Source organism: Paramormyrops kingsleyae, chromosome 3 (assembly GCF_048594095.1).
Source record: "Paramormyrops kingsleyae isolate MSU_618 chromosome 3, PKINGS_0.4, whole genome shotgun sequence".
NCBI classification, from domain to species: domain Eukaryota; kingdom Metazoa; phylum Chordata; class Actinopteri; order Osteoglossiformes; family Mormyridae; genus Paramormyrops; species Paramormyrops kingsleyae.
The window spans coordinates 36,105,865-36,174,861 of record NC_132799.1 but is presented as its reverse complement, the minus strand read 5'-3'; the positions used below and the strand labels follow the sequence as shown (position 1 = coordinate 36,174,861).

The following is a 68,997-nucleotide window of genomic DNA, read 5'->3' as shown; positions in this document are numbered from 1 at the left end:
TGCAATAGCATTTCTCATCGGTTATGTCGATTCTTTTATGTCGCCGAACCCTAATATCTCGAGCACGAAAGAGGGCCAAAATCGCCACTTAACATCGGTTATCTCGATCCCCGTAACTAATCGCCGGCTTTTTAAAATGTATCACAAGTGCTAAACAGCGCGTATTCAAATCGCATTCGCATGGTAATTCGCTGAACAACGCAGGTGAAACGCGATCTAGGTAAATCCCCATCAAAACCAAAGCCAAGCATATCTGCATGCGGCAATGACAACGAAGATGAAGAAGATGCGGACGAAGATTTGGAACCAATTCCCTCTGCCGGTGAGGTGATAGAAATGCTACAAAAATTTTGACAGTATGGTTCTTTTGTAGGGGATGGACTGTTTTAGACAGCATAAATAATATCGAAGCATTTGTTTTCAAGCAGACTGTTAAAGGCAAAAAGCAACTAAGCATTTTAGACTTTGTAAAGAAACCATATTAACTGCGTGTACGATACATTTCAGAGCTGTCAGAGCGAAATGACTTGTGAATGTAATTTTGACACTGCAGATTTGCTTTTTGTAACAACGAATTACACCCCGCAGGTTTTTTTGTGATTTTGTGAGCGATCTTTGTGTTTGCAGTGTTGGATAATATAATTAAAGGTTTGTATCGAGAATCGACGGTGGTTTTTATTGTATACTGGTAAATCTCCGCTTTTAGTTGGTGCACATATGCCTTTTGTTGTTAGCCGACATGTATGTGCATTTTTATAGCATGCCGATCGCGTCATCAAACAAATCACGGCAACGCCAAAAACCCGTGCATGTACATTCTAATTTATTAACGCACATAAATACATTTCAAGCATATCTTAATACAGTATATTGCCGCCATATTGGTTTTCGGTTATCTCGATCATCGGTTATCTCGACGCTTTTTGGCAACCCCCTAGTCCGGCGACATAACCGGGTTCGACTGTATTAGTTAGGCCAACGTACACTAAAAAGTAAACGCACGGATAGCTACATTGGGATTCTTGCTTTAAGAATTTTTGAAACAAATTTTAGTACAGTATAATTTAAAATTTTAGATATTCATTGGCGGGCCAATCTAAATAGTATGGCGGGCCAACCTTGGCCCGCGGGCCCCACTTTGGGCACCCCTGGTCTATACACTTACAAGGGGAAAAGATGGTACCTTTATTTTCACTAACCTCTAGCAATAAAGTGTTAAAAAGATAAGAGGCCCACAGGCTTCACCCGATGGCCAAAGGTGTTCATAGCACAAAAAGGTCAGGTATTCCTGGTCTAAAGAGATGAGACACATCAGCATAACCACACTGATGGTTATTTATCTGGTGATTCATAAAGGTAATATTAGTAATAATAACCTGGGGGACCAGGATCAGTGTGATATAACAGATAACTGTGAGTGTGTATGTCAGACACAGGGAGGGTGTGGATAGTTCAGGGGAGGGATGAGGTCAGGGAACAAGCCCATCTGCACACCGGTGATCAAGTGTTAAGATTATGAAGACAGAGAGAGAGAGAGAGAGAGAGAGCAGGAGCAGTGGTCCAGTTCTCAGGGGGTTTCCTGATGGATGGAGAATTATTGCTGAAGATGGATGTACAGGTTCCATGGCAGATAATGCTAAAGGATATGTCTATGCAATGAGGATTTAGTATTAATTATATATTAAATTAAGAATAATCAAAGTCTTCCATGTGCATATTGTAACAGTATAAGGACTGATCAGATAATCTATATTATTTTCAGCCTGGATTCCACTGATGATCAGAGTGACGTCAGACCTGTAGTTAGATTCACCTCCAGTGAATTGTTCTGGAGTTACAGATGTATGGCTTCATCACCAAAGGACGTTCTGCCGATGCACCAAACACCAAAGAAGGCCAACAAATGTAAAATCAAATTCCAGATGGTTTAATTGAATAGTTCCTGAGTTGTATATGCACAGCTTTTGTTTCTACCCAATTCAAGTTTTCATCTTACTTTTATGTGTTACAGTGTATGTAATAATTCTGTTTTTCCTTGACTGGAAAGCACTTTGGGTCAACTACTGTTGTTTTTAAATGTGCTATGCAAATAAATGACTTGACTCATCACTGAAGGATGTGCTGTTAATGAAAAGTATGAAATAACAAAATAACAAAAAAATCTTCTTCTGTTTCTTGTAACAATGTGACTGGCAATCTGCTTGATTTTCCCACCTGGGCATTTGAAGGGGCATCAGCTTAGAAGAGCAGACGACACAACTGCAAAGTGTGATCTATCAATGTCACTGTATGTATTTAAACAATATGAAAGGTGTACAGTATATATAAACTTTGCTGAAAAACAGAATATTTTATAGCTGTATTCAAACCCTGCTACTGGAAAGCTTTGATTTAACTTCCCCCTCAGCACCTGCAGTGAGTCCCAGCTGCAGCAGTGCAGTCACTGTGCAGCCTGACTGAGGGAGGTTTTTGTATGGCTCTGTATCACTGTGTGAACATATTTTTACTATTGATGTAGTGGAAACTCTGACAGTAATAATCTTCTGCATCTTCAGCCTGGACTCCACTGATGGTCAGAGTGAAGTCAGTACTAGATCCACTGCCAGTGAATCGAGGCGGAGTCCCAGAGTTAAGGCTTGTTGCACAATTAATTAACAGTTTAGGAGCTTTTCCAGGTTTCTGTTGGTACCAGGCCATATTGGGGCAAGAGGTCCCAGCTTGATATACTGGGCTGTTGGTTTTACAGTTTATAGTGACTGTCTGTCCTGAGGAAACTGATATTAGCTCTGGAGTCTGAGACAGAGTCACTTGTCCTCCAGATTCTGCAAATAAAAACAAAATAAAAACATTTAGTTCTGAATTAACATTTAATATTTAGTCACACAAGGAAGCTCCAGATATCTCCTTCAAGTATTTCATGAAGTTCATCAAGCAATATGTTGCAAACAAGTTTGTTCTGTTTTACCGTGAGTGAGCATGAAGAGCAAGATGCTGAGGCTGATCAAAGTCATGTTTGTTTGGAGTCTGTTGTGATGAAGGGCAGCTTTCAGTCATGAAGTGTTAAACCTCCTGGAATATAAACCCTCCCAGAGCACTGAGGCATGAGCTGTAAATGCAAAGTACCTTCTGACTGACATCATAACCACAGGGGAAAAAGGAAACTTTTGCTGTCCAAAATTATGAAAACCCCTCATACCCTGGAGAAAGGCATAGCCTTTTATGGCCTATATGCCTTTTTATATAGAGACATGTCAATATGTCTGTTTAAACTCAAGATTCAAGATTTTTAATTTAGTCACATGCATGAATGTTACGTTGCGTGGTGACTGACTGGAGAGGTAAAAGCAGAATAAAGAGTAAACGAAATCACACACAGAGAGCAAGCCTTGCCCTCTGTCGCCACTTATTGGCGAAAGTACAGAACACAACATATCTCCCCCTCACTTAAGAATTACACTGCTAGAAGGCAACTTCACTGTACATGAAGTGCTCTTAACAATCAAGTGTATAACTCTAATTATCACATTATAACACTCATGAACAGGCATAACAGAGGTAACTGTACAATGCACACATAGAACAATTCTCCAGAATTAGACACAAAATAGAATTAGCAATAAGAACAGCAAAACTTAACACCCTACAGTACCATAAGAAAGTAATGGACTAACAATAATGAACATTTGCACAGACTACATTACGTCGCTGGATGTTGTAAGACGTGTGTAATCACAAGCTTAAGTCACATAGTCTTTGAACCAGTGTGGGGGTTGTCTGACACGAGCAGGGACTGTGTGAGTGTCCTCGATGTCCGGACGGTCAGAATCAGGAACAGGCACATCTGTACGCCCATCATGTGACAAGCTGGTGGACTTCTCAGATGCAGAAGGTACTTGGAATTTGGTTAGGCGTGATCCATGCCATTTCTTGCCATCAACCAGTAGGTAGGTACTCAGGCCTACTTTCTATTTTATTTCCAACGGCTGGGAATAGCGGGAATGAGCTTTTGGAACGTGATGAGGCCTTAATATGCGCACCCTGTCTCCCTTTTCGAAAGCTGGAAGACGTGCTCCACGGTGTAGGTCTTCATTCAGAAGCGCAGCGGTGTCTGCGGTGGCTGGAGGTGGTGGAAGGACATGAAGGTGTGCGCCATAGCTGTCAAGTCTCCCGTTTTGGCCGAGAAACTACCGTATTTTACCCCTCTTTCCCGCCGTCCTCCCATATTAGTATTTTCCCGTAAATCTCCCGTATTATAATATCATTTAAAAAAAATTCCTCTGCCTCTCCAAACTGAACTGCCAATAGCCTCACGAGAACTGCCACCTGCTGTAGTCTGCAGGTCATTCACAACATTAACCAGGTCATAAATGCGGAGGTTAAAATGGCAATGCTGTGTGCCAAAAACAACGTTACTTTCACCTTCCGTGACGACTTCAACAAGGATACAAAGTCTGCAACAAATCTGTATAATAAGCCATTAGTGAATGCCAGAGAGCCACGAGTGAACATGAGAAATTAAAAGAAAATGTGTAATGAAAATAAAATGTAAATGACAAGTGGTTATTTTAGATTTCTTGTACACCTGTCTTAAAATGTAAGGGATACTGGAGCTTGGTTGGGGTGGTGGGATGGCTCGCGGTGGGTGCCGGAAAATTTCCCTTATTTTTAAATCCAAAACTTGACAGGTATGGTGTGCGCATTTTTCTACCGTGCAACAACTCAAAAGGAGACAATCCAGTAGTGGCATGTGGAGTGGCACGGAACACTTGTAGGAATTCTGTAACTGTAACTTTCCATGGCTGACGTTGCAGAATAGCAGACTGGATAGACGCTCTCAGGACTAGGTGAAAGCGTTCAACCGCACCATTAGCAGCCGGATGGTAGACTGCCGTACGTATGTGCTTAATGTCACGATCTCTCAGGAAGGCAGCAAATTCTGAAGACAAGAATTGGGGACCATTTTCTGATACGATGGTCCTAGGGTTGTCTAGTCTGCTGAACACTGAGGTGAGGAAACAATGGCCAACCACATCAATGCCAAGTTTTTCCCAAGGCTCTGATGGGAAAGGCACTGGTTGTAGTGGAGCAGCAGAAGGAGTAGCAGTCTTATTTGAAGACTGGCACAGGTAACAGTTCTTAACCTGAGCAGCCACAAGATCATCCATACCTGGCCACAAGTAAACGTCACGGAGGCGCTGTTTGGTTCTCACAATTCCATTTCGTCAGTGTGTGTAAGAGGAAAGGAGTCCACAACCACAGGCTTGTTGGGCTCACGTAAGTCCACACACATGCGGATTTTACCCGATTTCTTCTGATCAACCACTATCGGAGAAACCCATGGCGAAGCATCTATTCTCTCAATCACACCTGTGTCCAGCAGACGCTGTATTTCCACTCACAGCATTTCTGACAGGGAAGGGTAAACGCAGCAGTTTCTGGCGCACAGGAGCCACATCAGGCGATATTTTGATTTTATACAAGAATTGTGATGCGCAGCCAAGGGGGGTCTAGACCGGCGGAGAAGTGGTCATCACCTGAGCCGAGGTCATGGTAGAGGACTGAGCAGTTGCGCTCTTGAAGCACAGACCCAGGCCGTTGATCAGATCCATACCAAGCAAAGCAGTACCAGATTCCACGATGAAGAAAGATGTCTGACAAGTAGAATCATTCCAGGAATCATTTAAATATATTTAAAGTGCCGGTTGCAGCTATAGCTTATCTTATTTGGTGGTGTTTCATATTGAGTTAGTCAGACACAGATATAAACATACCAGAGCTGTTGGTGAAATGGCTGTAATAGATAAATGTAACGGTGCCGCAACCAGCACAACCCTCCAACCTTTGTAGTACACAGGGAATAGGCAAAGGCAGACAGCTCCAAGAGTAAAGCTTATTGGTAAATAAATCACACACACCCAACTACAGGAAAGACAGCCCACGTCCCACTCGTACAGGTTACACCCCCCCGGCTAACCAAGTCCTAATGGACACCCCCTCACAGCCCAGCCTCAACCAGGGTCCCAGGCGAATACCACAACCCCCTGGGGCAGCCAATATGAATTAGTCACTCCTTAACACACACCACACTCTTGGTAGTTGCACCACTCTCTAACGCACGTCAAAGCTTCACCGCAAATAAAAACCTAAAAAAAAAATCACCATCCGGTGAGTGCACTCGAGAGTTCAACACGTACAATAAAACCACACCAAGTAAAATTCACCTCCCCCGTCACGGGACACCAGCCCCCGGCTACGTGGGACAGTGATATTCACTTTCAGCGGGCTGCCCCTCCAACTAGCGCTACTCGGGGGAGTTTTACTACGGAGACCCGTAGAATACCCTGCCGATCATAGGGACACACAGGGCACAGAACATAAATTAATCGGCACCGATCGGGGTGCGAAACCTCCGCCCGCAGCACCGCCCCTTTCTTCAGTCCTGCCACACTAGGGAGGCGGCGTCCAGCATGGTATATAGCACAGCAGTCCAGGCTTCGGCTCACCGCCCTTGTCAAGCGTAGCTTCTCTTCCAGCGACGTCACAGATGCACAAGGATTCTCCACGCAGCATGGGCGTAAATTTCATTTAACAGTAGGGGGGGACAATAAATATAAAATTTCTCATGAGCAATTTTTGAAGGGGACACAAATAATACAGTTACATTGTACTTATAAAGATATGTCCCCACAATGAAAAACTTTGCTTCTATCATTATTATTGTAGCATGGAGACTGCGTCATTATGGTTATTTTCAAAGTTTTTCTCAGGTTCAATGACAAAGCAGATTTTTCTTCAAAAATATTTATTGCATTGTTTGTTATGTTGTTTACAGTCAAGCCATCAACATACAATAAAATTTAAAGATGACTGTTTAAATGCATAATAGAAACTGATTATACAAAAAAATACAGTGGGGTCAGTTCGGACGTAGCACAGTGCTCATTTAGTAAATGCACAGCTGAACAATATGCTAATTGTGGCCGTTAATGTTAAGTTAACATTATGCCAAGTCGTCACAAATAAAACAATGCATGGGAAACGGCTTTGGCGTGTTAGTTGCAGTGCACTATGCAACAAGCTATTGTAAACAAGCTAACGTTAACTAGATAAGTAATATTTTAATCGTTAATATAGCAGATTCATGGAAAATTACATCGGTAATCAGCATTTTTACCGCAACTAATTTATGAATGAGTCTGCATCAACTACATTAAAGAGAATCACTTTATTTAAAGTGAATAAAATACCCTACTTACTGGAGTTCAACATTAATTGCCGGCAGCCACACACTTCATTCTTGTGTGTAGAGTAGGTGAGATGAACTGGGAAAGCAGGCAGTTGGCCAAACCACTGTGAGGAAGGGGAGGGGGAACTCAACTGTTTCTAAATGCATTTTTTGCGTTTTTTTTTTTTCTACTTACAAAATTATTTTAGGTATACATACATATATTTTTCACAATAGATAGTGAGATTTATTTATTTTTTTAATAATTTTTTTTGGGGGGGACAACCCTCGGATAGGGGGGGACATGTCCCCTACGTCCCCCCCGGGATTTACGCCCATGCCACGCAGGGCTACAAAGCAGGGGGGGGGGAGGGGAATATTAACTTCCGCACACACGCACCCAGTCCAGGTCCAAACATTCACCCACAATAACTTATTCACATTCCTTATCGGGAGGAACTCGAGCGCGTTGATCAATCTCACGGTCTCGTCCACTGGAAATAGCTTCTGGAATCGCTGCCGTCAGCCGCTCGCTGCCGCTTCGTCCAGTCTGTTCCAAAGGAGCCTCCCCTCCGCTGCTGTGTGTGTCTTTTATCTTCCGTCCTGCCCGCCCCACGGCTCATCAATGCATTGGCACACCTGCCCACACCCCGGCATGCGCCCCTATATGGTGCCGCCCCCACCTTAAAACACCTTACCAATTGTAAATCCTATTTACAGCCCCCCTCCCGCCGAACACCTACCTCATACAGGTACTCCCCGTATACAACTCCCTATTAGTACCGCTACATAAACAAGCAGACCAAATACATTATAAATGAAGCTACTCTAGCTCTGTGATTAAATGATAGTCTCTATGCTTTAATAATATAGAAGTCCTCAAACCCTTTAAAGCTGAACAGATGATGGTACCTGTAGGTGGAAATATGGTTTTGTGACTCACACTGTCAAATGTTTTTATTTTAGATTGAATACTCAATCTTGATCATTATCATTAATAACAGGATTTTGCAGGTTGATCTACAGAAAGGTTGTGTCACGTGTCAAGGCCTTTCGATTCTAAAAAAAACAGAAATAACATTGACCAAATAAGATCTTACAGTTTTTTCCAATCATTTTCACATTTGTCTCAATACCATGTCCACTTTTTCAAGACACTTCACATTGTGAACTTTACAAACATGCACCTGAGCATATCAGTTAACTTTCGGTGCAAAATGCACTAAAACCACCAAAACACTTCACACTTCACCCAAAAGTGACACATGCTGCCAAACCTATAGCACATGCAATAACAAAACGAAAACAATCGGACCACAAACAAGGTATGCAATACGCAGAGAACTGCAGGTCAATTACTGTGGCTCTGATTTCATCAGTAAACATGGTTCTTCCTCTTCCTCTCCGTTGATGTCTACTTGCCTCTTGCGGCATCCATTTTTCACTAGCTAAAGAAAAATGGCAATGGAAAATGCCGATCCAAAGATGGCCCTTTTTGTACATACTGTATGGCAAATTGGCACTAACCACACAAATTCCTAGATAGGTGCTTAGCTGAAATTATAGGCAGGTCTGTGTTTTCATTCAGCTTTCCAGCTTCAAGCATTGTAAAATGCTTGGTGGTGATCTAGGGGGATGGTGGTGGTGGCTCGGTTCCCATTAGGAACACCGGAAGATTGTGAGTTCAATCCTAGGGGGTGCCACCATTGTGTCCCTGAGCAAGGTCCTTGACCCCAACTTCCTCCAGGGGGACTGTCCCTGTAGATACAGTACTTCACTGTGAGTAGCTTTGGATAAAAGTGTCTGCTAAATGAATAAATGTAAATCTTTTACTGTAATATATGTGTCGCCATACCCGCTGTTTTTGCACAGATTACATTGTGTTGCCTTGCAAAAAGGAAAGGGACACTCCATGGCCTCATTTGTATAAATGGTAACAAAGCAGCAAACAAAAACAAAATACGGAATTTCTGCTAAAAGCATAATTATTTGTGTTAGTGCAAGTGCATAGTGTCCTTTGTCTGTCAAAATGCAGCATATTTCAATTGACAGTGCTCTAAATTTCATTAGGTTTTGACCTGAAAGTTAACTGTTTTGAACAGATTATCTAATCGTCTGAAAAATCGGCTGTAGTTGTACAAAGTTTTGCTGGTGGCGAAAACTGTCTGAGAGAAGTATTCATGAAATTTGGGGGAAGTGGTGATTGAATGCACATTGTGTCAATGCAATGCAAAAGTATGCATAGTTTAGGTCACATGGTCCAATGGTATGGTGCACGTGTTAAGTGTTTTGAAAATGTGGACATAGTATTGAGACGCGTTAAAATGATTGGAAAAAACTGTAACTCATCTCGGAAGATTTAAGCAACGTGCAGAAAATACCCCCCTAATTCTTGTTGCCCTGATCCATTTGTAGTTAGTCATTGCTATCCATTTTTACTTTTGACCCCTCATGGTCTGTTTTGTTTTGTAAGTGTTTCTAGTGTTTTCTGTTTTATTAATAAACCCCCATGTTCCCAGAGCTGCCAGTGGTTCGGCCGCTCTTTTCCCTGCCTGAACCATGCCCCGCCCTCATGAGAGGAACCGGCAAGTCCTTGACTAATGGAGTAGTAGGCCCAGGTCTTGGTCCTCTCTCTAAGGTTTGATTTAATTATTATTTTTTTTAAATAATTCTATTCTTTTCTTTTCTTTCCTTCCCTTTTCTTCCTTGATTTTTCTCACCCGAGGAAATGGGGTTTCCCACTGGACAACAGAACGAAACACGAACAGTTACATCTATACATTTTCGAGAAAAAAAGCTGTTTTTAATCCTTGAACATGAAAAATACCCATTCATCCATCCATCGCTAGATTTACATAACTACACTTAGCTTAGTATAATCATTGTTTTATATACGAAATGTTCATTGTTTAATTCAGTTATTTAACTGTTCATTTAGTATCATTTCAGTTTTGCTGCATAGATAATGACAGTGGATGTGATTTCTGAAATGCAAGAGCCTTAAAAATATGAAATTGGCACTTTACCCATGTTGAAGCTGTAGGATTCAGTATTTAGTAGGTGCTTCACTATCAACGGGCTCATACACACACATACTCAAACACTATATGCAGTTTACAGGAGGCAAGTAGCCTAAGTCTTTGGACTGGGAGAGAAAATTGACACATGGGAGGAACAAGCAACCCCCCCCCCCCCACAAAGACATGAAGCAGGATATAATCCCCAACCCTGCAGATGTGAGGTAACAATGCTACACACTGAGCCTCTGTGTCTCCCCTTTCCAGTTTCCATCGGTATCAGGGTGTCCTGTAAGTGGATCTGCTGTAGCTCTGTCAGGTCACATTGGTTTGGGATTATTGATACTAATAAATAAAACAACTATTAACTAATCAGCTTTATGGGGGCCTCAAGTCATTATCTTCCCCCTCAGCACATGCAGTGAGTCCCAGCTGCAGCAGTGCAATCACTGTTCAGTCTGACTGAGGGAAGTATTTTTGCAGCTCTGTATCACTGTCTGAACACAGCACCACTATACCCGCTCGTTAACCCCGTGTGGATTCCTCGTGTTTATCAGTTGTTATTTTGGCTTGACAATGTACTTGCTGAAATGAGCATTAGTTGGCTAAAGTTTTAGCTTTTTATATGTAAGACAATTTAGTTATTTTCATTATAAAGGGGGGGGGGGACTTCACCTATGGAAAAGAAAAATGTGATTCAGTGTCACAAAAACAATATTGTACAGGTAATTGGTTTTACACATTTGAAATATTTGTTCTTGTGGAAAAATTTGACGTTTCCCTTTCCTGTCCCCTGATCAGAAATGGGGTCAGTCCCACCCCCTCACAGCTGCCCCAGTCCAGCCTGTTTTAAACTCTCAGCCGTTGGAGCGAAACTCATATTTGCATAAACTGAGCAGGACGGTTCTGCTGCCCCCAGAATAGAGCAGGCAAATGTCTCCCAGTCCCCCTGGGGTTACAGTGAGGTGGGGGCTTAGCCCATAGATTGTGACATATTTCTTGAGACCATATACTCTCTATTTTAAGTGGGTTTAATTTCAAATGTGTTCTATCCATTTTATATATGAGCCCATGATGTGTTTTGCAAAACTGTTATAGAGGAACTGCTCAGTATGAACCTTTTCAAACATAAATTAAAAGTTCCTCAATGTATTAATATTTTATTTTCCACATATATTAGGTGAGATTTTGTATTTCTAACACAAGATTTGTATTCAGACTTACAAAATCTAGATTGAAAGGTTCAGGATCATGTTCTGTGTCATGATGGTATCACCATGTGCATGTTAAAATAACCAGTTATGATGATGGTCAGATTATCAGACAACATAAAATCTTTATTTATATATGCAACATTCAGGAATAAAACACACAAGATAATACAAGGAGACACCAAAACTAATAAAATATCAGTAAAGATATTCACTCATGGATCAAGCAAAGCACAATATATATTCAGTTAGTAAATCTGAAGCGTGTAGCACAGCACAGTAAAAACACAGTAATCAGCCGCTCAACACAGGTGAAGCTGAGCTCATCTACTCTGAACAGTCGCCCCCCCTCAGCATTTGAGTGACAGGAGCCTGGCAGCCCTGATGGGCCTCACAGACCACTGAGCCCGCCTTCTTCCACTCGTCCGCAGTGAGGCTCAGGCTGCTGCTCCAGCTGTAGAGGCCGTCCTTCTGCAGGAGCCCGCGGCTCGTCTCCGAGTATTTGCTGTTACCGTCCACCTTCCAGCTCAGCTTCCAGTCGAAGGGGTAGCCCTTGTTGGCCAGACACATCAGGGTGGCCGTGTTCTTGCTGGACACCTCCACAGTGGAGGGGGGCAGGACCGTCAGGATGGGGGCTCTATCATCTAGGTGGCACCAAAGAGGCTTTAGGTTAGAGTCCAATGCAATTTTTTTAAAAATAACATTAAAAAATTCATCATAACATGATTACTGTAAAATCTACAATATATTCTGTTTGATATATTATTTACAGTGTGGAGGGCAATGGTGTAATGATCACATGCAGAGAATTCGTGCAACATTATTTTCCACACCACGATCAGTTTAATTCATTTTTTGAAAAAAGGTTTTTTAGTGTATATATATATATATATATATATATATATATATATATATATATATATATATATATATATATATATATATATATATTTTTTTTTTTTTTAAACAAATGTATACAATACACGAATGGAACAATGTGGGCGAAGTATATCACAATTGCTCGTATTAGTTTCGATTTATTATTACAATTAAATGTATCTATTCCTCATACCTTCCTGACCCTTTATCGATACAATTAGACAGTAACCGAAATAACATATCAACATACTGTATAGCCTACCCAGTCTGTTCACTAATATAACACAGCAAAGAAACATCACCGCAAACATTAATTATAAACTACAAAAGTAGTGTATACGGAAATTTACGAGAAAAATTATACAATTTTTATTGTCAGTTTAGGTTTGCATTTACTTCCGAATAAGATCCATTTGTCACAAACCCCTTAATTGGCCGGTAAACGCAACAGACACGACTGATCCGAATCCTATAAAATTATAATAAAAAAAACCATATTCATATAATATAACACAGCCTACGTCCTGCTATAGTAACATTTTCTGTCAGTTTTCTGTCACCTGTATGGAAAGCAAGATCGGGGAAAGTTAAAAAGAGAATTTCCCAAAGGGGATTAATTAATTAACTATTCTGTTTAATTCTATTCTCAATACGCTGAAAGATTAAGGTGCTGTTTACACAACATTACGATTATTAGGCTAACATATTAAGAAATAATAGGTCTGCGATACCTTATCTGAGCTAATCGGGTGAAAGATGGATGAAGAAGTATACATTTTTCATATGCATCGCGCGATTCACTTAAAACACCACTTATCGCTTACCTTGATCTTCACGATAAAATCAGAGCATCTTAGCATTTACAGTAATAAAGTTTGTATGGATTGCAATGATTTCTATTTGCATATCATAGATTAAAAGCTGGATACTTACTGCCAATAAGCCCAATATCCAGTCTGGTCCCGCCGCCGAAAGTCCACCACAGTGACTGAATCTGATTGACACGCCGTACAAAAACCTCCCAGCGCTACAGCCGCGTTTCTCCTCGTAGTTATACATTAATGGACGATTACTCTGCAGCTATTAACACCCGCAATTAAGAAGAAACAAGTTGCAGGTATGTTTCTCTCCCTGTTAATTGATGAAAAACTGATTTATAACACTAACTGTAAAAATCAGCATTGTTTAGAAAAATAACATTAAATTCTATCTGCAATTCTGTTAAAACGAATACAGTTAAACAGTGAAGTTAGTGGTTTTCCGGAATTCCTTCGTGATGTCGTTTAAACTGATGTTTTCAACTTACGTTGTTTGCTTATAATAAGCCTATATGTTATCAGAATTTACATTCAACAGACAGAAACCACAAATCTTTAGAATTATTGGGTAACCAAATGTCAAATAACAGCATCCTTTACGTAAACCTACTGTAACCAGACAGAGAATTTGCATAGAAACGACATTGTGCTGCACAATATTGGCAGCACGTGTTTTTCTGGCTCAGACGGCAGCCTTGTGGTTTCTCACCTCAGTGGTTGTGGGTTCAGTTCCCAGCCCTGTCTCTGTGCGTCTTCATATTCTCTTTGTATTGATGTGGGTTTCTCATAGTAATCCATCCCCTAGTTGAAATACATGCATTTAGGAAACCTGGTGTCTTTAATTTGACTGTAGTGTGTGTCCTCTGATGGACCAGCGTCCCATCCATGGTGTATCTGCCCAGCGCCCTGTGCTTCCTGAGAGGCTCCATGCTTACTGTGGTCCTGTACTGGATGGGGGGGCTTTATTACCCATCAGCCCCGGTCACTGGCTGCCGCCGCACAGAAACTCACACACACAACAGTTATCTGGGCAGTATGATGGTGCAGTGGTCAGCACTGCTTCCTCTCACCCCTGGGACTCGGGTTTGAGTGTCTGCCTTGGCTCCATGTGTGTGAAGTTTGCATGTTCTCTCTGAGTTGTGGGATTTTCTAAAAAGTCCCAAACCGTGCTGAGGTGACCTGGAGGTACCGAATTACCCATCGGTGTGAATGGTGTGTGGTTGTGCCCTGTGATGGGATATTCCCTGCCTTGTGCCCGTAACCTCTGGGACAGGCTCTTAACCTCCTGAATAGGACAAGTGGTTACAGAAAATAGATAGAGGGATGGATTATTCTGCGCGTCTTAATGGTGAAATTTGATATTTCCCTTATAGCTCAGTAAAATTGTGTGATCAAGTTAATCCTCTCAATAATGATCTTCAACCTGGATCTGACTGACGATATCCATCCATTTTCCAAACTACTTATCCTACTGGGTTGCAGGGGGTCCGTAGCCTATCCCAGAAGCTACGGGCATAAGGCAAGGAACAATCCAGGTCGGGGGTTCAGCCCATTGCAGGGCTCACTCACACACCATTCATTCACAAAACCCAGAGGAAACCCCACGATGACATGAGGAGAACATGCAAACTGATATGACTAGAACCATTCATTGTTTTTTTCAGAATTATAATTGTTCATTCTCATTTCAATTTCACTGCATAGGTAATAACAGTGGATGTGACAGAGAAAATTTATACAACATGGGGGGGACATGCAAGCCCCCCCACAAAGAACAGAGGCAGGATATGAAACCCAACCCTGCAGGTGTGAGGTAACAGTGTTACACACTGAGTCTCTGTGTCTCCGCTTTCCAGTCACCAGCTGTATCAGGGTGTAAGTGGATCTGCTGTATCTCTGTCAGGTCACGTTGGTTTGGGATTATTGATACTAATAAATAAAACAACTATTAACTAATCGGCTTTATGGGGTCCTCAAGTCCTGACGTTGCGTCTCAGCACCTGCAGTGAGTCCCAGCTGCAGCAGTGCAGTCACTGTGCAGTCTGACTGAGGGAGGTTTTTGTACGGCTCTGTATCACTGTGTGAACACACCACCTCCATGTTCACACTGACAGTAATAATCTCCTGCATCTCCAGCCTGGACTCCACTGATGGTCAGAGTGAAGTCAGTACTAGATCCACTGCCAGTGAATCGAGACGGAATCCCAGAGTTACGGGTACTTGCATAATAGATCAAAAGTTTAGGAGCTTCTCCATGTTTCTGCTGGTACCAGGCCATGCGAGGAATAGAGGTCCCAGCATCGAGCACTGGGCTGCTGGTTTTACAGTTTATAGTGACTGTCTGTCCTGAGGAAGCTGATATCAGCTCTGGAGTCTGAGTCACAGTCACTTGTCCTCTGGATTCTGAAAATACACACAAAATAAAAACATATGAACAACTGAATTAACATACAAAATTACCACACTAAGAATCTTCAGACATTTAAATGTTTAGAAAAATTCACAGTTCATCAAGAAATGTGTTGCAAAAAGACAAGCTTGTCAGACTTGTTCTGTTTTACCGTGAGTGAGGATGAAAAGCAAGATGCTGAGGCTGATCAAAGTCATGTTTGTTTGGAGTCTGTTGTGATGAAGGGCAGCTGTCAGTCATGAAGTGTTAAACCTCCTGGAATATAAACCCTCCCAGAGCACTGAGGCATGAGATGAAATGCAAAATATCTTCTGACTGACATCATAACTGCAGAGGAAACATGAGGCGTTTATAAATCATGGGAAAAAAACTTCTTTATACACAAAAAAGGCAAATCTTTTCATGGTCTATAGTCCTTGTTATATATTGTCACATATGTTTATAATCATTTTAACTGTTCATTGTTTTAAATTGATTCAGTCAGTCATAGATATAAACATACCAGAACTGTAGGCAAAATGGAGGTAAGACACGAACAAGCTGAACAAATGCATTAAAAGTGAAGGCACTCTGTGATGAAATGTCAGTCTCTGCTTTAATATAATAGCAGACCTTCACAGATCTTTTAAGGCTGAATGGACGATACCAACTGTGTGTAGAATGATTGTTGTGTGACTCACACTGTAAGATGTCTTTTTCAGATTGAAGACTCTTGATCATGAGCATTAATACCAAGTTGTTGCAGATTGTTCTCCAAAATAGTTGCTTTCATTTTATTAAATGCACATTAATAGAGCTGCTGTCACACCCTGCTCCGTACGATCCCGATGTGTGCCACGCCCCCCTCATTACCTCGTGTTCTTCCCTGATGGATCTCACCTGTTGCTCGTTTCCCTCAGCTTGTCTAGTAGTGATGGGATTTATGGCTCTTTGAGGGGATCCGGATCTTGGCGATCCGTTCCTTTCAAAGAGCCGTTCAAAAGAACGGCTCTTTTGGCTCTTTTTAAATATTTAGTCAGTTTTAAGAAGCCAGCTTGGGGGCATCTCAGTTTATCCTGGAAATAATCACTGGGAGGAATGATGAGGTGAGATTTGTAGTCAAATAATTAAAACTCAGATATCACACACCAATATTTGAGTTTGAATTATTCTGAAATATTGATTATTACCTCATTTGTCATGTGTGTACTATATTCCATATGGTTGCACAACATCCCTCTGCTTAGACAGTGACATCACTATTTTGGATTTACCTTTAGTACAAAGTGTGTGTATGTGTAAAGCTACGTTGACTTATGTTATTCATACAATACCTACTCACAAATAAACATCAAAAACAAAGCCGGCTGCAATGAATTTCTGTGCAAAACAGCTTTTACTACAAACACTTCCACACAATGTGGAAGTGAAGGATGCGTGCACAACTATCATCATGCTGTTAGGCAGTAGCACCCCTGCGCTGGGTGCGCCCCTCCCCCTATAACTGTTCTGTCTCGCGGAGGAGCTAATTTGTGTGCATCTGTGTGAAACACGCATAGGAAAAAAAGAACGACAGAAAGAACGGCTCCCCTCCAGCCGCGACTCGGCTCCCATCGTTCATGTTTATGAGCCGTTCAAAAGAATCGGTTCGTTCGCGAACGTCACAACTCTATTGTCTAGTGTATTTAGTCCTTGTCAGAGTCAGTCATCCCCAGATCAGTCATTGTTGTATTGTCGAGTATTGTCCGTCTGTCGTGCAATAAACCCACGTATACCCGAGGTTCTGGCTGCCATTCGCCTGCTTCCCTGCTCGCCGTCTCCGAGCGTGACAGAATGACTGATCTCCCCGAAAGCACGAAGCAGCAGTCCGAGCACCACCGGCTCGGACTGCTGCAAGCCTTCGTGTACTGGCAATCCCAGCCCGAGGTCCAGGAAGACCCGGTAGCCCTGGAGCTGGCTAGCCGGGGCCGGGACCTGCTCCAGAAAGAGCGCCCGTCGGGGCAGAACTACCCGCTAACCAAAGCCCGGAAATGCCTCCGTCGGCTACAGCGCCGGCTCCCCGAGCGAGGGGAGAAGCAGCAGGAGGAGACTCCATCGCTCTTCCTGGGAGCCTGCTCTCTCCTCCCCGCCTGGGATGACACCGCCGCTACCAGCCTGGCCAGCTTCCACCCGGAGAAGCCGCCTCCTTTGGAGGCTTACTTTTACCGGCCGGCGCGCCTGGGTCTAGGCGGGATACGCGCCGTGTGGGACGCTGTTCCCCGGGTGCCCAAAGCCCTTAAAGGGACAGCGCCAACGCGCTCGGCACCCCTCCTGCCTGCTCCGGACCTGGCTGATCCGGATCTGCCCGCGGCACCGCCTGCTGCAGCTGCCGCCGATCTGCCCGCGGCACCGCCTGCTGCAGCTGCCGCCGATCTGCCCGCGGCACCGCCTGCTGCAGCTGCCGCCGATCTGCCCGCGGCACCGCCGGCTGCTGATGCCGCCGCTCTGCCCGCGGCACCGCCTGCTGCCGCCGCCGTTCTGCCCGCGGCTGCACTGCCTGCTGCCGCCGCCGATCTGCCTGCAGCACCGCCTGACCCGCCTGTCCAGCCTGACTCGCCTGTCCTGCTTGACCCGCCTGTCCTGCCTGCTCTGCCTGCAGTCCCTGCAGCTGCCACCACTCTGGCTGCGGCACCCGCCGCGGTGCCCCCGGCTGGCCGCGAGATGGCGGCACCCGCCGCGGTTGCACCCCCTGCTGGTCGCGTGCTGGCGGCGCCCGCCGAGGCGCCCCCTGCTGACCGGACGCCCGAGGTGCCTGCCCAGGCGGCCCCTGCTGGTCGCACGCCTGCAGCTACCACCGCTACGCCTACGGTGCCCGCCGAGGCGCCCCCTGCTGGCCACGTGATGGTGGCGCCCGCTGCGACGCCCCCTGCTGGCCACGTGATGGTGGCGCCTGCTGCGACGCCCCCTGCTGGCTGCGTGCTGGCGGTGCCCGCTGCGGCGCCCCCTGCTGGCCAAGTGACTGCGGCGCCCGCCGAGGCGCCCCCTGCTGGCCGCACACCCAAGGTGCCCTTCGAGGTGCCCCTTGCTGGCCATGTGACGGCGGCGCCTGTCCTGCCGGCACCTGAACTGCCTGTCTCGCCTGTCCTGCCGGCACCTGAACTGCCTGTCTCGCCTGTCCTGCCGGCACCTGAACTGCCTGTCTCGCCTGTCCTGCCGGCTCTTGACCTGCCCGTTTCGCCTGTCCTGCCGGCTCTTGACCTGCCCGTTTCGCCTGTCCTGCCGGCTCTTAAATTGCCCGTCTCGCCTGTCCTGCCGGCGCCTGAACTGCCTGAGGTGGCTGCGGTTGCGCCCCCTGCTGGCCGTGTGATGGCGGCGCCCGCTGTGGCGCTCCCTGCTGGTCGCGTGCTGGCGGCGCCCCCTGCTGACCGGACACCCGAGGCGCCTGCCCAGGTGGCCCCTGCTGGCCGCACGATGGTTACCTGCTGCGCCGCCCCCTGTTGGCCACGTGCTGGTGGTGCCTGCTGCGGCGCCCCCTGTTGGCCACGTGCTGGTGGTGCCGCCTGCTGCGGCGCCCCCTGTTGGCCACGTGCTGGTGGTGCCTGCAGCTGCGTCTGAGGTCCCGGTGCCGCCTCCGCCTGCACCCACGCCCACCGAGGCGCCCCCTGCTGGACACATGCCCGCGGCCCTGCCTGAGGCCGCCTCTCCCGTCCTGCCCGCGGCCCTGCCTGAGGCCGCCTCTCCCGTCCTGCCCGCGGCCCTGCCTGAGGCCCTGACTCCCTCGTCATTACCCCGTCAAGGCCGACGCCCCCCAGGACCCCGCCTCTCCGTCTCCAGCAAGGGGCGGGGACATAGGCGTAGGGCCCGGGTCCCGCCCGCCCTGCCCCCTGGCTCGCCCGTTCGGCCCCTGGCTGTGGCTCGGTGGCTGCCTGTGGGTCCTCCGGCTCGGGGTCGGCGGTCCCCTCCGGGCCCCCCCCTGGATCCTCGGTGCCGGTCCTCGGTCCCGCCTCCGGGTCCATGTCGGCCGCCTCCGGGCCCCCCTGCTCCGGCTGAGCGTCGGACGGCGCCTTCGCCGGCTCCGGCTGCGCCTCCGCCTGCCGCGGCTTCCCCCTCCTGCCTGCCTTCACTGGTGTTCCCTCCTGCTCCCTCCGTGTCCCCTCCGTCACTCCCTCGTCCCGTTCCCTTGGCCCCTGGGTGGTCCCCTCCTGCTCCCTCCTCCCTCTCCCCTGCGGCCCCTCCGGCCGCTACCCGTCGCCCACCTGGGCTCCCTCGTGCTCCCCTTTTTCCTCCTCCCTTTCCCTTTGTCCCGCCTGTTTCTGCTCCTCGTCCCTTTGTTCCTCCTCCGTTCACTCCTGTCCCTTTTGTTCCGCCTTTCTCCCCTTCTGTGTCTCCCTTCTTGGTTTGTCTGTCCGCGTTCCCCGTCCTTTGTCGGGTCCTGTCTTTCTTTTCGTCCTTGTTCCTGTTCTGTGTCTCTGTCTTGTTTCCGGTTCCCCGTTGATGTTTTTGCGTTTTGTTTTCCAGGTCCTGTTTTCCCGGTTCGTCTCGTCCGTCGCCTCTCCTCTGGCACGCCTGGTGTGCGCGCCTTTGGGGGGGGGTTCTGTCACACCCTGCTCCGTACGATCCCGATGTGTGCCACGCCCCCCTCATTACCTCGTGTTCTTCCCTGATGGATCTCACCTGTTGCTCGTTTCCCTCAGCTTGTCTAGTGTATTTAGTCCTTGTCAGAGTCAGTCATCCCCAGATCAGTCATTGTTGTATTGTCGAGTATTGTCCGTCTGTCGTGCAATAAACCCACGTATACCCGAGGTTCTGGCTGCCATTCGCCTGCTTCCCTGCTCGCCGTCTCCGAGCGTGACAGCTGCTTTGGCAAGGATGACGCAGGTTGAGCAGTGTTATACAGGATTAGCCCTTTATCACTGTCTGGTGGTAGAGGTGTGACCACTGCGATGCATCCAATGAGAACGCAGAAAAAATATGTTCTCCGGAGTCTTTAATCAAGAGCTTAACAATGCTCGGAACTTTCTATATATCTATATGTATATTTCTGCGTGTATGTGTGTGTGGTTCTGAAAGTAAAAATAAGAAAAATAGAATAGGAATATAAATGTTATCTATATACAGATTCCAGTATCAAATAAACAGTTCTACCTTCACCGTTATCTTACGGTAACTTAAGCCGCCATCCCGCAAGCTGAATTAACAAGCATCTATAAATGGTAATACACAACGTAATATAAATAAAACTTGCTGGGATAAATAAGTAGGTAAATATAGACCGTCTATAATAAACATAGGCATCGCATGACATTCAAGGTAAACGCAACCTAAATCTAAGTAACAAATCATCAAAATAGAACGTTCGCCGCATCAAAGGGCTCATTTACCATTAATGGTATATGGTATCCCGACATAAAACACTCTCGTATAATGCACATATATGAACTTACGGGTATCTGAACGCACACAACAAAATATACCCAGCACGGTATATCTCCCTTCCTTCTCCGATCTAACTAAACCCACGCTCTAGACGAAGAAAGAAAAACATGGCGGGGGGTAATGTCCAGCTTACGCTTGCCTCAGTCCGATTCCCCATTTGTCCCGTATCTCCGTAAGTCGTCCAATGACAGCAGGAACTGGGCGGGACTCGCAGGTTGCATGCTGAGCGGAATAAGCGGACTAAACCCGCAGCCCTTCAGCACAGCCGCCCCCAAATTTGCATTGTCAAATTTGTCTAATTCAGAAGGGGCTGCCCTGGTCTGAAGATGTGTCTGGAATAGCGGGGAGATGGATAAGTCGAGCAACGGGCCTGGTGTAAGTTTTATCCTTCACTTGAACATCTGCTGCTCGAACTCGTCCGTCTACTCCTGGGATGATCTTGGTAACACGGCCGACTGGCCAGAGTGCTCTTGGCAGGTGCGGGTCCACTATCAAAACTACTGCACCCAACTGCAGTTGGGGGGCATCCCTTTGCCACTTAGAACGAATCTGAAGAGCAGGGAGATAATATTTAATAAAATGTGCCCAAAATTGATCTGCAAGAACCTGTGAGTGCCTCCAGCGACGGCGGCTTATGAGCTCGGTTTCGGTGTACACTGCCTGAGGCAAGGACGGGTCAAGCCGCCCCATCAGCAGAAGGTTTGGGGTAACTGGGTCAGGATCAGCAATATCGGTTGATACGTATCCCAGTGGCTTGGAATTTAGAATCCCTTCCACTTCCACTAGAACCGTTCTTAGGACCTCTTCTGTAACTGTTTGGGCTTGTACAGTGGCATATAATGCGGCCTTGACCGACCTGATCTCTCGTTCCCAGACCCCTCCAAAGTGAGGTGCACCGGGGGGATTGAATCGGAAACTGATTTGATGCTTAGCTAATTGCTGTTGTAGTAGTGGGTGCAATGACTGAAATGCCTCTTGGAGCTCTTTCTCACCTCCTTTAAAGTTTGTACCCTGATCCGATAAGAGCTCTGCTGGTTTTCCTCTTCGGGCAATAAATCGGCGGAGGCCCATTAAGAATGAGTCGGTGTCCAAGTTAGATAGGATATCTACATGGACAGCCTTTGTGGTCAGGCATTTGAACAACACCCCCCATCGTTTCTCATTGCGCCTCCCGATCCGTACCCTGAAGGGCCCAAAGCAGTCCACGCCTGTTGAAAAAAACGGGGGCTTCAACAGCCGCAGCCGGGCAGGGGGTAGGTCTGCCATCTTGGGCACAGATGGGCTTGCTCGCCATCTCTGACAGTCGGGACAAGAATGCTGATGCCGCTTAACGGCCTCTCGTCCATGTAAGATCCAGTATTTTCGCCGAAGCTCCGCAAAAAGACGTTCTGCGCCTGGATGCTTAAGGCTTTTGTCAGTGTCCTGGATTATCAACTTAGTGACTTTGTGGGCTGGATCTAGTACTATTGGGTGAATGGCATCTCGTTCAAGCTCATCACTGCGGCGGAGCCTACCTCCTACACGGATTAATCGCACTGATAGGTCATATTCCGGTGCTAGCGTGACCAGCCGACTAGTAGAGGATACCAGTTTCCCTGCTGCCAGGTAGTTGTAGTCATCCTTGAAGCTGTCTAATTGAGCTTGCCTAAGAATGTCTCTCTCTGCTGCTTGATAGTCTTCAGCAGAAGGACTAGGCTGCTCACCTACCGCCCCATGGCGGGATAAGGCGACTTCCTCAACCAGCCCTCTGAAGGAGGAAAACTGTTCATAGTCTGGCAATGGGGGGTTAGTAGCCACCTCCGTTAAACCACAAAAAATGGGTTTCCGTAGTTCGGAGGAATCTCCCTGACCTCCAGCATCTGGTTTGGTGGGCCAAAGTCCTGGAGAATGCGTTAGAAAGGCGGGTCCGTCACGCCAACGGTTTCCTCCTGCCAGGTCCCTCAAGGTCTTCCCCCGGGTTATGTCGTCTGCTGGGTTACTGGCCGAGTCAACATAACGCCAGGCTCTAGCATCGGTCAGCTCCTGGATTTCTGACACTCTGGTGCCGACAAACACCTTAAACTGGCACGAATCCGACTGGAGCCAGGTGAGCACTGTCGTAGAATCAGTCCAGAGAATCACATCCTGTATGGTTATGGTAAGTTCCTTCAATAGAAGTGCTGCTAACTGGCTGCCCGTCAATGCAGCGCACAGCTCTAATCGGGGTATTGATAGCTGACGCTTGGGGGCCACCCTAGATCGAGAAGTCAGGAATGCCACTTCCACCTGTCCCTGGGTACCTTCAGTCCGTAAGTAAGCAACGGAGCCATATGCCCGCTCCGAAGCATCACAGAAGATATGTATGGTTTGGTGACTACTGGAACAGTCGATTGCAGGGCTTACATAACAACGAGGCAAGGTTACCTGTGGGAGATGCTGTAGCTCTTCTATCCATGCCGACCATGCCTGAAGAGCATCCTCTGGCAGGGATGGGTCGTCCCATTCTCTCTGTTTACTCCACAGGTTCTGCACCAAAGTCTTGGCCCTAGTGGTAAAGGGGGTAAGGAAGCCTAAAGGGTCATACAGACTGGCCAGCACTCTGTATATATTTCTCATAGTCGGGGTGGGATATTCCACCAGGCGGCATTTGTATCCCAGGGTGTCAGAATGACATGACCAGCGAAGACCCAGGGTTTGCTCTTGGGGATCCACCCCTGCCCCATTAAGCCACAGCACACTGCTGTCTGACCTTGATTCCTCTGGCAAGTGACTAATGACTTCCGGCGTGTTACTAGCCCACTGACGAAGATCAAACCCTCCTGCAGCTAGCACCGTTTGCAACTGATCGACTAAGTGTTTGGCTATATCTTTGGAAGGCAGGCTCCTCAGGCAGTTGTCCACATAGAAGCAGCGTTCCACTGCCATCCGGAGATTTTCCCCTGGCTGAGTGTGGTCAAACACGTGCTTCTGGAGAGCAAATGTAGCACAGCAGGGGCTACAGGTGGTCCCAAAAGGGAGAACCTGCCACTCGTATATACTGGGTGGGTCTTCTTTCTGTAGGTTCCTCCATAGAAAACGCAGAAGAGGCTTGTCCTCGGGGAGTAGCCTCACTTGATGGAACATGCCTTTGATATCACTGCTGAAGGCTACAGAATGTTCCCGGAATCTCAGCAGGACACCTAACAGACTTGAGGTTAAGGTCGGGCCAGGCAGAAGCAGGTCATTAAGGTTATTGCCCTGGTAGGTGAAGGAACAATTAAAGACTATCCGATTTTTCTCATTGTGACTCACAATATGGTGGGGTATGTACCAGGACTCACCGGTTTGGTCCAGCTCGTCCTCCGAGACTTTAACGACATATCCCGCTTGCTCCAACTTGTGCATTTCGTCACAATAGGCGGCTGCTTTCTTTGGCTCTTTAAGCAAGCGTCTTTCTGTGCTACGGAGATGTGCTAGCACAGCTTCCTTCGGTGCCTTGAGTTCGGGCATGTTCCTGACCCATAACAATGGGGTGACATAACGCAGGACTCCTTCCACTTCTACCCGTGCTGTTTTTTCCTCCAGCAACCTCATCGCTTCTTGGTCTTGTTTGGATCGGGTAACAAGCTTCTCACTCCTGTAAGGCAACACATCCAGTTGCCAGAGTCTTTCAACATGTTGCATTAAATCCACAGATGGTGTTGAGGTGGATACATGTAAGCACTGCGTGGGCTGGAGCTGCTGCTGAATGAGCTTGGTAGGTCCCTGGAGGGTCCAACCCAGCCTAGTCTTTACTGCGGCTGGTCCCCCGGGTGGTCCTAACTGCACAGGCTCCACTGGTGTAATCAAGTGGGGGTAGTCGGACCCAATCAACACCAGAGGGTGGGCATTTTTGAATGCTTGAAGTGGCAACCCCCGTAAGTGCCTGTATTTCCTTTGCAGCGATTTAACGGCATAAGTGTGTTCCGCTAGGCCCAATTGCTCAGCAGTAAATGCGCCCTGGATTCTGAAAGTCTTCTGGGGTTGACCAGCAGGGGATATAGTAAATGTGACTGATGTACCATGAATAACTCTAATGTCCTGACGTACTGTTCTCAGAGCGAGATCCTCAGGCTTACCTTGAAGCTTAAGGGAATGGGCAGCAGCAGGAAGTAGGATTGTGCGCTCCGAACCATCGTCAAGGATAGCATAAGTCTCCAAACTGTGTTCGCCATTGCGCAGTATCACTTTACTGACCTTCAACAGCACTTGGCTACAACCTGCTCGCCTATCTAGATAGAGGATATCGCTAGCAGAGCTGACAAGACAGGTGGTGTTCCTTTGATCTGGCCTTGTGTTGAGCTCATGGAGCGCCTCGAGGTGTTTCCCATTACATTGCTTACAGATCATCTTCAAACGACACTGTGCGGCTTGATGGGAGCGACCACAACGCCAACATCTCCTGTTATTCTTCACCCAGGTGGTCTTCTGATCTACGGTGAGTTGACTGAAGTTCCCACACTGGTTCAGATAATGTAGCGAGTTAACACAGTAGGGACAATATGCTATGCCTTTGTCTTGTTGCTTACTGCTGCTAGCCGAAGGGGAATCAGCGGCAGAGGTGCTCACCGCCTGTGGTGCTCCATGAAGTATAGTTGCAGTCCGTTTAGGTTTAAATGGCCTGTGCTTATCCCTTTTGATGTCTCCATCACCCCTTCCATCAGCCTGGGCAAAATCATATCCACTCTCTTGTATCCTTATTTCGTACTCTAGCCAATCTGCAAAGTTCAGGAGGGTGGGAATACGGACATGTTGTGGATATAGATATCTCTTAAATTCAGCCCGCATGTCCTGTGGAAGCTTGGACAACAGCCGAGTGACGTGGGAGCCGCACTGGAGCTCGATGTGCCCACTTTCTCCCAGCTGGTCAAGCATGGCTACCAATGCCCTCACTTTCAGAGCAAACCCTTTAAATCCACTAGCATCACTACTGCGGATATTGGGAGCGTCCATCAGTTCAGCAATTCGCCTCAAGGCCAGTTGATGAGGTTGCCCATAATGCTCTGTGAGAGAGGTGTTTAAATAGGGTTTAAATAGGGTTGTTTAGATGGTGTTTAAATAGGGTTGCTTGGAGTTCATGTATGAGTCGGCAATGAGAAGTGCTTCCTCAAACTTGATGTGATCTACTAGAATTTGGTATTTAAACCTCTCCGTTGCATCTTCAGGCAGGATGTTATCAAGGGCTATTTTCAGTCTTGCAAATTCTCTTGGGTCCCCCTTCGTGAAATATGGGATTGTGGGCTTAGGGCCCCGATAAACCTTTTCTCGGTGGTGCTCTGGGGCAATAGGCACATGTTTAGGGGATACTGCCTCATAACTGTATTGTGACTCTAATTCGGAGCCACCCTCTGGTTCACAATAGACTGGGGTTAGATACTGCCTCTCGTATGGCATTGGCTGCGGTGCCCTCCCCAATCGTCTGAGGCAGGCAGTCAGCTCCTCCACCAAACCTTGTGGTACTTCAGTGGTCGGTGATGGCTGAAGCGCATCAGGTACCACTGGAGGAGGCGGCAGCGGCCACTCGGCATCCTCCTCTGCCCACCTGCCTTGCCCTTTAGTCGGCTCGTGTACCACCGTTCGATGGCTCTCTCGTTCCTGGTGTGATGGCTGAGAATAAGGGGCGTGTAACACAGAGGGTACTGGCTGTTGACTGATGAGGGTGGGCGGTGGGGTATGGACACTGAGCTGTCTCTGCATCTGCATCATAGTTAGTTGAAGTCTATGGTTATCCTGCCGGAGTTGCTCAATTGCTTCTAAGGTCTCAGGGGAGGCCTCTGTTCCTGGTTTGTGCTGCGGAGGAGGAGTGCTATCATGCAGCGGTCCTCCATAAACTGATTGGCTGACTGGCGGCGGGCAAAACCGAGGTACGGGACTGCACGGCTCATACTGCTGCTGATACTCGAGTGGGGTCATCTCGGCTGCCCTCTCCGTATCCTGGTAAACTTCTGGCATTCTAGCAGCATGGCGCATCGAGCGCATTGGGGAGCGAGGTCTGTCATAGGCTGGGAGAGCGACATCGTAATCATCGAATCTAGCTGGCGGGCGTATGTACCGCCTGGGCCGGGCACTAGTAGGCTGGGCTTCCCCACGAGGCTGATCGGAGAACATTTTCTAAACTTCCACAGTAGCCACCTCAATCCGGCTCGAAGGACCAAAAATTGTTATACAGGATTAGCCCTTTATCACTGTCTGGTGGTAGAGGTGTGACCGCTGCGATGCATCCAATGAGAACGCAGAAAAAATATGTTCTCCGGAGTCTTTAATCAAGAGCTTAACAATGCTCGGAACTTGTATATTTCTGCGTGTATGTGTGTGTGGTTCTGAAAGTAAAAATAAGAAAAATAGAATAGGAATATAAATGTTATATATATACAGATTCCAGTATCAAATAAACAGTTCTACCTTCACCGTTATCTTACGGTAACTTAAGCCGCCATCCCGCAAGCTGAATTAACAAGCATCTATAAATGGTAATACACAACGTAATATAAATAAAACTTGCTGGGATAAATAAGTAGGTAAATATAGACCGTCTATAATAAACATAGGCATCGCATGACATTCAAGGTAAACGCAACCTAAATCTAAGTAACAAATCATCAAAATAGAACGTTCGCCGCATCAAAGGGCTCATTTACCATTAATGGTATATGGTATCCCGACATAAAACACTCTCGTATAATGCACATATATGAACTTACGGGTATCTGAACGCACACAACAAAATATACCCAGCACGGTATATCTCCCTTCCTTCTCCGATCTAACTAAACCCACGCTCTAGACGAAGAAAGAAAAACATGGCGGGGGGTAATGTCCAGCTTACGCTTGCCTCAGTCCGATTCCCCATTTGTCCCGTATCTCCGTAAGTCGTCCAATGACAGCAGGAACTGGGCGGGACTCGCAGGTTGCATGCTGAGCGGAATAAGCGGACTAAACCCGCAGCCCTTCAGCACAAGCAGTTACCATCAGTTCTTATCTGTTGATTGAGTCATTGATTTTCCACATATTACCCTTAAGAAACTGATGTCTGTTGTAAATGTGAAACAGAATAGAAAATATTACTCTATTTACTCAGTTGGCTGGGTTTTCTAAAGCAAGGCTGAGACCCTGGAGAGTCACAGTATCTGCAGTTTTCTGGGTCTGAATCTGCCCATCCAACAGCAGTTACCACATGATCTGTATCAGTTCTTAATAATCTTATCTGATGATGATGGTTCTTAGAGTGGAGATGGTAAAAATCAATGCATACACACTGGCTTATTATGTCATAAAGATACAGCCAATCAGTTTGTCTGATGATATTTTAAGATTATATACACTTATATGTACAGTACCAATCTATGTTTCAACACACCTGCCCACAGAAAGTTTATTTGAACTCTTGTTTTACATTTTAGAATGATTATAAAGACATCAAAGCTATAAAATGATGTATATGGAATTATGCACTGACAAAAAAGTATAAAAAAAAAATAATAATAATAATAATAATTTGTTGTGGAGGGTAGGCAGCTCCGTCGGTTGGGACTGAGAAGGTTGCTAGTTCAGATCCCTGGATCTGCAGAGTGATCCCACCATTGGGCCCTTGAACAAGGCCCTTAACTGCAAAAGCTCCAGGCACTGGCTGACCCTACTGTCTCCTCTACGCCATTTTCATGAGGTGGCCTCCTGGGAAGCTTTTCCAGCTGTCCTTTTCCTTCACTCTCTAGTCAAACTCCTCAAAAACCATTTCTACTGGGTTAAGGTTATGTGATGCAACACTATCACTCTGTTTTGTAGGCGGCTTGGTGTGTCCACATTTTTGACTGGTTCTGTATATACTTAATTGTAAATGTAGTGGATTCCATAAGGGATACTATCACAAAGATGACTGATATAAATCTGATATAAATCTGTTACCAGCTGCCCCTACAGAGACTGTCAGTCTCAAACCCAGTACAGCTTCAGTCCTGTAGCCCTGACGTCTGTCCTTTGTGGTCCCTGTCCTTCCTGTCTTTCTCCCATGCATTTCTCTCCTAGGGAATGAATGAAATTGCATCATAAATTACACACTTAGGTGTCGTGTTTTGGTTTGTCTTATCTATGATTTAATGTTTTTTTGCATAATTGGAGACATTATCTAGGCTGAGACAAAACTTCATTGGTATAATATTGGCATTTAATGTGTTAGGTATTTCAAAGTGAATAGCCTTGTTTCTACCATCAATAATTTTACAAGGCTTATGTTGTATTGCAGACGCTTGGAATTTCTTTGTAAATGTTCTTCTGCTTCCCTCTAGTGGTTGTAGGTGGTGTCACCAGTTTTATTAGGAGTTAAATGAAAAATAAAATAAAACTGTTATTTACTTGCCATTTGCAGCATTACATCAGCATTGGAATGCTTTGGTTTTTGCATATCCCATCATGCTCTGCATTAACACAAACTCACATAGACGTGAAGGTGAAGCTGGGGTTCGAGTGCAGGGTCAGCCATTTATCCAGTGTGCCTGGAGCATTATTTTGTGTGGGGGGGGGGGTTACAAACTCATAGTATGAAACAGCTACTCAGTATTAACCTATTTAGATCTAAATTAGAAGTCCCTCAATGTACAGACTCCTCTTTCCATATAATGGACAGGAAAGATTTTGTACTTTTGACACAAGAACTGGAACGTGCTTATATTCAGAATTTTTTATTCTTCATAGGTATTGGAAGGTTCGTTGTCACAGTGTCAACAATATTAAGGGGAAGCCCTTATTGGCCAGGCACATCAGGGTGACTGTGTTCTTGCTGGACACCTCCACACTGGAGGGGGGCAGGACTGTCAGGGTGGGGGCTTTGTTAGCTAGAGGGCATCAAAGAGACTTTAGGTCACAGTACAGGGCAAACTTTAAATACTGTATAACAATACATGCTAAGTGCAGTATGACATAGTGAAGTGAATTTATGACTATAAATATTTCTGTATGATATGACAGTTTCTAGCTGTCTAACTGATGTAGTGGAGACTCTGACAGTAATAATCTCCTGCATCTTCAGCCTGGACTCCTCTGATGGTCAGAGTGAAGTCAGACCGATAGTCACAATGCTGACAGTGAATTGTTCTGGAGATCCTAACTCACAGCTTCACACATCGAATGCAGCAGCCCTCCATGAGTTCCTTATATTCCATTGAACAGACCGGGGTGCATAAACAACATGTCACTCCAGAAAAGATACTACAAAACCAGCATCTTCATTTAATTGTTTAGTACAAGATTTAAACATTTCAAAATCTAACCATCATTTCACATTGTTTAGTTCAGGGGTCTCCAACTCCGGTCCTGGAGAGCTACCATCCAGTAGGTTTTCTATCATACCCGGCGTCTGATGAGCCACACCTGTTCTCAGGTAAATACCAGGAGCAGGTGTGGCTCATCAGAAGCCAAGTGGGACAGAAAACCTACTGGATAGTAGCTCTCCAGGACCGGAGTTGGAGACCCCTGGTTTAGTTGGTCTGTTTCGTTTGTTCACCCATTTGGACTTTCAGGTACTTTCAGCTCAGCCAACCACTTCATCCATGTCTGTGTATGTTGACCTTCTCCTCATGCCAGCCATGTTTCTCCTTACACAAAGTTCTTCTTTCATTCTACTGGTACAATGGCTAGTGCCAAAAATCCAAGAGGATCAGCTGAATTCCACACCCTGTGATGGGCTTGTCCATCTTTATGCACACATGACACCCAGCATCATCAGATTTATGCTATCATTTAAATCCAAGTCTCTGTTTTCAGTGGCCCTGACTTCTGACCAAATTGCTTTACAGTGTGCTTACCTGTTATATTAGGGAACAATGTCAAAATACCTCTCACATATACTATATCTGTCATTTTCACTGCCACTGAAAATTTGTGAGAGACATTAGTATTGTATTATTTATTAAACTGATAAACAAAAGTTATCGATACAAATTCCAGTCCTTTATGTTCAATTTTTCCTCATAAGTCATCAATTATGGAGCTAAATTAGGGCCAAAAGTTTCGTTAATTTGAAAAAAAAAATCTGAAACTGAAAGTTCAAGTTTTGCTGTTGAACTTTAAAAAGTACAACGATGTATTCAAACTAGAAAGACGTGTTTGAACGTTTTTTTTGGCTTAAAAATTATTTTGATTCGGTGCTGGATTTTTTTAAATTAAATGTTTTTTCATGTTTCACTTTAATATATATTTCAATATTTTAGGTCTTATTTTTTTCAGTTGCAGATTTTTTGTTTTCAGATTCAGGTTATTTTTTTTTCAGTTTCAAGTCTTTTTTTTTCCTTAAAAGGAAAGCTGCTTTATGAATCGGTGTTCTAATAAACACCACCTGAACAACACACCATCCTCAACTAGCATGATAGTCCTATCCTGACACGTCACCAATATGTTGAGGTAAAATTGAGTTTTATTTTATATTTTATTATATTAAGAGAGGGGCGATTAAAAGTACGGTAAATAGCTTACGTAGCACGATTTATGTATACCGCTGGAGTAAAACGTGGGCACAATTTTTAGTTGAGTTTTTGTTAAAAAGGTAGGAAACATGTCTTACCTGCAACAGGTGCTCCACGTGAATCGGATGCCATCTTCAACAACTTCCCCACGGATAGCCACTGCAGTGTATATATTACACTGTATATGCCGATGGCACGGAGGCCGTCCATTACGTCACTACGTTAGGCTGTCACTCATCATTCCACGCCCCTCTCAGCTGACACCCCACCCCTACGCCCATGGTCGCCAGGGTAGCGGTTTTCCCGCACAATTGGGCTATTTTAGAAAAGGAGTTGCGGGAAAAAATACGGAGTTGCGGGTTGCGGTTTTTTGGGCTACATTTATAATGTACCGGGGCCGCAAAAAAATAAATAAAATAAAATAATTGTGGACAAAGATAAAATGGAACCTTTTATTACTGGGTGTTGATCCCCGGGAATGAATACTTGGCAACAAACATGTGCTTTTGACATCACAAATCAAGCATCATCATCACGTCACTCCATGAGAGCGTTGTAGTCAGAAGCGTCGGTTCGGTTGTCTGTGGATGAACAAGCAGCATTCTAAAATGTCAGGTAAATGGGGAAAGTATGGAAAGAAGTATCGCAAAGAATGGGAGACAGAGAAAGGATTAAAGGAGTGGATTCGAAGTGTTCCAAATGATGATAGAAAAGCGTTCTGCAAATATTGCAAATGTGAAGTAAGAGCTCACCACGGTGATCTGGTAGCTCATGCTGCGACTGAGAAACATAAAAAAAAATGCGGCTCCTTTCTCAAATGATATTAAGAATTTGGGTAAGACAAAAGGCCAATACTTTAAACTTAAACTTATATAAATTTATTTTAAGGCCCTTTGTGGGAATCCAGCCGTTGTCTAATCTGATTGGACACTGAAAAATTGGGCTAGTTTTCATTCCATTTGGGCGGATTTTGAGTTGTCATTGGGCTGGAAATATTTCTGGGACCTGGCAACCCTGCCTACGCCAAATCAGTCCCAAAAGTCCGAAACTGAAAAGGAGATCCGAATCCGAAAAAAAAGATTTGAAACTGGAAAAAAAAACCTGAATCTGAAAACAAAAAATCTGCAACTGGAAAAAAAAAGACCTAAAATATTGAAATATATATTAAAGTGAAACATGAAAATAAAACATTTATTTAAAAAAATCCAGCACTGAATCAAAATAATTTTTAAGCCAAAAAAAACTTTCAAACACGTCTTTTTAGTTTGAATACATCGTTGTACTTTTTAAAGTTCAACAGCAAAACTTGAACTTTCAGTTTCAGATTTTTTTTTTAAATTAACGAAACTTTTGGCCCTAATTTAGCTCCATAATAAATGACAACAATGAAATGTGCAGGAAAATCGCTTTATTTGTATCTCCTGAACAACAATGATTTTGCAGATATGAGGTTTTCTTATGCAGCCTGTGGCACTAGGCAGGATAATGTTTTATTTATTTATTGTTGGTATGTTGCTAATCAGCAGCTGACACATGTTGGGCTACCAGGGGTCCTGATATTAGGCATATGTGAGGACAGCTGGGGTCCTGAGAACAGGCATATGTGAGGACAGCTGGGGTCCTGAGAACAGGCATATGTGCAGACACCCGGGGTCCTCAGGGAGTCTTTGTTTCATTTGTTTTAAGCTAGTTGTACATGTGTGTAGCGGTGTTTCTGGTGTGGGGTTTTGTATTGAGCACTGGTCACGCAAAGCACTGGGGGGTAAATGGACCAGCACAGACTGAGACGCTAACGTAACCTGGTTGCTCAAGGGAGGGTGTGATTATCTTTGAGCGTAGCTGCCATGCCAACTAACCTTGGTATTCTTAAGGCTGCACCAGACTGAGGTACTTTGCTGCTAGCTGCTGTTTCTGTACCACAATAGTTATTAATGTTTGTGTATGTGCTCGCTGGGCTGCTGCTCCAGATTTTAGCAGTATTTTAGTGATTGCTGCAGATGGCATCAGCTAAACTTTTCTGCTGATTATTGGCACACAAATAAGATGTTCAAAGCACTGTCCTCTTCAAATGATACATGAAAAACTAACAGCACATCAAAATGATCTTGCAAAAATGCGATAGACACCAGTCAGGCAATAACTTTGAAATATCATTCCAGTTGGTTTGATCCCATTGAACTCCTACAGAACTAACGATGCATATAAATGTGCTGAATAATGATGCATCAGTCAATGACAGATCACATATACAAAAGTGATTCTGCAAGGTTATATTGTACTGCAGCTGAAAAATTCATATTGCCTAGAGACGTCCTAGCCATTGTAACATCACAGCACAGCTCATTACTCATGTGCTTGTTGTGATGCTGGTATAAGCAAACCTACTGCGCTGCCAATCATATAAAAGTATAGCACATACAATAACATAAAGTACATATTACTATACTGTACTTTTACAGTGAAATGGTTCATTCCCCTGTGTAGTCAGTCTTTTACACTGCAGGGCCCTGAAGTTTCATCAAAAGTTTGGAGTGAGATTGCATTTGTTGGGGGCGAAACGTGTCTCACGGTCAATGCGTCAGACTCCAAAGCCTTGCATTGGTTTGAGCTCCTCTGGGGGACTTTAGTGTAACTTCCCCCTCAGCACCTGCAGTGAGTCCCAGCTGCAGCAGTGCAGTTACTGTGCAGTCTGACTGAGGGAGGTTTTTGTACGGCTCTGTATCACAGTGTGAACGGACCACCACCATGGTGACTCTGACAGTAATAATCTCCTACATCTTCAGCCTGGACTCCACTGATGGTCAGAGTGAAGTCAGTACTAGATCCAATGCCAGTGAATCGAGACGGAATCCCAGAGTTACGAGTACTTGCATCATAGATCAAGAGTTTAGGAGTTTGTCCAGGTTTCTGCTGGTACCAGGCCATGTAGTGCTTATTATTATAAACATACACTGGGCTGCTGGTTTTACAGGTTATAATGACTGTCTGTCCTGAGGAAGCTGATATCACCTCTGGAGTCTGAGTCACAGTCACTTGTCCTCTGGATTCTGAAAAAATATTTAAATATGAATTAATATACAAAAATGTTAAAATAAGAAGCTCCAGATATCAAATGTTTAGAAACATTTGCAACTCATTAGGCTTTATGTTGCAAAAAAGACAAGCTTGGTCTGTTTTACCGTGAGTGAGGATGAAGAGCAAGATACTGAGGCTGATCAAAGTCATGTTTGCTTGGAGTCTGTTGTGATGAAGGGCAGCTGTCAGTCATGAAGTGTTAAACCTCCTGGAATATAAACCCTCCCAGAGCACTGAGGCATGAGCTGAAAATGCAAAGTACCTTCTGACTGACATCATAACCACAGAGGAAACATGAAACTTGTGTTATTCAAAATGATGCAAACCTTTTAATAGTCTGCATACCTTTGTATATAGTGACGTGTCTATATGCCTATTTAAGCTGCTCAGCCTTGTTTTATACAGTCAGTCATAGATATAAACTGCACCTCCCCCAGACACTGAGAAGAGCTCATCTCCCCCCAGTTCTCACAGGTTCTTACAGAGGAGCCTTAGAGAGCATCCTGACCAGCAGCATCACTGCCCGCTACAGGCACCACAAAGCCTCAGACCAAAGTCAGCAGCCTCTCTACCATCTTGCTCCCCCTTCATCCCCATGGACATATATAAGGCTGTAGCAGCAGAGCCCACTCTGTCACACATGTCCTCTGGCACCTGTCAGACAGCCTCTTCACCCCCCTTCCATCTAGATCGAGGTTCCGAACCATTCCGTTCACCTCCAACAGGTTCTGCAGCAGATAATGTGAATGTACATCTTTAGAACACACACTGCTGTGTCTGTATCTTTTCACTGTAACTCTATCACAACTTATTATTCACCTGATCTCAACACAGCCTAAGTTGCTTTCACGAAATCATAAAATGTTTGTAGTATGTTTATCAAAATTGTAGTGGTAAAGTTAGATAGACATTAATTGTAGAGGCTTGACAGTTATTCTGTCATCGTTATATATAAAAGAGGGAAACGAAGAGGTAGCTAGAATATGCCATGCCTTTTGAATTGTGCCCTAAGTATGCGTCCATTCTGTTTCTTGGTGATTTTAATATACATGTCGACTCAAACAATTGCAATTTTGCTGACAATTTCCTTGATATGTTAAGCTGCTTTGATATTACCCAACATGTAAATTTTCCCACACACTCAAAAGGTCACATTCTAGATCTTGTTTGCAGCAATGGTATATCTCCATCTGATCTTCTTCCAAAAGTTCTCTCTGTCTCTGACCACGCGACTATCCTGTTCAATGTTGCTGTTCCTGAGCTTCAGTGCCGTCTTCGCCCCCCACGCTCCATCATGTACAGAAACACTAAGAATATTGACACAGCTGAGCTAATATGCTCATTGCAATTCCAGTTCAAAGATGAACCATTTAACTCATGCCCCGATGAACTAGTATTACTCTACAACTCTCACCTATCTAGCACCTTAAATCAACTTGCCCCCCTTAAAACACGCACTGTCTCCTTCCTACGTTCTGCTCCTTGGTTTACACCTGAGCTGCGCAAAATGAAGGCAGCTGCCCGTCAGCTTGAGTGACTCAGCAAAAAGACTGGGCTGACTGTCCACACTCAGGCATTAAAAGATCATGTCTTGGCCTACAAGGAGTCTCTTAAGGAGGCTAAATCCCTGTTCTTGTCCATATCATAAACACATCTCTTCGCACAGGCTTGGTCCCCTGCTCTCTCAAAACTGCGGCTATCACTCCAGTTCTGAAAAAAGCTGGAGCAGCCAGTGATGATTTAAAAAATGTCCCATTTCCAACATGCCTTTTTATTTCCAAAGTTCTCCAGCACACTGTAGTCACGCAGCTTCAAGATCACCTGACCTCTTGCAGCCTATGGGAGGAATTTCAGTCTGGGTTCAGGACAAAGCACAGCACTGAGACGGCCCTGGTCAAGGTCGTAAATGACCTGCTCATTGCTGCTGACTTGGGCCATGTCAGTATTCTCCTGCTTTTAGACCTCACAGCTGCTTTTGACACGGTCTGCCACAACACACTGCTCACCCGGCTGGAAACACTGTTGGGCATTATAGGCACTGCACTTGCTTGGTTTACATCATATCTCACGGGTAGGGAACAGTTTGTATCTATTGGTGATTTCAGGTCCCCTAGTGCCGCCCTCTCACATGGTGTCCCTCAAGGTTCTGTCCTTGGCCCCCTGCTCTTCATCATCTACCTCTTCCCTCTTGGTCACATTCTCCGTCATTACGGCTTAAATTTCCATTCTTATGCTGATGACACACAGATTTACATTCACACCAAACCCTCCCATCCACTCCCTCCCTCGAATCTGGTCACTTGCCTCAACAACATTAGTAGCTGGATGACACACAACTTTCTCAAACTCAACCATGACAAGACTGAAGTCATTCTTATTGCCACACCAACACTGCTGAGGAAGATACCTGGCTATTTCACCACTACTACCTCTGAAGTTAATAACCTAGGTGTCATCTTTGATTCTTCACTATCTTTTGATTACCATATAAAACGTGTCTCCAGAACGGCTTATTTCCATCTAAAAACCATCTCCAAACTCCGCCCCTCACTCAACTTTGCTACTGCTGAGACCCTCATTCATGCATTCATAACCTCCAGACTCAATTAATGCCCTGCTTATTAGTCTGCCAGCAAAATCATTAAATCACATTATCACTACAACATATCTAAAATTCCGCAGCAAGACTTCTGACCCGTACACGAGCATGGCAACATATCACTTCCATCCTCCATCAGTTACACTGGCTTCCAGTACAATCTCAGATTCAATTCAAAATCCTTCTGCTCATCTACAAAGCCCAGGACAACCTAGCACCCAGCTATCTCGCCGATCTTCTCACCTTATACAAACCCACCCGCTCCTTACGCTCTACTGATGCACACCTTCTATCCACCCCCTCTGCTCATCTCTGTTCCATGGGTGATTGGGCATTTAGTGTGGCTGGCCCTAAACTCTGGAACAACCTCCCACTTGCACTACGTACATGCACTTCACTTTCCATCTTCAAATCTCACCTCTTCACTCTGGCTTACTAAGACTACTCATGACCTTTTGCGATTTTCTTTTATATTTTATATTATATTTTTGGTTGATGTCAATGTGGCGCTGGTGTGTCTCTTAATCAATGTGCCTTTGTCTCTACATGCTACCTATTTGTTGTTTATAGTCTAACTACTTTTATATTTTATGTTTTGCTTTTACTGTACAGTGTCCTTGGGTACTTTGAATGGCACTTTAAATAAAATATATTATTATTATTATTATTATTATGCCTTAAATGTCAGTCTATTGTTCCATTTCAGTTAGAATTTTCTGGAACTTGAAAAATTAAGCAAGATTTACTGACAAACCAAATAACGGTGCCAGTTGGAGGTTTGTTCCATATTGTATGTTTAAATACGGATCAATGAGAAATCTCTTGAATCATGATCATTTTATTTACATCCATCCATCCATCCATCCATCCATTTCCTCCCGCTTATCCGAGGTCGGGTCGCGGGGGCAGCAGTCTCAGCAGGGAAACCCAGACTTCCCTCTCCCCGGCCACTTCATCCAGCTCCTCTGGGGGGATCCCGAGGCGTTCCCAGGCCAGCCGAGAGACATAGTCCCTCCAGCGTGTCCTGGGTCTTCCCCGGGGCCTCCTCCCAGTGGGACATGCCCGGAACACCTCACCAGGGAGGCGCCCAGGAGGCATCCTAATCAGATGCCCGAGCCACCTCATCTGACTCCTCTCAATGCGGAGGAGCAGCGGCTCTACTCTGAGTCCCTCCCGAATGACCGAGCTCCTCACCCTATCTCTAAGGGAGAGCCCAGCCACCCTGCGGAGGAAACTCATTTCGGCCGCTTGCACTCGCGATCTCGTTCTTTCGGTCACTACCCACAGCTCGTGACCATAGGTGAGGGTAGGAACGTAGATCGACTGGTAAATCGAGAGCTTCGCCTTTTGGCTCAGCTCCTTCTTCACCATGACAGACCGATGCAGCGCCCGCATCACTGCGGACGCCGCACCGATCCGCCTGTCGACCTCCCGCTCCATCGTCCCCCCACTCGTGAACAAGACCCCGAGATACTTAAACTCCTCCACTTGGGGAAGGATCCCATCCCCGACCCGGAGAGAGCATTCTACCCTTTTCCGGCTGAGGACCATGGTCTCGGATTTGGAGGTGCTGATTCTCATCCCAGCCGCTTCACACTCGGCTGCGAACTGTCCCAGCGAGAGCCGAAGGTCACGGTCTGATGAAGCCAACAGGACCACATCATCTGCAAAAAGCAGAGACCTAATCCTGAGGTCACCAAACCGGACACCCTCAACGCCCTGGCTGCGCCTAGAAATTCTGTCCATAAAAGTTATGAACAGAATCAGTGACAAAGGACAGCCCTGACGGAGTCCAACCCTCACCGGAAACAAGTCCGACTTATTGCCGCTCATGCGGACCAGACTCTGGCACCGGTCATACAGGGACCGAACAGCCCTTAAAAGGAAGCCTGGCACCCCATACTCCCGGAGCACCCCCCACAGGACTCCCCGAGGGACACGGTCGAATGCCTTCTCCAAGTCCACAAAACACATGTAGACTGGTTGGGCAAACTCCCATGAACCCTCCAGAACCCTGCGGAGAGTATAGAGCTGGTCCACTGTTCCACGGCCGGGGCGAAAACCACACTGCTCCTCCTGAATCCGAGGTTCGACAATCCGGCGGACCCTCCTCTCCAGAACCCCCGAATAGACCTTACCAGGGAGGCTGAGGAGTGTGATCCCCCTATAGTTGGAGCACACCCTCTGGTCCCCCTTCTTGAAGAGGGGGACCACCACCCCGGTCTGCCAGTCCAGAGGCACTGCCCCCGATGTCCACGCGATGCTGCAGATGCGTGTCAACCAAGACAGCCCTACAGCATTCAGAGCCTTCAGGAACTCTGGGCGGATCTCATCCACCCCCGGGGCTCGGCCACCGAGGAGCTTTTTAACCACCTCAGCGACCTCCGCCCCCGAGATAGGGGAGTCCACACCCAAGTCCTCATACTCTGCTTCCACATCGGAAGGCGTGTCGGTGGGATTGAGGAGGTCTTCGAAGTATTCCTTCCACCGACCCAAAACGTCCCGGGTTGAGGTCAGCAGCACCCCATCCCCACCATAAACAGTGTTGATGTTGCACCGCTTTCCCACCCGGAGCCGCCGGATGGTGGACCAGAATCGCCTCGAAGCCGTCCGGAAGTCGTTTTCCATGGCCTCACCGAACTCCTCCCAAACCCGAGTTTTTGCCTCAGCGACCGCCGAAGCCACATCCCGCTTGGCCTGCCGGTACCCGTCAGCTGCCTCTGGAGTCCCACAGGCTAAATAGGCCCGATAGGACTCCTTCTTCAGCTTGATGGCATCCCTCACCACTGGTGTCCACCAGCGGGTTCGCGGATTGCCGCCGCGACAGGCACCGACTACCTTACGGCCACAGCTCCGGTCAGCCGCCTCCACAATGGAGGCACGGAACATGGCCCATTCGGACTCAATGTCCCCCGCCTCCCCCGGGACATGGGAAAAGTTCTGCCGGAGGTAGGAGTTGAAACTCCTCCTTACAGGGGATTCAGCCAGACGTTCCCAGCAGACCCTCACTATACGCTTGGGCCTGCCAGGCCTGGCCGGCTTCCTCCCCCACCAGCGGAGCCAACCCACCACCAGGTAGTGATCAGTTGACAGCTCCGCCCCTCTCTTCACCCGAGTGTCCAAGACATGCGGCCGCAAGTCCGACAACACGACTACAAAGTCGATCATCGAACTGCGGCCTAGGGTGTCCTGGTGCCAAGTGCACATATGAACACCCTTATGCCTGAACATGGTGTTCATTATGGACAATCCGTGACGAGCACAGAAGTCCAACAACAGAAGAACACTAAAGAAATCCTTCGAAAGCAAGTTGTTGTGACAGTTTCCAGGAATAGCATTTTAAATAAATAATTTTATCTGAAGTACTTCCTTTTATTAATGTTCCATCAGGATGTCCAGAACTCGTCCTTTGAGGACGATTTCCGGACCAAAAGAGGACGTCCTATGGACGACCTAAGGACGACTTGCTGTTTGCTGGGAAATTATTAAAATTTTTAATCAGATTAATCACAGGGTTCCTGTGGATTAATTTTGATTAATCATGATTAAATATCATTCATTTTTAATCTATATTAATCACATTTAATTTTGCATGAGCAAACAGACTCAAGAAAAAAGGGAATATATATGCACTTAACATGTTTATTGAACATCTTGAACATGAGTCGGATGCATTCCATCTGCCACAGAAGTGCAATACCATGGACCCATATCAAAAAGATTTTTTGCTTTACCGGACAACTTGTCGGATTTAAGGTACCTCAGTTTAAATGGTCTTTATCTTCGTTCACTTACAATTAGCACGAACTACCGTAAATCCGACAAATAATCCAACTAATCATGAAGTCCAATTCTAGCCCGGTTAATTGCCATTGTTAGCAATATCAGTTGATAACACATTACGTGCGGTGCTTTACATATAAAACTCCGTAGCAACACATCCACAGATAAGTTGGACGGTATAGCGTGTGCGACCGATTTAATGAGCCACAAATGAGAAGTAGTGCTTAAACAGTATAAAACTACAACTTTCCCTACTGTTGATAAAAGGCGCAGCCATCTTGGATTCTGAACTCGGGATCCTCTGTGCTGCTCCGAGATATTTCTCGGATGTCCGAGAAACTGGAGCGCAAGTAGTCACTTCCGGCTTCAAAACTCCGGAATCCGACTCGGAATACAAGTTCCGAGGGGAAATGGAACGCACTAAAACTACCCGAAATGGGTTGACAGAGACATTTCAGTGATTTTGAATCATTCTGCGCTGCAGATGGGTTAATTGCGTTAAAAATTTTAATCAGATTAATCATGATGATGGATTAATCCGCGTTAACCCGTTAATTTTGACAGCCCCAGTAGGTATATTTACTTTCCGTTTTCAGTGCCGCTAATGTTGTAGTGTTTCCGTATTTCCTGGTGTGTTCGAATTTTCTGGCGTGTCTTCATATTTGCTGTTGCGCTTCTGTATTTGCTCTCGTGTGTTCATATTTGCTGCTAATTTTCAAATGAAAATAGTTTTAAATGGCTTCCAATAATGAAACATCAGTGTTTATTACAGCATACAGTCCCATGTCCCGTTTTGATTTACTCTGACCGCCACCTCTTGCAGGTTCCATTGGGAGTTGACCATCAGTGATGTTTTTTTTTTTTTTTTTTTTTTAATCTCCACATGGCCAGCAGAGGGAGCCACTGCACAACTTCAGATTTACTCTGTTCAATTCACATGTGTATTAATTGATTGCCTACTTAGTAGCCAAATATTGGGTGCAAAAAGATACTTTTGAGGCTTTCGTGACGGTAGAGGTGCAGAATTTAAATATTTTAATGTGAAAAATTTGTGCAAACACTATTTCTAACACTATATATATTTACAGTGTAAAAAAAAATTATTTTGAATTTGAAACCAGTGAATGGACCAAAAGTCCAATCTAGTACTACAACAGGTATATAAAATTTTCAATTAATTAAAAAATGTTCAAATAAAAGTGATGTATTTGAACAATGTATGACGGTGACTTGGACAGTGTGTTATTAACATGGGTTGGAAATAGTGACACCTAGTGGCAAGTTGAAACTGATAGATAAAAATGGCAGGGGGAAGGCAAGGAAAGCAAGGAAGTCAATAACAGCCCAGACAGTCGGCAGTCTGACCTTTTTCCACACAAATTGGCATAACAACAGGATGTGCAAGAGCATTTGAAAAAGAAACGTTTTGGTGCATCAGTGAATTCCGTGTGATAACTTAAATGTAGCACAATTGAAGCAGGGTGGCCAACTCTCACCCATCTGGTGTGACACTCACACTTTCAGACTCTCATGCTTATGCAAGAAATCTTACAGCAAATCTATATTATTCCATTATAAACCTAAAATTAGCTATATCATAAGCAATAGGGTAGTTTGCAAACCCTATAGACTATTTCCTAGGTAGTAAAACTGCTACATACATATAAATGCGTGTGCATGTGCGTGCAGACCAGTCTTGAAATGAAAATCTGACTCCGTCCAGCTGACCAAAAATTGACAACGATGTAAATCTACCTAATTTTCAGTGTTATTTCGGCTTGAAAATCTACTTGCTGAAACAAGCATTAGTTGGCTAAAGTTTTAGCTTTTTATATGTAACACAATTTAGTTATTTTCATTATAAACAAGTGGGGAGGGGGGACTACATCTGCGGCATTCCGGTTAACTGGTGAACTGGATTCTGTAACTGATCTGACAAACATGGTACGGGAAAGAAAAATGTGATTCGATGTCACAAAAACAATATTGTAATTGGTTTTACACATTTGAAATATTTGTTCTTGTGGAAAAATTTGACGTTTCCGTTTCCTGTCCCCTGATCAGAAATGGGGTCAGTCCCTCCCCCTCACAGCTGCTGCAATCCAGCCTGTTTTAAACCCAGAAACTAAACTCTCGGCCGTTGGAGCGAAACTCATTTTTGCATAAACTGAGCAGGACGGTTCTGCTGCCCCCAGAATAGAGCAGGCAAATGTCCCCCAGTCCCCCTGGGGTTAGAGTGAGGTGAGGGCTCAGCCCATAGATTATTGTGACATTATATTTCTTGAGACCATATACTCTCCATTGGAAATAATTAAGGTATTTTAAGTAGGTTTAATTTGAAATGCTTTCTATCCCTTTTATGTATGAGCCCATGATGTGTTTTGCAAAACTGTTATAGAGGAACTGCTCAGTATGAACCTTTTCAAACCTAAATTAAAACTCCCTTAATGTATCTATACTTTATTTTCCACATATATTAGGAAGTTTTTGTACTTCTAACACAAGACTTCTATTCAGACTTAAAAAATCTAGATTGAAAGTTCAGGATCATGTTCTGTGTCATGATAGTATCACTGTCCGCATGTTAAAATAACCAGTTTTGATGTCAGTTTGTGTATCAGACAGGATGAAATCTTTATTTATCTATGCAACATTCAAGACTAAAACACACAAGATAATACAAGGAAACACCAAAACTAATAAAATATCAGTTAAGATATTCACTCATGGATCAAGCAAAGCACAATATATATTCAGTTAGTAAATCAGAAGCGTGTAGCACAGCACAGTAAAAACACAGTAATCAGTCACTTATCACAGGTGACGCTGATCTCATCTATTCTGAACAGTCGGCACGCTTCAGCGTTTGAGTGACAGGAGCCTGGCAGCCCTGATGGGCCTCACAGACCACTGAGCCCGCCTTCTTCCACTCGTCCGCAGTGAGGCTCAGGCTGCTGCTCCAGCTGTACAGGCCGTCCTTCTCCAGGAGCCCGCGGCTCGTCTCCGAGTATTTGCTGTTACCGTCCACCTTCCAGCTCAGCTTCCAGTCGGAGGGGAAGCCCTTGTTGGCCAGGCACATCAGGGTGGCCGTGTTCTTGCTGGACACCTCCACACTGGAGGGGGGCAGGACCGTCAGGATGGGGGCTCTATTATCTAGGTGGCACCAAAGAGGCTTTAGGTTAGAGTTCAATGCAATTTTAAAAAAATAACAAATAAAAAAATTAATCATAACATGATTACTGTAAAATCTACAATATATTCAGTTCGATGTGCAATTTACAGTGGGGAGGGCAGTGGTGTAATGATCACATGCAGAGTATTCGTGCAACAATCTGTGGAAGGCAGTGTTTAATATTTTGGTGTATGACATTTGTCTAATATTTTGTGCAATGTTCTTAGTGTAAGTGACATGTATGTGACTGGGACGCATGTGTTCTCTCGAATGTCCAAGACAAATTTCTCTTAAGAGAGAAAATAAAGGCTAACCTAACTTAACCTACGATAAGGTTCCCTGAGTTCACATTTTGGCTGACTTCATTATTTTCGACACCACGATAAGTTTAATTCTTTTTTGAAAAAAAGTTGTTTAGTATTTATATATATTTTTATACAATAATGTATACAATACACGAATGGAACAATGTGGAAGAAGTATCACAATGCTCATATTAGTTTCGATTTATTATTACAATTAAATGTATCTATTCCTCATACCTTCCTGACCCTTTATCGATACAATTAGACAGTAACCGAAATAACATATGGTGTTATCATATCAATTAACATTAATTATAAACTACAAAAGTAGTGTATACGGAAATTTACGAGAAAAACGATATAATTTTTATTGTCAGTTATAGGTTGCCATTTATTTCCGAATAAGATCCATTTGTCACAAACCCCTTAATTGGCCGGTAAACGCAACAGACACGACTGATCCGAATCCTATAAAATTATAATAAAAAAAAAAACACATACTCATATAATATATAACACAGCCTACGTCCTACTTAGTAACATTTTCTGTCAGTTTTCTGTCACTTGTATGGAAAGCAAGATCGGGCAAAAAGAGAATTTCCCAAAGGGGATTGATTAATTATAACTATTCTGTTTAATTCTATTCTCAATACGCTGAAAGATTAAGGTGCTGTTTACACAACATTACGATTATTAGGCTAACATATTAAGAAATAATAGGTCTGCGATACCTTTTCTGAGCTAATCGGGTGAAATATGGATGGAGCATATATTTTTCATATCCTCCTGAGGCTGAGACCCAAGGAAAAAAGTGCCCTTTAATTGTAGGTTATTTGTTTTTGGAGGAAATAAGACATCTTACAATTTAGATTTTTTCAAATTTATTCTTATTTTAATTTCACAGCATGTCCTCTTTAGTGCACAACAAGAATACGTTTCTTGTTAAAAAATAAATAAAAAAATAAAGTGAAAAAATAAATGCAAAAATACAATGTCCACTACAATGAACATAAATGAATTGGTCGGGTCTCAGGAGGATATGCATCGCGCGATTCACTTAAAACACCCCTTATCGCTTATCTTGATCTTCACGATAAAATCATAGCATCTTAGCATTTACAGTAATAAAGTTTGTGTGGATGGCAATGATTTCTACTTGCATATTACAGATTAAAAGCTGGATACTTACTGCCAATATCCAGTCTGGTCCCGCCGCCGAAAGTCCACCACAGTGATTGAATCTGAGTGACACGCCGTACAAAAACCCAGCGCTACAACCGCAAAAATAACAATAAATTCTATTTGTAATTCTGTTAAAACGAATACAGTGAAATAGTGAAGTTAGTGGTTTTCCGGAATTCCTTCGAGATATCTTTAAACTGATGTTTTAAACTTGCGTTATTTGCTTATAATAAGCCTGTATGTTATCAGAATTTACATCCAACAGACAGAAACCACAAATCTTGAGCATTATTTGGTAACCAAATGTCAAGTTAGATAACGGCATCCTTTACGTAAACCTACTGTAACCAGACAGATAATTTGCATAGAAACGACATTGTGCCGCACAATATTGGCAGCACGTGTTTGACTGGCTCAGACGGCAGCCTTGTGGTTTCTCACCTCAGTGGTTGTGGGTTCAGTTCCCAGCCCTGTCTCTGTGCGTCTTCATATTCTCCCTGTATTCATGTGGGTTTCTCATGGTAATCCATCCCCTAGTTTAAATACATGCATTTAGGATACCTGGTGTCTTTAATTTGACAGTAGTGTGTGTCCTCTGATGGACCAGCATCCCATCCATGGTGTATCTGCCCAGCGCCCTGTGCTTCCTGAGAGGCTCCATGCTTACTGTGGTCCTATACTGGATGGGGGGGCTTTATTACCCATCAGCCCCAGTCACTGGCTGCCGCCGCACAGAAACTCCCACACACAACAGCTATCTGGGCAGCACGATGGTGCAGTGGTCAGCACTGCTTCCTCTCACCCCTGGGACTCGGGTTTGAGTGTCTGCCTTGGCTCCATGTGTGTAAAGTTTGCATGTGCTCTCTGAGTTGTGGGATTATCTAAAAAGTCCCAAACCGTGCTGAGGTGACTTGGAGGTACCGAATTGCCCATCGGTGTGAATGGTGTGTGGTTGTGCCCTGTGATGGGATATTCCCTGCCTTCTGCCCGTAACCTCTGTCACAGGCTCCTAACCTCCTGAACAGGACAAGTGGTTACAGAAAATAGATAGAGGGATGGATTATTCTGGGTATCTTAATGGTGAAATTTGATATTTCCCTTATAGCTCAGTAAAATTGTGTGATCAAGTTACTCCTCACAATAATGATCTTCAGCCTTGATCTGACTGATGATATCCATCCATTTTCCAAACCACTTATCCTACTGGGTGGCGGGGGGTCCAGAGCCTATCCAAGAAGCTACAGCACGAGACAGGGAACAACCCAGGTCGGGGGGTCAGCCCATCGCTGGGCACACTCACAGACCATTCACACACACATGCACACCTATGGGCAATTTAGTAACTCCAATTAGCCTCAGCATGTCTTTGGACTGTGGGGGGAAACCAGAGTACCCAGAGGAAACCCCACGACAACATGAGGAGAACATGCAAACTGATATGATTAGAACAATTCATTGCTTTGTTCAGAATTATAATTGTTCATTCTCATTTCAATTTCACTGCATAGGTAATAACAGTGGTTGTGAGAGGAAATTTACACAGCATGGGGGGAACATGCAAGCCCCCCCACAAAGAGCAGAGGCAGGATATGAAACCCAACCCTGCAGGTGTGAGGTAACAGTGTTACACACTGAGTCTCTGTGTCTCCGCTTTCCAGTCACCAGCTGTATCAGGGTGTAAATGGATCTGCTGTAGCTCTGTCAGGTCAGATTGGTTTGGAGTCTTGGGGCAGCACCTCTGCGGGTCCTTCAGCAAGGCCCTTAAACCCCAGCTCCATGGGCGCTGCTATGGGGGGCTGCCCTTCGCGGACAGCTCACTCTACAAAGAGCAAGTTGAAGGAGGCGTAAAAGACAATTTCCCCATGGGGATCAACAAAGTATCAAACAATCAATCAATACTAATAAATAAAACATGGATTAACCAATCGGCTTTATGGAGTCCTCAAGTCCTGACGTTGCGCCTCAGCACCTGCAGTGAGTCCCAGCTGCAGCAGTGCAGTCACTGTGCAGTCTGACTGAGGGAGGTTTTTGTACGGCTCTGTATCACTGTGTGAAGACACCACCTCCATGTTCACACTGACAGTAATAATCTCCTGCATCTTCAGCCTGGACTCCACTGATGGTCAGAGTGAAGTCAGTACTAGATCCACTGCCAGTGAATCGAGATGGAGTCCCAGAGTTACGGGTATTTGCATAATAGATCAAGAGTTTAGGAACTTCTCCATATTTCTGCTGGTACCAGGCCATGCGAGGAATAGAGGTCCCAGCATCAAGCACTGGGCTGCTGGTTTTACAGTTTATAGTGACTGTCTGTCCTGAGGAAGCTGATATCAGCTCTGGAGTCTGAATCACAGTCACTTGTCCTCTGGATTCTGCAAATAAATACAAAATAAAAACATATAAACAACTGAATTAACATACAAAATTAGCACACTAAGAATCTTCAGATATCTAAATGTTTATAAAAATTCATAACTTATGAAGCTTTCAGATGTCTATTTCAAATATTTCCCAAAACTCATCCAGCAATATGTTGCTGAATTGTAAGGCTTGTTCTGTTGAGTATTAAGAGCAAGACGCTGAGGCTGATTAAAGTCATGTTTGTTTGGAGTCTGTTGTGATGAAGGGCAGCTGTCAGTCATGAAGTGTTAAACCTCCTGGAATATAAACCCTCCCAGAGCACTGAGGCATGAGCTGAAATTGCAAAGTATCTTCTGACTGACATCATGACATCATGGCTTTGGTTTAACTTCCCCCTAAGCACCTGCAGTGAGTCCCAGCTGCAGCAGTGCAGTCACTGTGCAGTCTGACTGAGGGAGGTTTTTGTACGGCTCTGTATCACAGTGTGAACGGACCACCACCATGGTGACTCTGACAGTAATAATCTCCTACATCTTCAACCTGGACTCCACTGATGGTCAGAGAGAAGTCAGTACTAGATCCACTGCCAGTGAATCGAGACGGAATCCCAGAGATACGAGTACTTGCAAAATAGATCAAGAGTTTAGGAGCTTCTCCAGGTTTCTGCTGGTACCAGGCCATGCAGTGCTTATTATTATAAACATACACTGGGCTGCTGGTTTTACAGTTTATAATGACTGTCTGTCCTGAGGAAGCTAATATCAGCTCTGGAGTCTGAGTCACAGTCACTTGTCCTCTGGATTCTGAAAATAAAAACATTTAAATATGAATTAATATACAAAAATGTTAGAATAAGAAGCTCCAGATATCAAAATGTTTAGAAACATTCGCAACTGATTACGCTATATGTTGCAAAAAAGACAAGTTTGTTCTGTTTTACCGTGAGTGAGGATGAAGAGCAAGATGCTGAGGCTGATTAAAGTCATGTTTGTTTGGAGTCTGTTGTGATGAAGGGCAGCTGTCAGTCCTGAAGTGTTAAACCTCCTGGAATATAAACCCTCCCAGAGCACTGAGGCATGAGATGAAAATGCAAAGTATCTTCTGACTGACATCATAACTGCAGAGGAAACATGAAACTTGTGTTGCTCAAAATGATGCAAACCTAATAGTCTGCATACCTTTGTATATAGTGACGTGTCTTATCTTTGGAATTGTTAAATATAAAAGGGGGAGACAAAGAGGTAGCGAGAATATGCCATGCCTTAAACGTCAGTCTATTGTTCCATTTGAGTTAGAATTTTCTGGAACTTGAAAAATTAAGCAGGATTTACTGACAAACCGAATAACGATCGCTTCATTCGTGGTGCCAGTTGGAGGTTCGTTCCATACTGTACCTTTAAATACGGATCAATGAGAAATCTCTTAAATCACGATCATTTTATCCACATGAATCATAGAACTCAGTGAAAATGAAATTCTTGTGCCACAGTTACAAGGGAGGGAACAGGTGCATGGAGGACAATTGGACAAAACAGTATGAACAGCAGTATGTTGCTGGTGTGTTCGAATTTGCTGGTGTGTCTTCATATTTGCTGTTACATTTCTATATTTGCTCTCGTGTTTTCATACTTGCTGTCATATATTTGTATTTGTGCTGTGTTTTCATATTTGCTGCTCATTTTCAAAAGAAAATAGTTTTAATGACCTTATAATGAAACATCAGTGTTGACTATGGCATACAGTCCCATGTATTAAACATCTGATTAGAACACACTAATCTTTGAAAGTATCTTTCAAATTCCCTCAACTTTGAGACTCCATTTTGATTTACTCTGACCACCACACTCTTGCAGGTTCCATTGGAAGGTGATTTAAAATAAATAAATAAATAAAATAATCTCCACATGGCCAGCAGAGTGAGCCGCTGCACAACTTCAAATTTACTCCGTTCAATTCAAATGCTTATTAATTCATTGCCTACTTAGTATCCAAATATTGGGTGGAAAGAGATACTTTTGATGCTTTAGTCACAGTAGAGGTGCAGAATTTACAGTATTTATAACACTACATATATTTACAGTGTTAAAAAATATTTATTTTGAATTTGAAACCAGAAAGTGGACCAAAAGTCAAAACTAGTGCTGCAACAAGTATATAAAGTTTTTGATTAATTCAAAAATGTTTAAATAAAAGTGATGTATTTGAACAATGTATGATGGTGACTTGGATAGTCTGTGTTATTAACGTGGGGTGGAAATAGTGACACCTAATGGCAAGTTAGTTAAAACTGATAGATAAAAATGGCAAGGGAAGGCAAGGGAAGGCAAGGAAACCAAGGAAGTCAATGAGTCGGCAGTCCGACATTTCATCACACGAATTAGCACAACACCAGGATATGCAAGAGCGTTTGAAAAAGAAACGTTTTGGTGCATCAGTGAATTCTATGTGATGACTCAGGTTTTTTATGTATTTTTATGTATTGCACAAGAGAAGCAGGGTGGCCACCTCTCACCCATCTGGTGTGACACTCACACTTTCAGACTCTCACGCTTATGCAATAAATCTTATGGCAAATCTATATTATTCCATTATAAACCTAAAATTAGCTATATCAAAAGCAATGGGGTAGTTTGCAAACCCTACAGACTATTTCCTAGGTAGTAAAACTGACATAAATATAAAAGCGTGTGCATGTGCCTGCAGACCAGTCTTGAATTGAAAATCTCACTCCATCCAGCAGACCAAAAATTGGCAACGATGTTAGAGTACCTAATTTTCAGTGTTATTTTGGCTTGACAATCTACTTGCTGAAACAGGCATTAGTTGTCTAAAGTTTTAGCTTTTCAGATTATTTTCTTAATAAACAAATGGTTTATAACCCAGGATGGCGGGCCAACCCAACGCAGGGCATATTCACACCCCAGTCACACACACATGCACACCAAAGGGAAATTAAGTCCAATCAACCTCAGCTTACAGTATTTTTGAACTGTGGGGGGAAACCAGTGTTCCCAGAGGAAACCCCATAACATCACAGGGAGAACATGCAAACTCCACACACACGGAGTCATGGTCTCAGAGGTGTGAGGCAACAGTGCTAACCACTGTGCCGCTCCTATAGAATAACTGAAAATCGAATGTCAAAATATTCAATAGGTCAGTAGCTCTAGTCAAAAACCAGAACCCATCAAACAAATCCAGATCACAAGAGGAGTGAACCGACTATGAACAGATATAAAACCCAGAAAGCATAGACAGCATAAGATGAACAAAACATCAAGACTGAGCAAGGTGACACTGATCAGAAAGAGCTGAAATACATTGACTTCAGGTGTGCATGATTAAAAAGTAGCTTCTTCTGGAGGTCGGTGTGCCCATGGGGGGGGGGGTAACTACACCTGTGGCATGCAGGTAACTGGTGAACTGGATTCTGGAACTGATCTGACAAACATGGTACGGGAAAGAAAAATGTGATTCATTGTCACAAAAACAATATTGTAATTCTTTTTACACATTTGAAATATTTGTTCCTTTGGAATAATTTAACATTTCCGTTTCCTGTCCCCTGATCAGAAATGGGGTCAGTCCCTCCCCCTCACAGCTGCCCCAGTCCAGCCTGTTTTGAACCCAGAAACTAAACTCTCAGCCGTTGGAGCAAAACCCATATTTGCATAAACTGAGCAGGACGGTTCTGCTGCCCCCACAATAGAGCAGGCAAATGTCCCCCAGTCCCCCTGGGGTTAGAGTGAGGTGGGGGCTCAGCCCATAGATTATTGTGACATTATATTTCTTGAGACCATATACTCTCCATTGGAAATAATTAAGGTATTTTTTGTGAGTTTAATTTGAAATATTTTCAGTCCATTTTATGTATGAGCCCATGATGTGTTTTGCAAAATCGTTATAGAGTTACTGCTCAGTATGAACCATTTCAAACCTAAATTAAAAGTCCGTCAATGTAGCTCTACTTTATTTTCCACATATATTAGGGAATATTTTGTACTTCTAACAAGACTTGTATTCAGAAATCTAGATTGAAAGGTTCAGGATCATGTTCTGTGTCATGATGGTATCACTGTGTGCATGTTAAAATACACAAACTGACATCAAAACTAGTTATCAGACAGGATAAAATCTTTATTTATCTATGCAACATTCAGGAATAAAACACACAAGATAATACAAGGAGACACCAAAACTAATAAAATATCAGTAAAGATATTCAGTCATGGATCAAGCAAAGCACAATACTGTATATATTCAATAAGTAAATCAGAAGCATGTAGCACAGCATAGTAAAAACACAGTAAATCAGCCGGTCATCACAGGTGACGCTGAGCTCATCTACTCTGAACAGTCAACCTGTCACGCCCACACCAGCAGCCATGCCCACATAGCCGCGGTAGACCAGTTGCAAGCAATCCAGCCGCAGTCAAAAAGACGATCGCTACTTCGCACAAATTGTGAAGTATTGTTGCCATCCTAGATGAGCATTGCGAAGCGTTTAATCTCTATCTATTGTTTCCTTTCCCTATCCCTGCTATCCTGCCTGCCGCCCCTACCCATCTCATCCTCCTTTGTCTCCTGCTTCCCTGTGTGGCGTGTTGGTGTATGACTGACCCTCTAGGCTAGTGACCCCCCAGCTCCGTCCCCGACTACGCTTCTGCTTAACCTGTCAGATACTGTACACCTGTGTCAACCCTGACAGAATACTTCGCCGATTCACCATGGACCCAGCGGAGACTGTTCAGCAGCAGGTTAACCAATTGACCACCATGGTGACCCAGATGCTGGACGGCCAGGCTGATGCACGTATGCTGCCTTGACGAGCACCCCGAGCACTTCCTGGCTGATTCGGTTCGTGATAAACTTACTGACCGGGAGGGCTCGTGAATGGGTTTGACCATCCGGCAGTGGGACGCAGCCTGGGAGAACGCCTGTGTGACCTGAAACAAAGCTCCAAATCAACAGGGGAGTTCTCTTTGGAATTTTGCACCATTGGCCTGAGATGGCCAGAAGATTGCCTGAATCTTGTATGACCGTGCTCTCAATGCTGATCTCCGGGATGAATTATCAGCTCGCAGGGGAGCTGAAACCTTCGAGGAGTTCATAAGGCTGTCCGTCATGTTGGACAATGCTGTACGTGAACGCCGGCGCCAGAGGCCCAAACCCGAGGCACTACCTCCACTGCCCCCTATGCAGCTGGGAAAAATGCCATTAACCACAGTGGAGAAACAATGTACATATCAGCTAAGCCTCTGCTTATACTGCGGGGAACTACGTCTAGTGCCCAGTGCGCCCTCCGCGTCCCGAAGACAATGTGAAGGTAGGCCTGTCGGTTCTCTTGGGAATCACCCAACAACAAGAGTCACTACCTATAACTCTTCAATGTGGGACTGAACGAGTGTGTAGTAGGACACTATTGGATTCAGGGGCTGCAGGGAATTTTATTGTTCAGAGTTTAGTTCAGAAATTAAAGATAAAGCTAGAGAGGCTCTCCTCTCAGTTGACAGTACTAGGGGTGAACGGAAAGCCTCTTGACTCTAACAATGTTCTCTACCACACAGTTCCCCTAATGCTACAAGTAGGACTTCTACATCATGAAATTTCACAGCTACTGGTTCTTCCTATCATGCGAGACCCCTTTATCCTGGGGCATCCTTGCTTGAGAGAGCACAACCCGCAGGTGAATTGGCAAACGCGTGAGCTAGCTGCCTGGTCCCCTTCTTGTCTCACTAACTGTCTCCTGCTGCCCTGTAGGGTAACCACAATTGAAAGCCCAGCTCCGGAGGACCTATCCTCCATTCCTTCCAAGTATCAGGAATACCTTGATATATTTAGTAAAGCTCAGTCATTCCAGCTTCCCCCACATCGCTTGTGTGACTGTGCTATTAACCCCCTGGAAGGGGCACTGCTCCCGAAAGGCTGCCTTTACCCTCTCTCTAGGTTGGAGGAGGGGGCGATGATGCACTCAAACAGGGGATAATCCGACCGTCAACGTCTCCAATCACATCGGGGTTTTTCTTTGTTAAAAAGAAGGATGGCGGTCTATGACCCTTCATTGACTACCGTGCGCTAAATGTGATCACGGTGAAAGGTTGAGAGCCTGTCCACCTGATTCCCTCCGTGCTGGAGCAGCTCCATGAAGCAACCATCTTCACCAAACTAGATCTGCGCAGCCCATACCACTTGGTGAGAATCAGACAAGGGGATGATCATTCATCACAAGCACAGGCTAATACAAATACCTGGTGATGCCCTACGGTTTGGCTAACAGTCCGTCTCTTTTCCAGGCCTTCATCTTTGAGGTCTTCCAGGACATGCTTAATCGATTTGTCATTGTTTACATCGATGATATTTTTATTTATGCCACCTCCCTAGCACAGCACGTTCAACACGTACGGCAGGTGTTGCAGCGGCTGAGGGAACATCAGCTATTTGCTAAAAGGGAGAAATGTGAATCTCATTGTTCTCAATTGAAGTTCTTAGGCTCTCTCATCCAACCTGGAGTCATGGCGATGGATGAAGACAAGGTAAAAGCCGTCTGAGAATGGCCTGCCTCCTGGACGGTGAAGGAGTTACAGTGCTTTCTGGGGTTCACTAACTTTTACAGACGTTTTATCCGTAACTTCAGCCAGATTACAGCCCCTCTGACTGTGCTCACCTGAGGAACCAAAACCAGACTCCCATGGGGTTCTCATGAAGCCGCCGCCTTCCAGAAGCCTCAGCAAGCCTTCTGTTCTGCATCCGTGATTTGCCAACCAAACCCCGAAATCCCATTTGAGGTGAAGGTTCATGCTTCCGAAGCCGGAGCTGGAGCTATTCTGATCCAGTTTGATGAGGTAACCGGTTGTCAACATCCCTGCGCCTACTATTCTAAAATTCACTCCGGCCGAGCGGAATTATGATGTAGGGAACCGAGAGCTCCTGGCGATGAAACTGGCTCTAGAAGAGTGGCGATACTGGCTGGAGGGAGCTAAACATCAGTTGTACATGGACCACCGTAACCTGGAGTATCTGCAAACCGCTAAACACTTGATCCCCCGACAAGCGCAATGGGCCATGTTTTTCACCCATTTTCATTTCAGAGTAGCCTATCTTCCAGGGAAAAAGAATACTAAGGCTGACGCCCTGTCACGTCAGTTTGACCCTCCAGAAACTGAGGATTGTCATGGATCCAGGTGTTTCGGGCACGAGAATGTGGCATGGTGCAGGCAGAAATTCGGATGACCTACTTGCGGCTTACTTAACAGGGGTTTATTTTAACAGAACAGAAATACTACAAAATCAAAAGGACCACGAGGGGTAAAAAACTAAAGGGGATAAACATAGACTAAATAACAAAAACAGAACACACATCTAACACTGAGAATATCTAACATCTCAATCACAATCAACAAACCACTGGGGAACAGAACAGAAGCAGGGACTTAAATATTGAAAGTAAAACTGGGTAACAAGACTAACACAGGACAGGTGAGACTAATTAACAAAGACTGGGAAAACAGGTCACAAGTGAAACTACCTAACTCAGGGAACTAAAACAGGGAAACGAAGAACTAAGCAAGAAACGGAAACAGAATCCAACCCTGGGGAATTACAAACAGGTAAAAACACAAGCAGGGGCATAAGGAACGAAACCAAAACCAAATACAAAATCACCAGACACAAGAACTAGAAAAACTCAAATGAAACACTAGGGAGCAAAATACAAAAACAGAGGAGGCAGGATTCGAACACAGGACAAAAGGGTTCACAGACAACCGGATGCTCAATGTGTTGAGCCTTGAGGCTGACAGGGAACAGAGGAAAACACAAAGACTGACAACACGGGATGGCCAGCAACACCTGCTGGCCAAACGGGGAAGGGACACAGATTGGGACAACAGGAGCTGACCCTGACAAGGATAGAGCCACTCCAATTCTGCCATCCACTTGTTTCCTTGCTCCCATTGTCTGGTCCCTGGATGACACAATCAGAGTGCCTAACGATCGTGTCACACCCCCCACCAGATGCCGAACAGGTAAATTAGATGTACCTAACTCTCTTCATCCTGCCACTATCCAGTGGGTCCACATGTCCAAAAGTCCGGGACATCCCGGGGTCTTCAAAACGTTGTCGCCTCGTTGCTTTGCCCAAACTACTGTCGGCTTCCGAACTTGCAGACATATTAATAAAGTGGATCTTCCGGTACTACGGCATTCCCGAGGACATCGTGTCTGATAGAGGACCTCAATTTGCCTCCTGAGTGTTTCATGCTTTCTGTCGAAAGCTTAATATCACCTTGAGCTTGTCTTCCAGCTATCACCCCCAATCCAACGGAATGGCTGAACGGACAAACCAGGAGGTGTCTAGCAATCGCTAGTGACTGCTAGGTCTGTGTATCTCTCCAGATTAATAGACAGGAACAAAACCAATCCAAAATTCCTATTTGAATCCGTGGCTAGGTTATTAACACAGAATTCTCCATTAAACTCGCAAGTCCCGCAAGCTCTTAAGAGTGATGATTTTATTCAATTTTTTAATGGTAAAATAACTAAGATTAGATAGACCATCCAGTGCACGTCCTTAGCTACCTATGGCTGCCAGACTCCTGCTAGTCTTATGCCTACCAATAATGAGACCTTTGAATCTTTCATTCCTATAAAACACTCAGAACTCTTGAGCTTAATGTCCTCCTGTAAATCCTCTACAAGCCTCGTAGACCCAATCCCTACAAAATTCTTCAAGGAAATTGCACCGCAGATTAGCAATACCCTGTTAAATGTGTTAAACTCATCTCTTAAGCTTGGACATGTTTCAAAACCTTTTAAAATGGCTGTTATTAGACCCATCCTAAAGAAACCAAATCTTGAACCTAGTGTTTTAGTAAACTATAGACCTATCTCAAATCTTCCTTTCATTTCAAGGATCATGGAAAAGGTTGTAGTTCGTCAGTTGTCTTCTTTCCTACAAAAAAATAATACTAATGAATTATATCAGTCTGGCTTTAGACCAAACCATAGCACAGAAACTGCTCTAGTCAAAGTAATGAATGATTTACTTATGGCTTCTGACCATGGCTGTATATCGCTGTTGGCATTACTAGATTTAACTGCAGCATTCGATACTGTGGACCATAATATCCTCTTGGACCGGTTAGAAGGTGTAGTTGGCATTACGGGGACAGCACTCTCTTGGTTCCGCTCATATTTAACTGATCGCTATCAGTATGCCCATATGAACAATGAATCATCCAAGGCCACCAAAGTCACATATGGTGTCCCACAAGGATCAGTACTGGGCCCACTACTGTTTACCCTATACATGCTACCTCTTGGTAACATTATTAAAAATCATGGTGTTGGGTTTCATTGTTATGCAGATGATACACAGTTATATACACTCACCTAAAGGATTATTAGGAACACCATACTAATAAGGTGTTTGACCCCCTTTCGCCTTCAGAATTGCCTTAATTCTACGTGGCATTGATTCAACAAGGTGCTGAAAGCATTCTTTAGAAATGTTGGCCCATATTGATAGGATAGCATCTTGCAATTGATGGAGATTTGTGGGATGCACATCCAGGGTACGAAGCTCCCGTTCCACCACATCCCAAAGATGCTCTATTGGGTTGAGATCTGGTGACTGTGGGGGCCATTGTAGTACAGTGAACTCATTGTCATGTTCAAGAAACCAATTTGAAATGATTCGAGCTTTGTGACATGGTACATTATCCTGCTGGAAGTAGCCATCAGAGGATGGGTACATGGTGGTCATAAAGGGATGGACATGGTCAGAAACAATGCTCAGGTAGGCCGTGGCATTTAAACGATGCCCAATTGGCACTAAGGGGCCTAAAGTGTGCCAAGAAAACATCCCCCACACCATTACACCACCACCAGCAGCCTGCACAGTGGTAACAAGGCATGATGGATCCATGTTCTCATTCTGTTTACGCCAAATTCTGACTCTACCATTTGAATGTCTCAACAGAAATCGAGACTCATCAGACCAGGCAACATTTTTCCAGTCTTCAACTGTCCAATTTTGGTGAGCTCGTGCAAATTGTAGCCTCTTTTTCCTATTTGTAGTGGAGATGAGTGGTACCCGGTGGGGTCTTCTGCTGTTGTAGCCCATCCACCTCAAGGTTGTGCGTGTTGTGGCTTCACAAATGCTTTGCTGCATACCTCGGTTGTAACGAGTGGTTATTTCAGTCAAAGTTGCTCTTCTATCAGCTTGAATCAGTCGGCCCATTCTCCTCTGACCTCTAGCATCAACAAGGCATTTACGCCCACAGGACTGCCGCATACTGGATGTTTTTCCCTTTGCACACCATTCTTTGTAAACCCTAGAAATGGTTGTGCGTGAAAATCCCAGTAACTGAGCAGATTGTGAAATACTCAGACCACCCGTCTGGCACCAACAACCATGCCACGCTCAAAATTGCTTAAATCACCTTTCTTTCCCATTCTGACATTCAGTTTGGAGTTCAGGAGATTGTCTTGACCAGGACCACACCCCTAAATGCATTGAAGCAACTGCCATGTGATTGGTTGATTAGATAATTGCATTAATGAGAAAATGAACAGGTGTTCCTAATAATCCTTTAGGTGAGTGTATATGCTGTATTGTAGATTGTGTGTGGATATAGGACAGGGGTAATTTAACGCTCTTGATAGTGGTAAACGCGGGACATACTTCCCGCCCAGCAGAGAACATCTGATGCTGAAGGCCCAGCTAGTGCTTAGGCTACCTGGATACTCCTTTTCTGTAGTTCGTGTTTGGATTGTTTTGTTGTTGTTTCTACTTCTACCTCACAGTTCCTTGAGGTATTTGTGGGTTCTGTCATTGGATTTTTATAGTAACAGTACCTACATGTATAGTCAGCACATTCTTATTTGTTTTTTCTTATTTATTTGGACTTCCTTCCCCTTCCCCTCCCCACTGTCCGCTTGCTCTTCAACTACTCCTCCAAGGGATCTATGCAATTTAGCACCTCTCAGGTCATTTGTTTAAATGGTGGGGGTTAAATTAATCAGCTATAATGTCAATGGCCTACATAGTCCCATAAAGAAAAAGAAAATTCTCCGTCAGGAAACACACTTTTCAGATGTAGAGCATGACAAACTCAGTAGAACATGGGCTAACAAATTGTACTTCTCATCTCATTCATCTGGGAGGAAAAGAGGAGTAGCAATACTGATAAGTAGAAGCTTAAATTTCACACATATTTCCCACTATGCAGATTCAGAGGGTAGGTATATACTATTAAATGGAATAATTGACAGTACTCACATCTCCTTATGTAATATTTATGCTCCCAAAGAAGATGATCCTGCATTTATCAGAAAGGTATTTGGCTTCATCTTGGACAAGAGTAATGAGGCTCTCATTGCAGGCGTTGACATGAATTGTGAATCTTAGCTCAAAGATAAAGCCCCGATATCAATGTCAAAATCAGGTATCAAAATGAGTAAAATACTAAGTGAACTCTGTCAGGAATTGGGCTTAGTGGATATCTGGTGAAACAAACATCCCAAAGGTAGAGACTTCACATTGTATTCTAATAGACACTCATCATATTCACGTAGTCACCTCACATTTACACCTAGGAAAGAAGCATATAGAATAATAGACTGTAAAATACTTCCAATCACTCTTTCAGATCACTCTCTAGTCGTACTGGATTGGCACTTACATGGAAGAAAGGGTACTAAATCTTGGAGACATCCCTTCTCAATGAACCCAGTTTTGTCTAGTTTGTTAGAACATAGTTGGACATCTACTTGGAACTAAACTATAATCAAGAAACGTTTCCACTAATATTATGGGACTGTGCTAAGGCGTATCTAAGGGGACGTATCATAGCTTATTGCAGTGCTAGGAAGAAAGAAAAAGAGTTTGAGCGTAAAAGGCTAGAAAGTACTGTATAATAGTGGGTCTTGAACAACAACATAAGGCCAAACGCTCTCAGGATATATTAAGGTCCCTGATAGAAACACGTAGGGCACTGGACACTTTAGTGTCTGAGAAAGCAGAAGGATGCTTGAGATATACCAGACAAAGATATTATGAATATGGGACAAGGGCGAACCGTTTACCTGCATTCCAGCTAAGGAAACAAAGTGTCCTCCAGAGTAGTTACGAAAATAAAAGCTAAACCCCGCCCCCCCCCCAGAATGTTGACAGATCCAGAACACATTTTTCTCACATGTCAATACAATGAATGAGGAGGGTGCTGTTTACACAACATTACGATTAATTAGCTAACAAATTAAGAAATAATACTGTAGGTCTGCGTTACCATATCAGCATCCCATCCATGGTGTATCTGCCCAGCGCCCTGTGCTTCCTGAGAGGCTCCATGCTCACTGTGGTCCTGTACTGGATGGGGGGGGGGATTATTACCCATCAGCCCTGGTCACTGGCTGTTCAGAAATATAATTGTGCATTCTATTTCAATTTCACTGCATTGGTAATAACAGTGGATGCAACAGAGGAAGTTTACACAACATGGAAGGATCACGCAAAGACCCCCCCCCCCTCCCCGCTAAGAGCAGAGGCAGGAAATTGAACCCAACCCTGTAGGTGTGAGGTAACAGTGTTACACACTAAGCCTCTGTGTCTCCCCTTTCCAGTCACCAGCGGTATCAGGGTGTTCTGTAAATGGATCTGCTGAATCTCTCACAGGTCACACGGTTTGGGGTTATTGATATTAATAAATAAAACAAGTATTAACTAATCAGCTTTATGGTGGGCTCAAGTCATGACGTTGCCCCTCAGCACCTGCAGTGAGTCCCAGCTGCAGCAGTGCAGTCACTGTGCAGTCTGACTGAGGGAGGTTTTTGTACGGCTCTGTATCACTGTGTGAACAGCCAGCTACCACCAATGTTATGTTCACTCTGACAGTAATAATCTCCTGCATCTTCAGCCTGGACTCCACCGATGGTCAGAGTGAAGTCAGTACTAGATCCACTGCCACTGAATCGAGAAGGAGTCCCAGAGTTACGGGTACTTGCATAATAGATCAAGAGTTTAGGAGCTTCTCCTGGTTTCTGTTGGTACCAGGCCATGCGAGGATAAGAAGTCCCAGCATCATATACTGGGCTGCCAGTTTTACAGTTTATAGTGACTGTCTGTCCTGAGGAAGCTGATATCAGCTCTGGAGTCTGAGTCACAGCCACTTGTCCCTTGGATTCTGAAAAGAAATACAAAATAAAAATTTATTTAAAGTTGAATTAACATACAATATTAAGTGACACCAAGATGTTGCTGTCTAATGTTTCACAACTCATCAAGCAATTTTTTGCAAAAAAGACAAGCTTGTTCTGTTTTACCGTGAGTGAGCACGAAGAGCAAGATGCTGAGGCTGATCAAAGTCATGTTTGTTTGGAGTCTGTTGTGATGAAGGGCAGCTGTCAGTCATGAAGTGTTAAACCTCCTGGAATATAAACCCTCCCAGAGCACTGAGGCATGAGCTGAAAATGCAAAGTATCTTCTGACTGACATCATAACTGCAGAGGAAACATGAAACTTTTGCTCTTCAAAATGATGAAAAAATCTTCTGCATACCCTAAAAAAGGCAATTTTTTGTGGTCTTTAAATTCCTTTTTTAGAGTAACATGTTTCTACAGCCATCTGTTCAGTGATGTTTTATATTGATTTATTCAATCATAGATACCAGGCAAACCAAACCAGCAAAACAAATGCATTAAATCTGAGGTTGTAACACTTTACTTGAGGGAGCACAAATACTTAGTAGTAACTCAGTTACTACTGAAGTACAGATCATGAAGAAATATAATAGGTACTTGAGATAAAATATCCGTAATGATTCCTTAATGATGAATGAACATAAGATTGTTTGTAAGTAAGACTTAATTTGTGGTTAATTAGTACATAAGTAATAGCATAATACTATATTATTTGTGCCCCTTCGAGTAAAGTGTTACCAATGATGGTACTCTGGCTCTGTGATTAAATGTCCGTCTCTGTGCTTTAAAATCATAATATTATTTCATATTATAGACGGGGCTCCAGTTGTCATGGGATGGATGCCACCCCCACATGGACAAAAATGACCAAAAGCATCCTCTTTGAAAATATGCCATCCCTGTCACCACTCTGAATTGTTCTGTTTAATTTCACTCAGGTAAAGGTAAATCTACTGAGTATATTAGGGGGGACTCTGGTCTGAAACACAACCTAATCAAGACAACTCAGTAATCTAGAGCACTGCTTGTTTATGACAGGATAAGAGATTGATCAGATGGGTGGGGGGGCAGGTTTGGGTACAAGGTGTTTGCCACCGTGTGTCCCTCCAGTCCAGGATGCTCTTCATGTGGACCCCCATGTATTTAAAGCACTAATGTTTGTGAGGACATGTATGTTCAAAGTTACAGAAATCTATAATTCTGGCAAAAAATATGATTACAGATGAAACCTCAGGTCTATTTTCATTGTTTTCTTTATTCAGTATCATTTAGTAATTATCTTTAGGGTGATTAACTGCATCAGATTGGGTCAATCGGCTAATTAACCTTCACTCTATGGGCCTGATGGCCCAGGATGGTAATTTGCATAGAGGAGACACTTTGCATAAGCAGCACATGCTTCAGTGCCTTGATGGTGCTTATAATCCTGTTCATAACACTTCATGACTGACAGCTGTCTGTACTTCACAGCGACAGACACCAACACAGCTATGGCGTCTATCAGCATCTTCATTGTGGTCTTTGCCTTTTTCTCTCAAGGTAATATTCTGTACTTTTTATTGGCAAATACACTACAGTTCCAGTTACTCCTTTAGAGATTTAATAATTGCATGTACAATGTAACTAGTAAACTCACTGTTTTCTGGACAAATACATGTATTCATTCATTTATTGTTGATAATTTAAGTTGATCTACTACATAGGGAGTCATTAGTGGCCACATTAGTATTAGTATTTCAACTGCTGTAATTTGTTTTTACTAATATGTTTACATTTTAATCTTATTTTCAGAATCCAGTGGTCAGATCACTGTGACTCAGACTCCTGCAGTAATGGTTGTTCCCAATGGACAGACTGTCACTCTGAGGTGTAAAGTCAGTCCGGCTGTGCATAACAATAATTTTTTAACCTGGTATCTACAGAAACCTGGAGAAGCTCCTAAACTCCTAATATATCTTGCAAATAGCCGTTACTCTTGGACTCCGTCTCGATTTAGTGGCAGCGGATCTAGTACTGACTTCACTCTGACCATCAATGGAGTCCAGGCTGAAGATGCAGGAGATTATTACTGTCACAGTTACCATAGTAGTGTTGTGTTCACACAGTGATACAGAGCCGTACAAAAACCTCCCTCAGTCAGAACATAAGAACATAAGAACATAAGAACATAAGAACATAAGAAATTTACAAACGAGAGGAGGCCATTCGGCCCATCAAGCTCGTTTGGGGAGAACTTAGCTAATATCTCAGAGTTGTTAAAATCTTATCTAGCTCTGATTTAAAGGAACCCATGGTTTTAGCTTCCACTACAATAGCAGGAAGACTATTCCATACTCTGACTACACGCTGTGTAAAGAAGTGCTTCCTCAAATTTGTTTTAAAATGTTCTCCCGCTAATTTCCACTTATGGCCACGAGTTCTAGTATTTAGACTAATATTGAAATAGTCATTTGGCTGAACAGCATCCAGACCCGTTAGAATCTTATAGACCTGAATCATATCCCCCCTTAGTCTCCTTTGCTCAAGGCTGAACAGATTCAGTTCCGCTAACCTCTCCTCGTAAGACATTCCTCTAAGACCAGGAATCATTCTCGTAGCTCTTCGTTGCACCTTTTCTAAGGCAGCAATGTCCTTCTTGAGGTATGGTGACCAAACCTGCACACAGTATTCTAGGTGGGGTCTTACCAAGGAATTATATAAGTGTAACATCACCTCCCTTGACTTAAACTCCACACATCTAGAGATATAACCCAACATTCTGTTCGCCTTTTTTATTGCTTCCCCACATTGGCGAGAGTGGGACATGGAAGCATCAACATACATACCGAGATCTTTCTCGTAATCAGCTACCTTTATTTCAGTGGAACCCATAAAATATCTGTACTGTATATTTCTGCTCCCTGCATGGATTACCTTACATTTATCTGTGTTAAATTTCATCTGCCAAGTATCAGCCCATTCGCTAATTAAATCCAGATCCCGTTGAAGCCTCTCTGCTGCTTGATTAGTATCTGCTACCCCGCCCACCTTAGTGTCGTCTGCAAATTTAACCAGTTTACTGTATGTATTCGTGTCAATATCATTAATGTAAATTAGGAACAATAGTGGTCCTAAAATTGAACCCTGCGGTACCCCACTATAAACGGAGGCCCACTGTGACATAGTGCCTCTAATAACTACTCGCTGCTTCCTATCAGTTAGCCAGTTTTTGATCCAAGCTGCCACAGTTCCTAAAATTCCTGCAGCTTTAAGCTTTAACAAGAGCCGTTTGTGGGGGACAACATCAAAGGCTTTCTGGAAATCTAAGTAAATCACATCATAGGCCTTTTTGTGATCAATTTCACTTGTAGCTTCCTCAAAGAACTCAAGCAGATTCGTTAAGCAGGATCTACCTCTCCTAAATCCATGTTGGCTATCCTTTATAATGTTATTTGCATCTAGGTAATCTACCATTTTCACTTGAATTATAGCTTCCATTATTTTTCCAGTAATGCTAGTTAAACTGATTGGCCTATAGTTTGCTGGATTACTTCTATCCCCTTTTTTGAATATGGGTGTTATATTAGCATGCTTCCAATCTGATGGTACCACACCCGCAGATAACGATTTCTGGAATATTAAAGTCAAAGGTTGGCTAATAATATCCCTCATCTCTTTCAAGACTAAAGGTAAGATGCCATCAGGCCCCTGCGATTTATTTATTTTGAGTTTAGCTAGGCTTAGTATCACATCAACCTCAGTTATACATATATTGGTCATAGACGATGCTGTATTCGTATTAATTGGTGGTAAATTACTTGTGTTCTCTATTGTGAACACCCTTGAAAAATAATCATTAAACTCGTTTACCATATCAATTTCGTTATCAATTATAAGGCCCTTACTATCCTGCAAATTAGTGATTTCAGCTTTTAGTGCTCTCTTAGAGTTAAAATATTGGAAGAAACCTTTACTGTCATGCTTAGCCTCCAATGCAATTTTTCTTTCTACATCCCTCTTTGATAGCCTAATGTCATTTTTTAACTCTGCCTGTAGACTTAGATACTCCTGCTTGATTTTGAAATCATTAGTTATTTTCCAGTTGTGGAACAGAGCCCTTTTCCTCCTGACTTTATTCTTAATTTCCTTAGTAAACCACCTTGGTTGTCGTTTCCTAGATTTAGTTTTGCTGGAAACAGGTATGAAGTCCTCTTGCACTTGCAACAATGTGCTTTTGAAAAATTCCCATGCCTCTTCAACTGTTTTGCTATTTAACTCTGTCCAGTTTACAGTTTCTAATTTCCGTCTCATACCATTAAAGTTAGCCTTCCTAACATTGTATACTTTTAATTTAGACTTTGCTCTTCGGACACTAAAATTAACCTCGAATTTAACCATGTTATGATCACTACCGTACAATGGGTCTAAAACCTCTAATTTTCCAATCCTATCCTGGTTATTACAAAAAACGAGATCAAGAAGGGCTTCTCCCCTGGTAGGAGTATTAACAAACTGAGTAAAAAAACAATCCTGTACTAATTCCACCATCTCAAGTTCATTTACAGAAGAGCCAGAGACTGTGTCCCACTGTATCCCAGGTAAATTAAAATCACCCATAACCACCACATCATTTTTATTACTCATAATCCTGATATCATCATATAATATTCTGCTTTCCTCTACAGCTACATTAGGTGCCCTATAACAAACCCCGACAATTAGGCCATTTGAATCTTTAGCATCAAGTTTGATCCATACAGCTTCTGAATTTTTATTTTTATCAGTGAGTTCCCTTGCCTGCAAGTTTTCTTTTACGTATACTGCAACACCACCTCCCTTCTTGCCTATCCGGTCTCTACGGAACAACGTATAACCATCCATATTATATTCATCACCATCATTGTCACTCATCCATGTTTCAGTTATTCCTATAATGTCGTAATTGTCTGAAGAAATTAAAGCCTCTAAGTCATTAATTTTGTTTCTAATACTCCTAGCATTCAAATACAGACCACTAATGGTAGGCCTTTTACATTGTCTACTTTTAATATTTATTTGGGCTTTCCGTCTCTCCCCACATAAATTCATAACTGACCTCCCTGCCCCCCCAGTCCCTAGTTTAAACATTCCTCAACTATTCTGCACATACGCCTCCCCAATACACTGGTTCCCCTATGGTTCAGATGCAACCCGTCCGGCTTGAACAGGTCCCACCTGTTCCAGAAGGTCTTCCAGTGCCCCATAAACCTGAACCCCTCTTTCCTACACCACCATTTTAGCCACGCATTTAATCCCCTTATCTCAGCTAATTTTGCCTGACTTGCACGTGGCACGGGAAGTATTCCAGAGAATACCACCGTGGATGTTCTGCTTCTAAGCTTATCCGCGACTTCTATAAATTTATCTTGCAGAACAGCCCTTCTGCCCTTTCCTATGTCATTGGTGCCAACATGCACCACGACCACTGGATCCACCCCGGCTGGGGCCAAAAGCCTGTCCACTCGATCTGGAAGGTCCCCTACCTGGGCACCAGGCAGGCAAGACACCGTACGGGACCCTCTATCACGGGTGCACACATAACTATCTACACCTCTTATAATTGAATCCCCTACTACCACAACCTCCCTCCTACTGGGGTTAGGTGGCTCCTTGGTGCCCAAGGGCCCACCTGCCTCCCCAGTCTCTTCCGGCTCTAAAGCTGGAAGCACCTGAAAGCGGTTAGAAACCGTTACTTCAGGTGATGCCGCCTCTGTGAACTGTGTACGCCCTTTTCTACGTCTACGACCTACGTTCACCCAGCTCTCTCGACCTACCTGTTCATCATTCTCCCCCCTCCCCGCTTGTGACGTACACATAGTCTCCCTAGAAGGCGTATTAACTCTCTCCTTTAACTCATTGCTATGCTGGATGAGAGCCAGTCGCTCCTCTAGGTCACGAACCTGGACCATGAGTGAGTCAACTAACCCACATCACTCGCAGACGAAGTCCGACTGGACGCAAGCATCCAGAAGGGCAAACATCTTGCAAACACAACACTGAGTTGGCCCCATAATTACCTAACTCACTATGTCCCCGTCCTTTACTCCCAGCCCAGTATATTAATAGAGATTATTTAAACTTTTAGTTGATCTAATTAACGTATAGTTAAAACAAAGTGCCGAGTACACTAAAGCACTAAATTAACACTTGCGTTAAATCGGTACTTTATTATAAATTATCCGGCAGCGTCAGCGATAACAACCTTTAAATTTTACTTTTAAAATAACCAAATTTACAATTACTTACCCGAGATTAACTTCCTGCTGAACCACGTTTAGCTAAACTAAAGCGAAGTTGCTCTAGGGAGGCCAAAAAACCACAAAAACCCTCTCAAAGCAGGCTACTGCCGGAGCGGGAAAAAAAAGTGGAAAATGTCCTCCCGGCCCCGACCGGCGACCGAGCAAAGCTCCGGAGCAACTGACCTTTTAGAGTTAATGTTACCGATGTTCGATAATATTACCCGCGGGTGTTTGATGCGAAGGACGCAAACAGAAACGCCGCTCGCGCCCGCAGCTGTCGGTAACACTCACAAGGACAGACAAGTACACACGTAAAAACTGCACTGCTGCAGCTGGGACTCACTGCAGGTGCTGAGGGGGAACCAGCCTCCAGGGGGGAGTCCAGACTTATTTGTTTCAGAAAGAATGTCTTTATTTAAAAATAAATAAAATAAATACAGAGTCCTTGGTGGGTGCTGTTTGAGGCGGTTACAATGGCTCATAGAGGGCGCATGGCCGCAAATGTCCCTCCCTGACTTTGACCCCGTGGGGACAGTTAAACTAAAACCCTGCAGAGGAGATCAAACTGGTGTAAAGACTGAATACATACGAATATCATCTATTTTATTGTGAATTGTGTATTGAGACAGTGTGTGCAGTGTATGCAAAGTCATTTTCCCAGTCCTGATTGCATTAAATTAATTTATTTCATCGTAAAACAAATGTGAAACAGTAATCGTAGTAGGATAAGGCTGGGTTACACCAACATGGGTTAAATAAATCCTAGTTTAGACTTAATCTATGGTTAGTAAGTCTAGGTTTAATTAATCAGAGACATGCTGCACGTCTTAATTTTAACCCTGGATTAGTTAAACTAGTTTGAACGATGATTAAAAAAGGATTAATTTAGTTTCAGTGTCCGTCATGAAGGATTCCTATGAAACGTAAACAAATTCACAATGCATCCTAGGCTAAATATCGGCCTAAATAAAATTTATGCAAATCTCATGAACTTTTAAAAAATAAAAACCACTAATTTTACCATACTTTTGCTTTGTTATACTGATTTACTTTTCAAATACAACTTGGATATTAGTTGAGCAACAGTCCTTTCAATTATGGAAAACTTCCCCATTCTCACCACCTGGGTTAGTAATCAAAATAAGTGTGGGGGGTTTCAGAAAGTTTGTAGGTTAAACTTCATGCATAATTTCTTACAAAACTACACCGCCAGGCTAAAACAGTGAAAGATAAAAAATGTCATTTTGTTAGTTATGTTTTAGTTATTGGGGATCAATCATGATCAGGACGGGACACAGTCTGTTATTTATATTTTACTTATACTGTATGACCCACACCATGTTCATGATTCTTATTAAATCTGGCCAGCAGTTCAGTCTTTCATTTTCCACAGAATGAAAAACTATGTAATATTATCCCACTAATAAGCGCTGCCACCTGTGATGTTAGACGAAAGTATATCACCAAACTCCTGCAACACCTGAATTTTGCTTCAGTAACTGCAAAGTATCTTTCTACTTGGCCTGCCAGTACCTGTCAGCTGCTTCTGGAGTCCCACAAGCTAACCAAGCCTGGAAGGCCTCCTTCTTCAGCCTGACAGCTCTGTGTAACGCAAGGTGTCCACCACCGGATTTGGGGATTGCCGCCACAACCGGCAC

At 44.2% G+C, this 68,997-nt stretch overlaps 1 long non-coding RNA gene and 1 gene segment (V, D, J or C); both read right to left on the bottom strand.

Annotated features, from left to right (window-relative positions):
- Positions 1 to 11,558: 11,558 nt before the first annotated feature.
- Positions 11,559 to 17,369, bottom strand: LOC140588282 (uncharacterized). Its single transcript, XR_011989632.1, has 5 exons — positions 16,440 to 17,369; positions 15,712 to 15,887; positions 13,860 to 15,553; positions 13,266 to 13,463; positions 11,559 to 12,097 (listed from the first exon to the last, which is right to left on the bottom strand). It is a non-coding gene; the product is annotated as an uncharacterized lncRNA (long non-coding RNA).
- Positions 17,370 to 43,471: 26,102 nt separating this feature from the next.
- On the bottom strand, positions 43,472 to 48,890 carry LOC140588281 (Ig kappa chain V-V region MOPC 21-like). The segment is given in 6 exon segments: positions 43,472 to 44,015; positions 45,529 to 45,570; positions 46,488 to 46,501; positions 47,599 to 47,656; positions 48,443 to 48,685; positions 48,823 to 48,890. Coding segments are annotated over 6 exon segments (720 nt in total).
- Positions 48,891 to 68,997: the final 20,107 nt, after the last annotated feature.